General features: G+C 32.3%; 10 protein-coding genes across 13 annotated transcripts in view; 3 read left to right on the top strand and 7 right to left on the bottom strand.

The window, feature by feature from the left end:
- Positions 1 to 9711: 9711 nt before the first annotated feature.
- LOC140173553 (U-box domain-containing protein 2-like) lies at positions 9712 to 11795 on the bottom strand. 2 transcript variants are annotated; one of them, XM_072197860.1, is made up of 2 exons: positions 11337 to 11795; positions 9712 to 11012 (listed from the first exon to the last, which is right to left on the bottom strand). In XM_072197860.1, exons 1-2 carry the CDS (start codon positions 11649 to 11651, stop codon positions 10674 to 10676), a joined length of 654 nt encoding a protein of 217 aa, XP_072053961.1. In that variant the 5' UTR covers positions 11652 to 11795; the 3' UTR covers positions 9712 to 10673. The 2 variants fall into 2 exon arrangements, with proteins under 2 accessions (XP_072053961.1, XP_072053960.1); XM_072197859.1 differs by having other exon boundaries at positions 9712 to 11051; positions 11337 to 11612.
- A 2472-nt stretch (positions 11796 to 14267) lies between these two features.
- On the bottom strand, positions 14268 to 17280 carry LOC112695191 (tyrosine--tRNA ligase, chloroplastic/mitochondrial). The gene has a single exon (XM_025747441.2). It carries the CDS (start codon positions 16072 to 16074, stop codon positions 14584 to 14586), a length of 1491 nt encoding a protein of 496 aa, XP_025603226.1. The 5' UTR covers positions 16075 to 17280; the 3' UTR covers positions 14268 to 14583.
- Positions 17281 to 17884: 604 nt separating this feature from the next.
- Positions 17885 to 26373, bottom strand: LOC112695192 (mediator of RNA polymerase II transcription subunit 7a). 2 transcript variants are annotated; one of them, XM_025747442.3, is made up of 6 exons: positions 26014 to 26373; positions 24690 to 24843; positions 20599 to 20668; positions 19418 to 19584; positions 19252 to 19325; positions 17885 to 18099 (listed from the first exon to the last, which is right to left on the bottom strand). In XM_025747442.3, the coding sequence occupies exons 2-6, from the start codon at positions 24822 to 24824 to the stop codon at positions 18039 to 18041; spliced, it is 507 nt and encodes a 168-aa protein (XP_025603227.1). In that variant the 5' UTR covers positions 24825 to 24843; positions 26014 to 26373; the 3' UTR covers positions 17885 to 18038. The 2 variants fall into 2 exon arrangements, with proteins under 2 accessions (XP_025603227.1, XP_025603228.1); XM_025747443.3 differs by having other exon boundaries at positions 24690 to 24826; positions 26014 to 26364.
- A 1481-nt stretch (positions 26374 to 27854) lies between these two features.
- On the bottom strand, positions 27855 to 35748 carry LOC112695190 (dolichyl-diphosphooligosaccharide--protein glycosyltransferase subunit 2). The gene is made up of 20 exons (XM_025747440.3): positions 35447 to 35748; positions 35162 to 35309; positions 34642 to 34831; positions 34435 to 34524; positions 34055 to 34117; positions 33812 to 33878; positions 33589 to 33653; positions 33109 to 33163; positions 32182 to 32309; positions 31986 to 32101; positions 31760 to 31829; positions 31016 to 31120; positions 30839 to 30928; positions 30588 to 30736; positions 30211 to 30322; positions 30045 to 30128; positions 29531 to 29611; positions 29221 to 29448; positions 28437 to 28559; positions 27855 to 28291 (listed from the first exon to the last, which is right to left on the bottom strand). The coding sequence occupies exons 1-20, from the start codon at positions 35460 to 35462 to the stop codon at positions 28175 to 28177; spliced, it is 2097 nt and encodes a 698-aa protein (XP_025603225.1). The 5' UTR covers positions 35463 to 35748; the 3' UTR covers positions 27855 to 28174.
- Positions 35749 to 36922: 1174 nt separating this feature from the next.
- Positions 36923 to 38394, bottom strand: LOC112695189 (H/ACA ribonucleoprotein complex subunit 3-like protein). The gene is made up of 3 exons (XM_025747439.2): positions 38175 to 38394; positions 38051 to 38093; positions 36923 to 37179 (listed from the first exon to the last, which is right to left on the bottom strand). The coding sequence occupies exons 1-3, from the start codon at positions 38226 to 38228 to the stop codon at positions 37082 to 37084; spliced, it is 195 nt and encodes a 64-aa protein (XP_025603224.1). The 5' UTR covers positions 38229 to 38394; the 3' UTR covers positions 36923 to 37081.
- A 4087-nt stretch (positions 38395 to 42481) lies between these two features.
- LOC112695187 (uncharacterized) lies at positions 42482 to 47873 on the top strand. Of its 2 annotated transcripts, none has more exons than XM_025747438.3 (14): positions 42482 to 42707; positions 42801 to 43112; positions 43644 to 43818; positions 43944 to 44027; positions 44116 to 44357; positions 44669 to 44882; positions 45200 to 45279; positions 45607 to 45691; positions 45837 to 45968; positions 46061 to 46174; positions 46276 to 46326; positions 46441 to 46525; positions 46757 to 46813; positions 46937 to 47873. In XM_025747438.3, the coding sequence occupies exons 2-14, from the start codon at positions 42892 to 42894 to the stop codon at positions 47023 to 47025; spliced, it is 1629 nt and encodes a 542-aa protein (XP_025603223.1). In that variant the 5' UTR covers positions 42482 to 42707; positions 42801 to 42891; the 3' UTR covers positions 47026 to 47873. The 2 variants fall into 2 exon arrangements, with proteins under 2 accessions (XP_025603223.1, XP_072052600.1); XM_072196499.1 differs by having other exon boundaries at positions 42568 to 42698.
- Positions 47874 to 54251: 6378 nt separating this feature from the next.
- Positions 54252 to 59295, top strand: LOC112695185 (casein kinase 1-like protein 9). The gene is made up of 14 exons (XM_025747435.3): positions 54252 to 55049; positions 55140 to 55180; positions 55777 to 55846; positions 56122 to 56270; positions 56356 to 56451; positions 56646 to 56716; positions 56936 to 56997; positions 57116 to 57179; positions 57293 to 57377; positions 57566 to 57692; positions 57815 to 57891; positions 57972 to 58056; positions 58311 to 58435; positions 58661 to 59295. Exons 1-14 carry the CDS (start codon positions 54974 to 54976, stop codon positions 58928 to 58930), a joined length of 1398 nt encoding a protein of 465 aa, XP_025603220.1. The 5' UTR covers positions 54252 to 54973; the 3' UTR covers positions 58931 to 59295.
- Positions 59296 to 59534: 239 nt separating this feature from the next.
- LOC112695186 (vacuolar protein sorting-associated protein 2 homolog 3) lies at positions 59535 to 62944 on the bottom strand. The gene is made up of 11 exons (XM_025747436.3): positions 62702 to 62944; positions 62565 to 62609; positions 62333 to 62367; positions 62192 to 62242; positions 61862 to 61966; positions 61688 to 61759; positions 61071 to 61142; positions 60881 to 60961; positions 60176 to 60211; positions 60042 to 60097; positions 59535 to 59897 (listed from the first exon to the last, which is right to left on the bottom strand). The coding sequence occupies exons 1-11, from the start codon at positions 62733 to 62735 to the stop codon at positions 59846 to 59848; spliced, it is 639 nt and encodes a 212-aa protein (XP_025603221.1). The 5' UTR covers positions 62736 to 62944; the 3' UTR covers positions 59535 to 59845.
- Positions 62945 to 67612: 4668 nt separating this feature from the next.
- On the top strand, positions 67613 to 69438 carry LOC112695183 (uncharacterized). The gene has a single exon (XM_025747433.3). It carries the CDS (start codon positions 67750 to 67752, stop codon positions 69151 to 69153), a length of 1404 nt encoding a protein of 467 aa, XP_025603218.1. The 5' UTR covers positions 67613 to 67749; the 3' UTR covers positions 69154 to 69438.
- LOC112698008 (uncharacterized) overlaps positions 69272 to 69514 on the bottom strand; it is a 2845-nt gene continuing 2602 nt past the window's right edge. Inside the window, exon 4 of the mRNA XM_072196498.1 lies at positions 69272 to 69514. This exon is cut by the window's right edge and continues 349 nt beyond it. Within this exon, the coding sequence (XP_072052599.1) occupies positions 69403 to 69514 (112 nt within the window). The 3' untranslated portion in view covers positions 69272 to 69402.

The raw sequence follows: 69514 nt of genomic DNA, 5'->3' as shown, positions 1-69514 counted from the left end.
TCTACTCACTGATTAAGCAACTTCAGTATTCTTCCTAGCTAAATGTTTTAGGCGCTTAAACTGACTTCTATAGTGAATTGGAGGAACATTATTTCTTTGGCTCTCTATTAAGGCTCCACTAGAATTAGAGGCGTTTAAGGTATTAGTCTTGTCCTGCAACCCGGACTAAATTTGACTGAATTGTGTAGCATTTTCTTTACCTATATCTAGCTCTTTTTCTTTATTTTTGTCATTTTTTATTCGTACTCCATGCCCTGCTACTTCCTTCACTGACTCCTTGAAGTTGAGACTAGTAAAACCCTCTATGAGGCCATTTGGCATCAGTTTCTTGCACCTCACTAATTGGTTGGCTTGGGGCCTTGTTTGTTTCTCAAGTTTGTTTTTCTCCTTCACTTCCATCCTTGTTCAAAAATTGATCGGTTCTCACCCATTCTCCTATTTTATGTTCATTAACTCTCTCCTCCTTAGCATATTCCATGAACTTGGGACATAATTTATGATCATGGCCTATTCGTGCACAGTAGGTATAGATTGTGCCCAACCTCTCATATTGTACCACCATCTCTACTTTGTTTTTATCTGGACCAATCATATTGAGAATGTCTCTTACAATTTTCTCTCCTCTTATTTCAACTTTTGTCTTTATTATTTTGGTTTTTCGCCCTTTAACATAAAAAAAAATTATGCCTCTATCACTTTACCCAATCCTCCTCTTAGTTTATGAGCCACTTCTAAGGTTTTAAAGGCTTCAGAAACGCCCCAAAATTTGAGCCCATATCACGATGATACTAATTCTCTGTTCATCAAACCTCATCCCCTCCTTCCACCATTGGACGTGAAGTGCGTAATCCTTGAATTAACCACGGTAAACCCTTCTCCACTCTCATCGCATCCCATTCTCTATAAAAAAAAGTAAAATTAGTTGTGTCCTATCTCTGTAACTCTAAAACCCTCTGAACGTCCCCATATTGCCTGCAATGTTTTTTCCATTGTCTCCGTAGAGAATTGTTTATCAGCGAACAGTTTATCAATTAAACTGTTAATGCAGTTCGAAATTCCTCTCCTTATATCTTCTTCCTTCAATGGTATCAAACCCTCACTATCATCTGCGTTCTCCGGTAACTTTTTTCTGTTTGTTTTTCCTCTTAGCCTCTATGCTCTTGTGTGATAGAAGAACGTAGACTTATAGGAGGTTTTGAGTTGTTGATGTAGTAGAAAATTGTTGATAATTGACTTGAGAAAATTTTTGAAACGTTGATCTTGATGGCACAAAAATTCTGTTAAAAATAAAAAATTCTAACGGAATATTATTACCATTTGACGCACTTAACGAATTATTAGATAAATTTTATTTTGTCTATTTTTTAATATTTATTTTATCTATTTTTTACGTTTTTTTTTTTTTTTACATAAGTTTCTCTATCTGAATTTGCCTCTATATTTCTGTCCTATGATAGTTACCAAAATTAAAGAACCTTAAAATGAATTTTCTAATTGGAATATTGGGAAAAAAAAAGGCAGAAAAAATGATTAAATAAGTAAGGTGGAGTCCTTTTTTTCCCCTAAAATTCTAAAAGAAACACATTCAATTTGCAAAAATAAATAAATAAATAAATATGATTTAGTGTTTTTCATAATACAGACTTTACAAAACATGATTTAGTGATTTAGACATAAATCATAAAAGAGAAATTTATTCTATATATGATGTGGGTGTATCTGTCCACACGCACATGCACATAGGCCAATATAATAATAATTATAAATTAAATTAAAGTTACATTCATATAGACCTTTAGTTCCCATGTCGTTATTATATGTATATATATAGTTATATACACATCAAATAATTAGCTAGAGATTCAATCATTATATATAAAAGTAAATATTAGTGAAGATTACTGGATAATTAAGAAAATAATAACAATCTAATCAACATGAGTTGTCTTCTAATCTCCACAGAAAAGAACAAATTAAATGAGGAAGAGGTTGCACTCTTGAGAAGTAACATTGAGAGTCATATCAAGGAGCGTATGCATGTCTTCTTCTATAAAAGCTGTCCACTGATCATGGAACAAATGATCCGGTCTGAGCAGAGTTTAATCGAGACAATGCAGGGTGATGGTCTCCTAATTTTTTTTATAAAAACATTAGTAGTAGTTTTTTAAAAAATAGTTCAGTTGATTTAAATATTTTAATACAACTTAAAATACTTTTTTTTTTAAAAAAAGATGTTATTTTACTTTATTATTCGGAGCTTTTTATTCAACAAATAACATTCTTTATTTAAATCACTAAAAATTTAAAAAATACTATTATAAATTATTTTATATTTTTTATTTGTAAAATTATTTATTCATTATCTTATTAGTAACCAACTTAAAAAATAATTATATTTATAAATTTTATTTTAATATAAATATTATTATTAAATTTTTATGTTAAATATGGTCCCAAATTTTTGTTTCAAACTCCGCCACTGAGTCCAAATATTATAAATTAGATCCAATAATCCACAATCACCGTTTTAAATGTTTAGGATACATAATTTGATAATATAATAGGGTTTAGCTAACATAATAAATTTATCATTATTAAAAAGTTTTAAATATTTTTATTTAATAAATATAAAATAAATATATTAAAAAATTTTGTTAGAAAATTAATTTTTAATCTGTTTATGAACAATACATATATTAATTATAATAATAAATTAAGCTATTTTACATTAAACAATTTATATAACGGTGATTTTATTTATTATTATAAATACTTAATTAAATAAGTCATTATTATTTTTAATTTAAAATTAAATAAAAATGAAATTAAAGATATTATTTTATTTGAGATTTAAGGTTTAATTAATGAATGGTATGTTCAAATATAAATAGTGATTTTATGATTTTGGTTTCTAGCACATCAAAGCTCAAAGCTGCTTCTGTAGTTTTTTATTTTATCAGAAGAGTTGCGATTTAGCCTTATTAAGGATACAAAAGTCTTTAGTTGAAAAAAATCAAATAACCAAACTCTTTCGATTATACTCATAAATTCAAATATGCTTTTATACTCTTAACTCTCTTTTTTAATTCTTTAATATGATGATCTTAGATTGAAAAAATTAAGAATTACCAACGTAATTTAAATTTTTTATATTTTTAATAAAAAAAATTTAATTTATAAATTTAACATATATCCTTAAAACAAAAAATAGATAAACTCAATATAATATCAGAATTTTTATGACAAAAAAATTAGAATTTAATCTTTTATTATTAGTGAAAAATAAAAAGAAGGAATTTAGTATAAAGTAAACTAAAAGAAAATTACGTTGTAGTCAATAGTCATATATATAATGTGAAACGGAAAAATTACGGTTTGACGGAATTGTATATAGTGCTTATTACAACTGTAATATTACTGCAATTCGAAACCATAATTCCTGTCCATTGTCCTTCATGTTTAATTATAAGATTTATTTTAAAAAATAAGTATTTAATTTGTTATTCTAAAATGAATTAATAATACTTTAATATTATTTTTAAGTTTGTCTTTGTTATCGTCTTGCTAAATATATATTTTTTGTGAATTTAATTTTTATATATTATTAGTATAAAATTTTTTTTATATATTGAATGATTGTATAAATTACTATATTTATTTTTAACATGTCCAAAATTAAATTCATTTTTTTTTTCAAAAAATATAAGACAAAATTACGTATTCTATGCGAGAATGATTTTAAATGCAATTATATATCCACTAATAAAATTTTAAAACGCTAAAAATGACTACTAAATACATGCTCATTTTTCACATTTTACATGTAAATATGTCAACTTCTATCTTTAGATTTTTTTAAATAAACAATTTAATTCTTTTATTTATCAAAATAGATAATTTGTAAAGTAATTACGAATTTGTATCTTCTTTTATTTCATTTATACACGACAAACATTTTTTTGGGATATTATTAACAATCGAGATTCTCGTCTTAACAAAAAAAATTTTGGATTATTACTAACAACCGAAATTTTCGCCTTAACAAACTACATCAGAGCTTCCTTAAAAATTTGACTACCAGCTCAACTAAATAAATTAAGATTAAATATATTTTATTTATAGTATAAATGAAATAAAATACATATGTAATTGCATGTATTACGTATGCAAACGTATTATGAAACGTTATTTATGTCGTTTATATTATAGTACGCAACAGAACTAACCTATAATAATTTTAAGCAATAGAACTAATTAAAGAAAAAGGTTGTGCGAACCATATGACACACGACTACACTACATTACTAGAAATAGTAACAGAAAAAACTATTCTAAAACATTACAATCTTAGTGGTAACATAATATAATACAATTTCGCTAAAAAATTAATAGGTATAACCAACAATAAACTAACAAATATATTTAAATTATATTTTATATTAATTAATTATCATTAATTATTAATTATTTAAATTTTATTTTTAAAAAATATAAAATTAATGATTATTAATTATTTTTTTATTTTAATTTATTTTTTATCATTTATTATGCAAATTTTAATTTCTCTTTTAAAAAAAAGTCTAAACTCCAAAAAAAACACCAAAATCATCCAAATCCTAAAAAAAACATACAGGAAATTTAAATCTTAAGAAAAAAACATACAAAACATAAGAAAAAGAATCATTCAAAACTAATAAAAAAATCATAAAAAATAGTTAAAAGGATCATTCAAAACCAAATAAGAGAGGAGAAGAAGAGTCGTAGGGTGACCGGCGACGACATCTTGGACGGTGTTGCATGTACAGTGGGAGACTCGTGGTGGCGCGTTACGAGGAGAAAGCCACGAAGGCCACACATCGCGAGTGGAGGAGTCGTCATGGATCGAAATAGTTGATCACGCGTCGCGAATGGGGGACTGGAGGTGGCTGCGTCGCAACGGATGAGGGTTGCGGCGGTACAAATGCATCGGGACAGTGGGCGACGGCGTCGACGAAAGAAGGATGGCGACGAGATGCGTGGCAGAGGTCGCGCAACGCGACGAAAAATGCGATGGTGGTTGATGAGCGGCGGTGTCGAAAATACGTAAAGACAGCAAATTTGTAGAAGAAGAGATTTGACTATTTTCAAATGAATGGAAAGGGATTAGATTTTTTATAAATTATTTTTATTATGTATTATAAATATAATTAGAATAAATATAAAAATAATCTTCTTTAAATTTTAAATTTTATTTGTTAAAATTTTATTTATTTATAAAATTTAAATTATAATCGAATTGGGTTATATTGGCTTATAAAAAAATTATTTTCCTATACTTTTCTAATATAATATAGTAACTGAAACTTACAATATATAGATCATGGGCTTGTCGGTATTTAAAACAAAATCATTAATTCATTGGTATAATTATAGTATCATAGTGATGCAAAGGTGAGTAAATGAGTAAATCCATTGAATTTAGTCGAATCTATTCCCCTCTAAATCAAAATATAATAACACACTGTTATTATTATATTTTTACAATCTTAGCTAAGAAGGACACGCGGCTTTGAGTGTTTGAAATAGCTAGAATTCTGACTACTTTTGGTGACGAATCTTTATTTTTTTAAGTATATTTTCAAGCAAAAAGTTTGCCGCTTGATCCGTAATTATATGTTGTACGCAAATTTAAACAATGAAATTAAGGGGCTGATGTGTTCATAAGGGGCGGATCCCCTCTTGAGGGTTTGGGGTAAGCATTTTTACTACAATTTAAATTTTTATTAAGTAGTATATAATAATAATATTTATTTATTTTTATTAAATTATTAAATTTGATTTTATAATAATTTTTTATTCAATTTTTTATATTTGAGTCAATTTGAAAATTTCATATTAGATATTCATTATAATGATTAAATTTTAAATTTAAATAAGATTGATGTTTTTTTTAAAAACCGACTTAAAAAAATATTATATATCTATTTGTATTTCTTCTTTTAAAATTAGTTTTAGTTTTTTCATAATAACTACACTAATTAAATGAACTTTTTTAACTATAAATATCATCAAGAGCTAATTGTATGAAAGTTGAGTTTTAAATGATTGTTTAACGACATATACAAAAAGAAAGACATTTTAATTATATTGTCAATGTTTTAAAATATGAAATATAAAAAAATTAAATTTTAAATTATATGTTATTATTTAAATTACTATTTTAGTATTTTAATTTGTAATTAGATATTTTGAAATTTAATCATATTTTACAATAACAAAATATAATTATAACAATAATTATGCTACGTATACATAAAATAATTACTTGTACAGAATAAATATTAAAATACAAATTTTGAAATACAAAATACACATTAAAAATAAGTTAAATAATATATGTATTTATACACAAATTTATAGTAGATAATTTAATAGCTAATTTTTTATGTAAACGTAATATTTTTATTATAAAAATTATTATCATATTATATATATTTCGTCCCTTTATCAAGATTTTCTGAATCCGTCACTGAATGATCATATATAGCTTAAACAGGTTTTACTCTTTTTTTTTTTAGAAAGAACAAACTCAACACAGAGAATGGAGCGTATAATTGTCAAAACAAAATATAAATCGAAGCAACTTCTATATCATTTTTGACATAGTCATTAACAACATGAATCAACTATCACATTACTCTCTAGAATAATAAAATAATCTAATAACACAATCTATCACATCTGTTGTCTTTATTATCTTTTATTATTATCATTATTCTAGTGAAGCTGAGAAAAAAGGGTCGTTATTTCAGTCGCGTCATGTGTGATTAGAGGAATATTCGACTTGTGTGCTTTAATTTGTTAAATATTCTGTTAATTATAAAATGATGAAAATTTGAGGTCTAAAATACATTAGCACTTAGTGTGCGTTTGGTTGGTATCTCAGGACACTAAAAATATAGACACGATGGTACACAAATATACACAAAATATATGTTTTTAGTGTCTCTCTATTGAGCTGAGACATTGAGACATAACTTATAAGACACAAAATTTTATATTTTTATCTTTTTTTTTTTAAATTCCAACTATGTCTCTAATTAATCTAACTCTAATTCTCCTTTTTCTCTTTTATTATCTTCTCTATTTTGTGTTTCTAACCCCAAAATCTTTCCAACTTCCACGTCCCTTCCTCCATCCTCCCTCTTCTATAGCTGTGTCCCTCCTCCACACCACCCCCATAACCATTGCCTCTCCTCTCTTTCTCATCTCCTTCTCTCTCTCTTTTCGCATCGCCACACTCATCACTCTGCTTCTCCTTCTATTGTTTTGTCCCTCCATACCGCTGTCACGAGCCGCCACCATTGACGCCCATTCTTTTTTCTTCCTCCTCTTCTCTCTTTCTCTTTTCACATAGTGGCACGTATCATCACCATGGGTTATCTTCTTCGATCAGATTTATTTGTCTACATTTATCAGGTGTTGTTCAGATATGTTCGTCTCTACTATTACTTGAATCAATTTCATTAAGAAAGGCGAAAAAAACCAAGAAAGCCCAAAATAGTAGTCGACCATTTTTGAGATTTGTCTTCTATTTTTGTTCTTTTTTTTTATTTATTTCAACCTGTTTCAGTTTTTTTTATGAGAAAATTGAATTGTTAAGCTGATGAATAAATAAAAGTTGAAGATAGTATTTTGCGATGAAGTTAAAAAATTGCAGGTGGCAGTGATGGTGGTAAAAAGCTATGGTGGCGGCAGCGTTAATGTTGATGGAAGATGATGGTAGAGAGTTAATAAGGATAAAATTGACATTTGAATTAAATTGTTGTGTCTTGTACACTGATGCCAAGCATGTTAAAAAATTTGTGTCCAGCTGTGTCTAGGGGTGGCAAGTGGGAAAGCCCGCCCCGCCCCGTCTAGTGAGGCGGTCCCAAAATCCTAACCCGCTCCGCCTAACGGTGGGTTAAACCCGCCAAATATTCTTTCTTTTTTTTACTTTTAACTATTAAATAATATATATAAAGGTATAAAAAAATCTTTTCTATTTTTTATTTTTAACTATTATAATTTCTAAAAGTATAAACAAATTAAAATTTTTATATTCACAAACATTAAAGTCTTTGTAATTATAAATATCTAATAAATATAATTATAAACCAAATTTTCATCCAAAACATAATTATAAATATTGTTCCCAAAACAAAATAAACATAATCTAAAATACTCAATTTTCATCTTCATTCTCTTGTAAGTTGGGTTGGGGAAAGTTGTGTTTTGGCAAAAAAAAATTATAAAAATACTCCTTGCTAAAAAAATACTAAGCCCGAGAAAGCCTGCCCCGCCCCGCCAAAGCCCGCCGTTTAAGCGATGCGGGTTAGGCGGGCTTTTACTATTTGGCGGTTCCAATTTTTCAGTTCAGACCGTCTTTTTGGCGGGTTACACAGATCGGTCCGACGGATTTAGGCCCGTTTGCCACCCCTATCTGTGTCTATGTCTTTTAGTATAGTTGTGTTTGTGTCTATATGTTCTGAAAATAGTAACCAAACGAAGCCTTAATCGTCGGATATGCCCTGCACCGTTGATCGATGACATGGCCAATTGGCAGCCATTCATTTCATTACCAAAATTAAATCCTAAATTTCATTGTCACGGTTGAAATTAAAGTAGCAAAACCCAAGATAATTAGGGAATGAATGTAGTGAACGATATGACAGTGCAATGACCCTTAAATGCCCATTAACATTCCGAATAAAAACAATATGAAATAATGAAAGTGTAAGAATAACAAGGAATTAAATAATAGAAATGGTGGAATTCGTTAATGTGCGATGCTACTGCCTATTGGCTCTAAAACAATCAATTAATATCATTTTTCAAAAAAAAAAATTATAGAAAACAACATAAAGTGTAGTTGTTAGTAAACTTGTTGTATATTCATTATACGATAAACCTTTAATAGTCAATAGTCTTATGGTTAATAATCGCCAAATTAAATACTTTAACTAACCGTCCAGTGTTTGTCCGTTAGGGTTTAGGGTTGGGGATATAGGGTTTAGGAATTAGGGTTAGTGGTTTAGGATTTAGGGTTTAGAATTTGGAATTTGTGGTTTAGAATTTGGAATTTGGAGTTTAGGATTTAGGTTTTGGAGATTGGGGATTGGATTTGTGGTTTAGGGTTTGGAATAGAGTTTAGGGTGTTTAGGATTAAGGATTTAGGATTTGGAATTTATGGTTTAGGATTTAGATTTTAGGATTTATGGTTGGGGGTTTAGGGTTTAGGGTTTAGGATTTGGGGTTTAGGATTTATGATGAGAGTTTATGGTTTAGAATTTAGAGTTTATGGTTTTGAATTAGGGGTTTAGGGTTTGGGTTTGGGGATTTAGGGTTTAAGATTTATGGTTTAGGGTTTGGGGGTTGGACTTGTGGTTTAGGGTTTGGAATTTAGGGTTTGGAGTTTGGAGTTTATGATTTAGGGTTTTATGATTTAGGACTTATGGTTTGGGGTTTAGGATTTAGAATTTAGGATTTAACCTTTGGGGTTTAGAGTTCGGTGTTTAGGGTTTGAGGTTTATGGATTTGGGGGTTAGGATTGAGAGTTGAGGGCTAGGGTTTGGGGTTAGAGTTTGGGGTTTAGGATTTATGGTTTGAGTTTGGGGTTTAGGAATTGTAGAAAAATAACATAACGATTATTTAGCTACTTAGTGTGAAGCTTCACCTATACTGATACAAATATTGAAAAATGAATACAAACAATAGGGAATCAAGAAATATTTAATACAACATGTATTGGCTCCCTGCCAGTACTTTCAATTATTTCTAAGTATAAAGTGCTTTCTAGTTTCTATTGCTGATATCAAGGCAACAATTTTTTCAGAACTTCAAGATCGCTTCCTTGCCCCTTTGAAATCGAAGGATGACGAGAAGGTCCGGATAGATCAGATCCCTATCTAACTGAATTTGAAGTTAATACATAACTGAATGTCATTGAACAACTTGTACAAGTCAGCAACAAAAGCTAGACATGATGTTTTTGTAACAAGTAAGATTTACATGTATCATTTGTAAGGTTTGTTTACAAGAGGATACATATAATCCATGTTTATTCTCTTTACAAGAAATTGAAAATATATAAATTAGCAACATTCTTTAAGAGTCAATTCAAAACCTTTTGGATGGTAGAAGAAGTTGGTAACAAAGAATCAGCCCCTCACAGCACCACCATGCCTTGGATCTCTAAAATGATTCAGAAGAGACAGGGCCTAAACAGAACCAAATCTCAGTCACCACATTTTGTAACAAAACAAAGAAGATAAAGAGAAAACTTCTCTTTAGCCCTTGCGGTGCCTGATGGTGATAAAGCTACTAATGGTGGAACAGCTCCTTCTTGGAGTACCATGTTTAAATGTAGAAGAGCTGCTGCTGCATTCTCCTTTCCTCTAGTAGAACCCAACTCAACAACCTCAACCAGAAGAGGAATGCCACCTTGCTGCCCAGATTTGCTAGAACAGCCACAGCCTTATCGACCATTCCGGCTGCAGGGTCCATCAATTCAATCCTTGTTTTCGTGAAATAAAGCAGTGGAAGCATCTTTCATTACTTAATAACTCAACCAGAGGTTTAATAGCCCCGGCCCTCCCTATCCTGATCTTGTTATCCTCAACCACCTGTCTCTGTTGTTGTCATTGATTGATAAGTTAAGAAGTGCTGTAACAGAGTTTTCTTGGATTGTTGCTATCACCCTGTATGCCTTGATGAAAATTTTCACTAGAGTGTTCACTGGAATCAGAATCAGTTCTTACATGGTTTTGAGATTGCTCTGATCTCAAGGCATTTGAAGCTTCCCTTCTAGATGGTGAAGTTGATGATTGGGAAACTAAATCCACACTTTCTTCGTCTGATATTCTTACAGGATCCACATGCTGTGCATTATCCACGCCACTAAAGGAATCTTCGCCTTCCAGTTGTTCATTTATAGCTTCCTTAATGATTGATGTCATATCATCAGGTAGACATTGCTGTGAAGCCTTCAGCTTCTGCAAAATATTGATAATCAACGGTTCAGCTTGCATCACCTAGTAATCAAGAAGGAGGAAATAATGATAATCAACACATACTTAACAGGAAAACTATACAAGAAAGCAGTTAGTACTCATCAATCACTGCAAATATAAGCTCAGCTTATTTTATGAGTTCTAAAATTTAATTTTGGAGGGATAGGAAAGGCTTAGAGAGTAAAATAGATTACTTCAAGCCCTTGCTTTTTCCTCCATTACCTTCCAAAATCAAAACCAAAGATCACACCTTAAAATAAATATCTCTTTTCTATATGTGGATTAAGGGATTTAATGAGGACTTACAAAGTAAAATTTACTGGATAGTGGATGCCAATTCTCGAAAAGCTCCCTCAACTCATCAACAGACTGACCAAGTTCCTCAAATAACTTTCTAAGCTCTTCATCAGCAGATATATCAGAATGAACAGTTGTGTCAATAATTGGCTTCAACAACTTAAGTGTCTGCTCTGCACTTTGGCAATACATTGATACAGGTTTTGAGTTCATATTTCCAGAAAATGATGGATGCAAAAATGAGGATATGCCATTGGAGAGCACATTTAACAAAGATATGTCCATAATACCTGTATTAAGAAACAAAAAATAAAACACTTGCATCAGTTTTGAAATATGTGTAACAAAAAATTAACATTTTCTGGAGGGAAATTTATCATTTTGTTTCTACTCCAAGAAAATACATAAAACCATCTGAACAACATATTTTTCTTCAACATGTGCTATTGCTTCTTTCTCTCTGATAACTTATCCTCCTCCAATCTCATCTAAAATCCTCCTTCATTATCCAGACTTGAAACCAGCTACGTAATCATTGGCAACCAAGCATAACATAATTAAGCTGAACTCAACTCAACAAAGAGTAAAAACAGATTCAACTATGTTTATCATATCAAACTAGACCTTAACAGCTAATTGAGAAAGGAAAATTGTCAAGCTTTCATTTTTCATTTGAGAATCAAGAAAAAGAAAACACTACAATACACCAAGCAGGATCATCAAAGGGACACACAACCAATCAAACAACACCAATACATACAACTGAATAAAGTAGCAAAATTAGAACTTTCAAATGATTTAAACAACATTGGGAAGTATAACAGAAATAACATGCGGATTACCGGAAATATTGGATGAAGCAAAGAAATGATGAATAATCAGTACCGGAGAATATAAGCCCAGAAGTTTCAACATATCATTAGCGCCACGATTAGGAATTATTCAGTAAAGTTCCAAAATATACACTACATTTTCCAGCCACTACTGCTGAACCTGCCTAATGGGACAAGGCTTTGTTGTTGTTTGTTTATAATTTATAATCCTTGATCTTAGTTATTTTCAAGGTCAAATTCCAGAATGCGATATTTTATTAAGCACTAAAAATATTTCAGGGCCAAATGCCATGTTGAGTGGAATGAAAGTAGATAAAGAAATATTTTACTAAGCACCAATAATATTTCAGAGTCAAATGCCTGTTGAGTGGAAAGAAAGTAGATAAAGAATGCATGAATTCCATGTGTAAAAGCTGTATCAACAGAGACTAGTTTATATTGATAGGATGAAATTAATATACACATACAGGAAATAAATACAAATGAAAACATAGTTTCTTATTGCATTCAAACATTGGCAATCAAGACTTACAAAGGAGATAACGATGTCCAACTTCACAACCAACTTCCTAATCAATGTTCATTTCAGCATAGCTTATGCTTCAGTCTCTCAACTACTTTTCACTTTTTCCCCCCCTCCAAGACGCAGGCATTCAACATAAATGTTCATATTAACAACATTAATTTGCAAATGCCCTTTTTTGTTTTTCTTATCAAAAATTGATGCAAAAATACAAAACAAGAAAATCAAATCTTTAGTATTTTGGTCATTCCAAATCAATTCATGTACTATTAATTAAATGTAATTATAATAAAAGAAGTACTAAAATAGGATTGATATGGTCTGCTAGTGACAACATTGCTAAAAATCTGCTTCCTTATTGGACCAGGCACCAAAACCAGTATGTGCTTTGTGAATTTCTGATGAGAAAAATTAGCGTGAACAGGGAATTCACCTAGAAAGTGATCAGGAGTCCAGGACTATCCTTATCAAAATAATAATTTTTCTTCTCACTAGACTCCAAATAGAGAAAATCATGAAAAGCACATGTAAAATTATTGAACAAGGTACGAAACTAAAGGAAGGGATTTGCTACTAAAATATTAGCATACAAAGTATCCAGGCAAAAGTTTCTGGTTCATACCTTGCTCACTTTTAAGAATTACTCCTCAACACCATTTCCTAAGTGCAGATCGAAATGGAAAATAAGCTCTATATTTCAGAATGCATATGTTTAATGGTTATTTCTAGATTCAATTGGATGAATGTAATTAATGGACAACAAAGAAAAGGTAAAGGGGATACCCTAGAAAGTGGCCACTCTGATATGATTACTAGGGATTTTTTATTTTTTTTATTTTTATCTTAAAGTGAGTTCTTATACTCGACAACAACAACAACAAAGCCTTATCCCACTAGGTGGGGTCAGCTGAGTTCTTATACTCAATGGGGAAAAATCAGAGACCATCTAAACCAATGAAAGCAAAGCATTTTTGTTGAGTTTTCCTTTTCAAGATTCAATGAAAATTGTTACTAGCAGAAGTCAGAAATACCTAGTTGTATGCCCTTAGAACAAATGACAAACCAACCATTCAACATGAGGATGGATGATACTGATAGAACTAGTAATGCTATTCAAGGATAGGTAAAGAAAGCATACCTTAACAGAGACAATACCATTAGAGTATCCTCGTCCGGTTTTTTCTTCAATGACGTCTCAGGTCCCCAAACAAACCACAACAGGTTCTATATCGGTAACAAGCCTAGAAACCAGAAGTTGTTGATTTTAGGCAGGGCTAGGTGAGAACATTTTCTTTTTTTCTCTCTAAAAGGATCAGTCATAAGTATAATGATTCTCCATGGGCATATAAATTCACATCAATAGGTCGAGCAAATGGAAGGCGAACAAAATTCCAATTTGTTCAACCACTATCGTAACGATAAACACTGCCAGTTATGTGGCAAGACTTGAAATATGCCAACAGAGGAGTAACGTTCAAAACTGCAAATATCTTCTGAGTTGATTAACTTATGCTGAATACTATAGGAAAATACTAAAAAATAAATACTCAATGTATTTACTTCAATATTCTCTAGCCAAGAAAAGGCTGAAATGCTTAACCGCGGCAGCTGTTGTTGTATTCTAAGATCAAGAGGCACTATACTCAAAAGTTTACAATTGCAATGTTAGATACCCCAAAAAATGAATGCACATCTGCATTGCTTTTACATTTTACCACTAATAGAAAAAAAAAAAATTAAAACAGCATGCTAGAAAACCATATTAGAAAATCCATCACATGCCAAAACCGATAAAGATACTTATTCTTTAGCAGCAAAAATCAAAGGTATCATAAGAAGACAACAAAACTGCAATTATAAATAGTCATCAAAGAATATTCAGCTATCTAAGAATTCCCTGTCATGCTATTCTGACGAGCACCTTATTCTTTTTGCCAGCAGATATAAGGAGAACTTTCCCATCCACTATATCTGCTTCCTCGATCCTCTTATTTTCACTATCCACTCTGTTATTGTTCAAGTAAAGACCCCCTTGCTTCAACAAGCGGCGCGCGGCAGATTTGCTCTCAAACAAACCAGAAGAGACCGAAAGATCTACCAATGACAAGTTCAAAACACTGTCATAAGCCAAAGAACAAGATGGTACACCCTCAGCTATTCCCTCAATAGTTTTCCAGTCCAACTTTGTCTCAGATCCAGGCCGCAATGCTTCTGTAGCCTTAAGTGCCTCAGTCAAACCCTCATCTCCGTGAACAAACCTTGTAACTTCCTCAGCAAGTCTGCGCTGAGCAGTATTAGGCACATAACCCGGTTTCTTCATCTCCCCTTCCAATGCAGCTATCTCCTCAATATCCAAAAACGTGAGAATCTTCAAAAACCTAATAACATCTGCATCTGGAACCGTGAAAAAATACTGATAAAATTTGTAAGGTGACAACATCGCAGGTGAAAGCCAAATCGCGCCATCCTCCGATTTTCCAAACTTAGTACCATCACTCTTCAACAAAAGAGGGAATGTAAGTCCATAAGCGCCCTCGACCTGCAAGATCTTCCGAATCAACTCAGTCCCAGCAGTTATATTCCCCCACTGATCACTCCCCCCAATCTGAACATTCACACCCTCATTCTGAAACAAGTACAAGAAATCATATCCCTGCAACAACTGGTAGGTGAGTTCAGTATAACTCATTCCTTGTTCAGATTCCAATCTCTTCCTAACACTCTCCTTAGCTATCATAGACCCAACCCTAGCATACTTACCAACTTTCTTCAAAAATTCTAACAAACTAAACTCTTTCCACCAGTCATAGTTATTCAAAATCACAACCTTAGAACCTTCCAAGTTCGAATTCAGAGAGCGACCTAGAATTTGTTTGATAGTTTGGGATATACCTGCCGTGTTCCTCTCTAGTGTGGCAGCGTCGAGCTCTGGCCGCTCCAGTGACTTGCCGGAGGGGTCGCCGACGCGGGCAGTGGCGCCGCCGATGAGGGCAACGGGTTGGTGGCCGCAGCGGCGGAACCAGGAGAGGACGATGATTCCGAGGAGGTTGCCGAGGTGGAGGCTCTCTGCAGTAGGGTCGAAGCCGCAGTAGACCTTCAAAGGCGGGGAATTAGCGGCGGCGGAGGATCTGAGGGCGGAGTCGTTGGTGGTGGAGTCGAGGAGGCCGCGCTCTTCGAGGACTTCGATGACGTTGCGGCGAAGCAGAGTTTGAGGTTGGTGTTGGAGAGTGCATTTGGTTGTGGTGAAATGGAGAGTGAGGGAAGGGTGAGAAGAAGAAGAAGAAGAAGAAGAAGAAGAAGAGAAAGAGGGTTTGAAAGGGAAAAGGAAGAGTTTGGTGGTTGAGCGAGATAAGAAGAGGATGGTTCTTGTCGAAGCAGAGATGTAAGCCATTGCTGCTTCTCTCTGCCTTTCCTTGCATCCTCTATCTCTATCTTCCTTCCATAACAATATTAATGGGATAATTCACATAATTAATGAAAAAAAATGGTGTTTGCCACTGTATCTAAAAGATATCGTCTAATGGTTAAAATAGGTTAAATAATTAATTTTAAATTTAAAAGTATAAAAATTAAAAAATTTTAAACATTTTAAAGTTATTATAAAAATAATTTAGATAAAAATTAAATACTATAAAAAATAATATAAAATTGGCCAAAAAAAAATAATGTCAAAGATCATAAAAGACTAATTATATCAAAATTAATAAAAATGACCAAATAGATATTATATTAAAAAATATTAATAAATAATATTTAAAATGATAAATTATCATATTATTCTCTTTTTTTATTTTTTTTACATGATATTTTCTCTTTTTTCATCATCTTTATTACAGTTGTGCTTCTTTTTTTTTTTCTAGTAAATCTTTTCTGTTTATATCTATTTCATGTTTTTGTGCACAATGCTTTTGTCATTATTAGAGCTCTTCTCATGAGTTCCTTTCCGTCTTTAAGTTCTCTATAAATTCACTTTTGTCATTCACCATGCAATTTTTGCTAAAATTACTAACTTTTTTTTTATGTACTGAAATTAGATAAATTCTGTATTTTATTATTTGTTTGAATGGAATAGAAATATCTAAGTTTACTTGTTTGTCTATGATGAACAAAAAAAAATATCACTAAAGATCTATATATGTTCTATTTTAATTTTATTTTGCTATTATAAAAAATAAATAATTTATTTTGTTGAGTACATTATCTGTTTGCTTTGGTTATAAATTGAAACAGGTACTTGACTCGAAGTCAAAGCAGAATTTAGCTAGTGTTTGAAAAGGTCCCTTATATTATGTGTTGTGTTCGAAAATTTTAAAATTTTCAATCTCATATTCTTTATTTTGCTTTTCTTTGTATCGATAATCTCTTACTCAAATTGAAAAATAATCTTACTCATAAAATTTGCATAATTTTATACTTTGTTTGATATGTATAGTAGATTTTCATAATGTTATTTTCAAAATTCAGAAAATGAAAAATCATTCGACATAAGAAAATTCTCAAATTGTTTTATGCATTCTAATGAATATTCCTAATTTCCTATGCACTAGATAATCATGGCTTCTTTCTTTTCAACGCTTCTTTCTTTGCTTCATCCAATATCTCCGGTAATCCGCATGTTATTTCTGTTATACTTGCCAATGTTGTTTAAATCATTTGAAAGTTCTAATTTGGCTACTTTATTCAGTTGTATGTATTGGTGTTGTTTGATTGGTTGTGTGTCCCTTTGATGATCTTGCTTGGTGTATTGTAGTGTTTTCTGTTTCTTGATTCTCAATGAAAAATGAAAGCTTGACAATTTTCCTTTCTCAATTAGCTGTTAAGGTCTAGTTTGATATGATAAACATAGTTGATTGGAAAAAAAACTTGTAGAATAAGTATTTATAGTCATTGCTATTAAAATCTTAACATTGATTAAAAATATAGTGTCATTAGATTCTTGAGGAATCTTCTTTCATATTGAGCTAACTTTTACGATCAAATTAAATTTACTTAATTATAAATATTATCAAAATTTTAGATGGGTCACTCACGGATATGCTCAGTAATGAGTCTCCATGGTTTATCTTTGGAGCTTAGTGATGGGACCATTAATTAGATGTGTAGTTTTAGCAACAAGTTTCAATATACAATTAAGAAAAATGAAGCGTGTAGAAATTAGTACGGGTGTGAAGAAAAAAATAGCAGTAAAAACAATAAAATCGTGTTTAGAAAAATACACTAATTAGACCACATGGGTTAAGCATTGCTTTTAATTCTAGAGCACATGTATAAAGTAGAAAATCTAAAAGGTTATAAATACACTAATTTCTCATATAGGATCAGCTTTACTAACTTGGTTCAGTGCAGAAAAATGTCCTATTGATCATCAAGTGTTGCTAGGGACTCGTTAAGTAATCTTCGTGCCTCTTCTCTTCTCCTGAAAAGAAACATATGGTTAGAAAGAAAATAATACCAACGACAAAGGCATGTGTTAGCAATTATACTACATAATCCATCTTAAAAAAACAATTTTAAGAAAAGGGTATTACATTATAGAACCTAAATGTTACACTAAAGTACCAAGGACTACTTTAGAATTCAGACAATAAACATTAGGTAAATTGGTGAATTGCGTTTCCCCAATCAATTTAATGCAACTATCTTAGAATATTCACAGTTTAACTTTAGATCAAGTTTCAAAGGCACTGCAATTTCATTTTTTTAATGCAAGGTTATGTCTAGAATTGTCTTCTACAATTTAATAGTAGCAGTCTCATACGATAGGAAACCGTGTCAAGAATTCTGAATGTAAAAACAATAAAGGGGGCCTTAGCAGAAATCATCACAGCAATGACAGTTAATATCTCTCATTGTTTCTATTAGCTAAATTATTATCCATGCAGCAGTAACTGATCATAAACTGTAGAGGGATCTATCACAAATTATGGGCTATTAGCAAGGTGGCTACTTATGTCATCAAAGGAATCCAAAAATACTTTAATAAAAAGCTGCTTTCCATGAATGAAATATGAAGCAGGTAATTAGACTTTATTGAGAAATATTATTCGATTCCAGAAATTTCTAGGAGCAATGATACTTGACCCTATTGTTTGGTGTCAAAGTTTAGACAACATCTCAACCATCAATCTTGTATGGAGATTAAATTTATGGCCCCACAATATATGATTAATGGTTGGGATGATGGTGTCTAAATTTTGACACAAAAAAAGGGGGTTTTAAGTATCATTATTGAATTTATAGTTTACAAAGATATTCTAAAGGAGAGATAAAAGAGGATGTGATTGTCGACCAATGGATACCAACTAGAAGCAAGCATCTAATGCAAGGATTAAGTACAAGCAATGAATGAACTAACTTGGGTAAACTGGTCAAAATTATTGAGAACACCATAGCTCACATGAGGTAAAATCAACGAAATTGTTAAAGCCTAAATGCAAGGGCATGTGATGTTGCATAAGAACGAGAGCTCACATGAAAGAAGAATGTCATTTCAACATGGTGAACAAAGGAATATGTTCCAGGGTTTCAATTCGATTTAAAAAGAATATCAAGAAAATGTAATACATACTTCTTTATGTCCTCCACTGCTTCTTTACGACGCTCAATCTGAAGTTCCAAAATATGAATTAATGTTGCTCTTGCCTACAGAGTAAACAAACATAATTAATGACAAAGAAAAGCAACAGCAGCATGACAGTTAACACGCATATATTTATACTTAGAAGATTATATACCTGATGAGGTCGCAAGGAATTTAAAAGGTGATGTAAGTTTTTGAATACAGTTGAAATCTCTTCAACTCTCCTTGCATACTGTGATGGTCTCTCAATAAGAATATCTGCAAGCTCCAAAATGTGTAGCTGCAATTCTCCATTCAGTGATCTCAGCTCCTTCTTGAAATCTATACAAGATCATAATCTTTTAATATGATACGGAATACAAGATGATTTAAAGAATCTTATCATTGATTATGCTGGGGCAACTTATAATAGAAGAGAAAATGCAGCATGAACCGTTTCTCGTCTTAAAATTACTCACTGTACAATGTGGATGCATGTAGTAGCTTTAAAAACTTGCATGATGATTATGTTATGTATGATGAAAATTCAATCAACTTAATAAATAAGATCAAAGCAGTAGACCTGGTCACATGCATACCGCTAACTAGAGGACTCATTACCCTCGTTTAACCAGGTGCATGTATAAACTGCAAAATTGTAATTGATCTTGTCTCTAATGTTAGTGGCTCAGTGATTAATTACTCTTTCTTACAGTAAATTTCCATGCAATTGCTGTAAATCTGATTTCTATTTAGTAAGAGAACAACAATCATATATCCAACATCGGGCTCCCAAAGAAATTGATCAACAAGCTTAACATCTAATTACTAAGCATGAATCAGCAAAAGCAATAATGCACAAGTCCAAAACAATACAAGCCTTCATGATTCATGAAGCAATCACAAAATTATATCATTGTTGAAGTTTCACTCTCACATTGGTCTGTAGATCGCCTTAACAAGTGTTTTGGAAACTCTCCTCCAATGAGCTAAATTTTGCAGTGGAGTTGGGCCTGCTTAATTATTGGGTTGTCTGCAGATGACTAGTTAAAAACTTTACAAAACGTCTAGTCTTGATTGTGAGGGGAGCATGTTATAGTTTCCCAGTGCCTAAATAGTATTTTGCATTGCCCTACTACCCCTATAAGTTGGCTTCTTAGTAAAGTTAACCAACATTGTCTGGTTCAATAAAAAATTTATTATCATTTCTGGTATGTGCCACGTAGTTCCTTTTGTGACCAATCAAGTACTTTCCCATGCAAACACAGTCAATGTAATCGACTAATAACAGTCGAAAGATCAGCCCCTAAGCTAAAACAGAGCAAAATGAACATAGCAGAGTAAAAAGTAGCCTACCAACATTAGCCCCCTTTGGATAGAGTTGGCGCACCCCTTGTTCTTCCAAGCTTGGCAAAACATCACTAGTCTACGAGGGGAGAAAAAAAAAAGTATAAGGTTAATAAATGTAGGATAAGTTGTTCATATGCCAAGGAGATCAAAGCATAAAAATTTTGTGCACCAAACTCCTCCCAACCCTCATTATATACATTATAAATAGTATATAGCATATATATGTATATATAATAATGTTGATTTCTATTTATATTTATTATCTATAAAACATAATATTATATTATTTGTTAGTTTACTTTATGTATAGATTATGGTATAAAAATTTATTTATTTAAATTTCAAAGATATTTTTATAGATACCTGACTAACGGTGGATATTTGTGGATACCCAGTTACCTACGGGTCACTACCTCCCCCCCCCAACACATTGGCATTACCCTAAGAAAATATTTCAAAAATAAAATAAAATGAAATTCAGTATACCCATGTAATAAGAAAAGACTGCCAAACAGAAAAACAAAAATTCAGTAACAAAGTGGCTGGATATATAATATATCTCTAACTCAGACCTGTATAAGGTCACTGTAACAGCTTTCAAAGCCTACAAAAGCTCTTTGGGACTTCTTTTCATAAACAAAACAAGAAGATGAAACCTAGCAAATTATTTGAGGGTTCTTCTCATAAAACATTTTACAGATAGAATAACTAACCTTAACGGATAGTTAAAATTTAAATATTCTAGTATAATCACCTCCAACTCCGCCTATGTTACACTAGTGGTACATAGCCGGTCCCAAGCCCGGATAAAGGAGGAGGGTTGTGTTAGGTCTTCGGCAACCAACATAAAATTATAGCCGAACCCCCATGACATGAATCAAAGACATTATTGCGCTAAAGCTAGGTCGTTGCCCGGAAGCAACGCGCCGTATGGCTCGAGTACGGTGTCAAAGCAAGAGTCGCTGCATCGGTGCCCGGATGTAGTGTTAAATGAGTAAGGGTTCTCGCGTTTTCGTGAACGGACGAGGGTAAATAAGCTAGTTCACAAAGTAAAAGGTAAAGGTCGAAACGATAGAAGGTTGAGATTTGGTACATGGAACATAGGCACTCTAACAGGAAAGTCCATGGAGGTGGTAGACACCATGACAAAGAGGAAGATTAACATTATGTACCTACAAGAAACGAAATGGGTTGGTGCAAAGGCTAGAGAGTTGGATACTTCTGGTTTCAAACTTTGGTATACAGGAAAAGTGAAAAATAAGAAGGGGGTTGGAATAATTGTGGATAAGCAGTGGAAGAAGGACGTAGTGGATGTTAAGAGGGTGGGAGATCGGATCATCTCTATCAAACTTGTGGTGGAGGGAGGTGTTTTCCATGTGATTAGCGCCTATGCACCGCAAGTGGGTTCAGACGAACAATACAAGATTAGGTTTTGGGAGGATCTAGAGAGTTTGGTTCAAGGCATACCTTTGGGAGACAAGATTTTCTTAGGAGGAGATTTAAATGGCCATGTTGGGAGAGAAGTGACTGGATATGGGAGTATTCACGGAGGCCATGGTTTCGGGGTGATCAATGCCGAGGGTAAAACTATTTCGGACTTTTCCTCAACCTTTGATCTTCTCATCGCAAATACATGTTTTAAAAAGAGAGACGAACATCTTATAACCTATAAGAGTGGCATGACAAGCTCTCAAATTGACTTTTTCTTGTTGAGGAGAGTCGACCGGAAATTTTGCATTAACTGTAAAATTATTCCGGGAGAGAGTTTGACAACACAACATAAGGTGTTCGTCGTGGATTTTCGCGTTGAGCAAAAGTTGAGGAAAAGACATCATACGAAGAACCTAAGGACGAAGTGGTGGCGGATGAAAGGTAAGGAACAAAAAAGCTTCCTAAGACGGGTAGGAGAAGAGGCAAAGTGGGATGGGAATGGAAGCGCGGAAGAGATGTGGAGGGAGATGGCAGAAGTTATTAGAAGAACAGCGAAAGAAAGTTTTGGTGAATCTAAAGGAATAGGACCAAGAGACAAGGAGTCCTGGTGGTGGAATGCGAGTATACAAGAAAAGATAAAGATAAAAAGGGAATGCTTTAAAGAGTGGTCTTTATGCCGCAATGCAGATAACTGGGAAAAATATAAGACGGCTAAGAAAGAGACAAAAGTGGCTGTAAGTGAAGCAAGAACAAGAGCATATGAGGGTCTCTACCAGTCTTTGGGCACGAAAGAAGGAGAAAAAGGTATATATAGAATCGCAAAGAGCCGGGAAAAAAGAACGAGAGATTTTGATCAGGTTAAGTGCATAAAGGATAAGGATGGAGAGGTGTTGGCTCAAGAGGAGAAGATTAATAAAAGGTAGAAGAGCTACTTCTACGAGTTATTTAATGAGGGACAGAAGACTCTTCCGATCCTTGGTCGATTATGTACAAGGGAAGAAGATCAAAACTTTGACTACTATCGAAGGATTCGAGACTTCGAGGTAAAAGAAGCTCTAAAGCAGATGAAAAATGGCAGGGCAGTAGGACCTGATAATATCCCGATTGAGGTTTGGAAGAGTCTTAGAGAAAAAGATATCAACTGGTTAACCAAGCTTTTTAATGAGATTTTAGGGTCAAAGAAGATGCCTGATGAGTGGAGAAAGAGCACCTTGGTACCTATCTACAAGAATAAGGGGGATATACAAAGTTGCGGAAACTATAGAGGGATTAAACTTATGAGTCATACTATGAAGTTATGGGAAAGGGTGATAGAACGGAGGTTGAGAAAAGAGACACTAAGTAACAGAGAACCAATTTGGATTTATGCCAGGCAGATCTACCACTGAAGCGATATACCTATTAAGAAGGATGATGGAGAGGTATCGTAGTAATAAAAGGGATCTACATATGGTGTTTATTGATTTGGAAAAAGCGTATGATAGGGTACCAAGGGAGGTCTTATGGAAGGTTTTAGAAAAGAGGAGAGTAAGGATCGCATATATTCGGGCAATTAAAGACATGTATGACGGGGCCACAACTAGTGTGAAGACTCAAGGTGGTGCGACAGATGAATTCCCTATTGGTATAGGATTACACCAGGGATCATCCTTAAGTCCATACTTTTTCACATTAGTCTTGGAAGTACTCACAGAGCACATCCAAGAGCCTGTGTTATGGTGCATGCTTTTTGCCGATAATATCGTCCTTATGGGAGAGTCAAGAGAAGACCTAAATAAGAAGTTGGAGTTATGGAGAGAAGCTTTAGAAGTGTATGGTCTGCGCATAAGCCGTAGCAAGACGGAATATATGGAATATAAGTTCAGTCTGAGAAGGAAAAACCTCAATATAGAGGTGAAGATTAGAGAAAACATCCTACAAAAAGTTAAAAGTTTTAAGTATCTTGGGTGCATCATACAGGATAATGGAGAAATTGAACAGGATGTAAATCATAGGATCCAATCAGGTTGGTCAAAATGGCAGAGTGCATATGGTTTTATATGCGACAAAAAAGTGCCTTTAAAACTTAAAGGTAAATTCTATCGCACCGCTATAAGACCGGCTATGCTGTATGGTACGGAGTGTTGGGCAGCTAAAGGGGAGCACGAACATAAGCTGAATGTGGCAGAGATGAAGATGTTGAGATGGATGAGTAGTCATACGCGATTGGATAAAATAAGGAATGAAGATATAAGGGAAAGAGTTGGAGTAGCACCTATTGTGGAAAAGATGGTTGAATCGCGTCTCAGGTGGTTTGGACATATGAGAAGAAGACCGATAGAACATCCAGTCAGGAGGGTGGATGAGATGGAAGATGGACAAAGGGCGAAAGGCAGAGGAAGACCTAAGAAGACCATCCATGAGGTGGTCAAACGAGATCTACATATAAACGATCTCTCTGTAGACATGATACATGATAGAGCACAATAGCATCGTTTGATTCATGTAGCCGACCCCACTTAGTGGGACAAGGCTTTGTTGTTGTTTTGTTAGTATAGTCACCTCCCTATTAAGTACCTAGTCAAAGCCACTTACGCCTACTTTACGCTCCAATCATTACATAGCTTATTCCAACAAGGCCATATTAAGCTATCAAATCACAGGGAAAAGAGGCCAAAAGCACTTACAGTGTAGGTGCCCCCAAAACAAATGTAGGTCCCTTCTATGGGAGGAGGAGGCTCTGGAGCAGACTTAGGATCCTCCAAGTAATCTTTGTAGAGCCTATAATATGGTGGGGGCGGCGGGTATGTTGCAGTTGCCATAACTAAAATAAAATCAATCCTAAAATATCAAACTTGCATGTCAACTTCAAATTTACATCACATAATTCACAGAAATAAATAAACAAAATGACAATTTAAAATTTATTTGAAATTGACGAAAAGAAACTGGAACTGTGCAGTAATGAAACAATTGAAAGTTGGAAATGTAGTTTGGTGTTCAGGGTGGCATTGAGGAAGACATGTAAACAATTTTCAACCCAACAATCATGAAATAAAGAGAAAAGTTAAACACCATTTTCCTGACATGTGCAGTGTGCACTTGCTTCATCAAGAGAGAGAAAATGTCACTGCTTCAAAGCAAAGCATGCAGAAAACGATTCTCAACTCTGTTAATTAACCTCCCATTATTTTCTTGCACATCTTTGGTTCACTTGGTTTTGCATTGAACCATTGTTTGTCCAGAATTATTGTATATGTCACTGATATGTAATGCTTGGTACAAAAACAATTTGGAATTTCTCGGACTCGGATAAACTGCTTATGGATTTAGTTAGCGTATCCCATCGTAAAAAGTAGTTAAATGTTTTACCTCCTCATAGCTATACTTCTATGATTCCAATTAAGTGAAAACTCAGGTGCAATCAACTTCACATGAAGTTGATAATTGAGAGCCGTTAAATAAAAATTTAGTCAAATCAGTCAAATCATTTAACGGCTCTCAACTATTAACTTCACGTGAAGTTAACTGCACCTGAGTTTTCAGCTTCCAATTATTCCATGAATTTAGTTTATACTAGTGTCTGAATAGCATGCTACACTTAAAATTCATAAAAACATGAATATCACCCAAACATAAATTAAAATAAAACAAGAGTCACACAAAAATAATCTGAATCTCATTCTCATTTATCATTATGGGCAACGCTATTCGTTTGTGTCTCTTCACTTGACCTATTTGCCATTTGAAATAATCTTAAAGCATCTAAAGTGTCACCAAAAAAAATGTTATAGAAGATGTTAAAAAAATCAACTCCAAACAACAATTAATCTATCAAAAAATCTAAAGTCTAAAGTTTCCAAAACACATATTTTAGCCGCAAGGTATATGCAACAATAAATGTTCAAAAATTTCCAAACACACCCCAGAGTTCATACATATCATCAGATTTACAGATTTATATTTTTGAATTTGGTCCAACAATAAATATTTAAAATAACATAAGCTCACCGAGACAGAGGAGACGGCGGAGACTGGCAGATGCGGCTTCGACGGAGACGGCGCCTATGGAGGCTGGGGATCTGGAGTCTGAACGACGTCGTGGAGGCGTGGGGCCGATGAAGAGGAGGCTAAAGTTCTAGCCACGAAGGAGGAGAGGCTGAGTGAGGAGTCGCAGATAGAGGAGGTGGTGAAGCCGGCGAATCGTGACTGGCGAAGCCCCCGGAGGTAGTGAGGAGACGGCAAAGGGGATGAGAGGCAGTCTGGCAGGCAGCGGGCAAGACTGAAAGCGGGAGGCAGGCTAGTGGTTGGAGGGACTAAGGCTGCGTTTGTTTCTTGAAAGAGGAGAAGATATTGAGACCAAAATTTTATGTTTTTAATTTCTTATATTTTATTTGGTAATAAATTAGAATAAATTATAAAATTTAATTTTTTTATTTTTGTATTTAAAATTTTTGAGATAAAAAATATAATAATAAAAAATTAATGAGAATAATAAAAAAATAAAAAATAAATTGTGTTTTTTATAAGTGTTTTTGTGTCTTTTCTATTAGGATTGACACAAATATACTAATTCAACATCTTTGAATATATTGTCTCTCTCTATGTCTCTCATGTTAAATACGATTTTATATCTCTGTCTATCTCTGTCTCAATATCCTATCTCTATAAACAAATGTAGCCTAATAGTCTAATACAGTAATACTTTGATACCTAGCAAATTAATTAGATAATATGAAGATGTATTCTATTTATTCTATTATATAAAAATTAAATTTTTTATTAAATGACAAAATTGATGTGGTATATTTTTTGAGAGTGTTTTTTTATTTACTTTTTAATTCGTTAAATTTAATTAAATATTTAAATATTACACAATTTATCATAATTCCTATCAATTAATTAATTTTAATTTAGATTGAGTGATTATTTTGTTAGGAAACTATTGTTATTTATAGGCAATATATATTAATTCAGTTGGCTATATATCCATATAATTTTCCATCCAATTTTATCCAAGTTGACCCAACACTAAAAAAATCTAATCCCATTAAATGAGCGTGATTCACGCACTCAAACCCCCCAAAACGTTTAACATTCATTCGCGTCTTTATTACGAAACAACGTTCCTTCTTCAACCTCGAAACTGGAGAAGTTCAAATCTCTCTCAAAATATCTCAAACCTCCATCGTGCTTTCTGCAAAAATTGCTCTTACTCCAGAATCACATCAAGCTTTTGAAAGGAAAAAGAAAAAATAAACAAAAACAAAAACAGAGACTCCACAAAGTATGAGAAAAACTTATAATTGGTTTAGTTTGGTTCGGATAATTTTGACAAAAATATCGAATCAAACCGAACCGTAATTTTAATAAATGATCAGATCCGATGATTTTTTTAATAACCGAACTAAATTGCACCGCAAACACCTGATACCGTGCACTTTCAAGTTGGATTTGGACAAAGTATAGCTAGTCTGACCTAATGTGTGATATTATTATTATAGTCTGACCAAGAGAATTCCTATTCTTTTAGCTTTCAGCGTTCGAGTTTACATGAACTTTGTGTAGGATGTTCGAGAATATAATAGTTAAAACTTATTAGATAACAATTTAGTCAAACACATCAAATTATCTAACAGTTTTCAACTATCAATTTCATATAAATACAATGTAATTTCCACCACGAGTTTATAATCACCGGAGCAAAGACAAATTTGGGTTCATTTGCAGTCTTTTCAGGGAAAAAGATTTTTGGTCTATGAATCTGTTGCCACAAATGACCAAAACATATGAAACAAGATTGAGATAGGTTTCGGTACATCTATAGAAAGAATTATCTTAGCACAGTTATATGACAGCAACCCCTGATTAATATTTCTTCCCCCTCCTTTTTTTGAAGTATACTGTCATTGGGGTAAATGGACATAAAATTCAAGATACCGCGGCAAATCACTACATTTTTCATAGAACTTGTAATTATAAACCCTATGTAGAACTATGCCTAAGATTACGAGCCGTAGAATGTTTTTAATATGCTTTTCTATTTTGATATAATTGAGCTCTCTAAAATTCACGTAAGATTATGCAACATAGTTCCTACAAAAATGATTAGTACAATCTTTACAAGTGAAAACTCATAGTTTTCATTCTCTTTATAAATACACAATGTTCCTTATGCAGATTTCAGCTTGGCTGATGCGGTAGCAAGATGCGAAAGGATTCTGTGTCCCACAAACAACAGAAAAACTCCAAGAAGTGCTGTTGTTTTAAGTGTGGTGAACAAGTCCAGCTGCACAATGAACATCAAATGTCAATTCGTGGTCTCGTATAGAAAATGTTGGAATGTAATAGTCGGTGAACATTGAAATTTAACATTGTTTTGCTTGCAATAAGCTGACAGAAACTTGTTCAATAGCATTGCGGAGTGAACATACCTTCAACCAGAAAAGTACATAGAGAACCAGAACCGCGGCAATGCCAAGATGGAACAGGATGGCATATGTAGCAGGTGCTGCTGAAGAAGGAAAGTTCCTCAAGTTTACCCCCAAGCGCAATAGCTGTAAATGATAACACAATGAGTGTGATAAATGCTAACTATACAAGTAGATAGATTAATCTCTGCAGAAGCCCAATAGGCCAATATCACGCTGAATCTTTTCATTTATTATCCATCAATGATATGACTTTGGCCAATAGTGCTCTTAACAGTTGCAATAACCTTTTATTCTAAGCAGAGAAGAGACTTCCCTTCATGCTTGTTATAAACCATCTCAATTTCCCAATCGGAAGATATATCTTTTCACTGTGGGAGTATGCTCCCAAGGTTAAAAGTAATCAAATACAAAGAGTTTTTAGTTTTTCGTGACCATAAGGGGAATTTTTGTGTTCTTTTCCTTTTATAGGAGCGTAAAAAGATAACCTTCTACTGATAAAGAAAATAAGAAGGCCTTTCAGGCTTCAGTTTTTATCCCATATATTTCTTTTTTAAGTTTTTATCCTAAAAAGAAATGCCCTTTATATAATTCAAATTATTGGTAACTGAGATATTAGCATTAAAGTAACAGAAGAAACAACTAACATTTCTAGTTTCTAGCTAATTTTATTGTGTTTTCCTTTTCCACCTCCCATATTTTTTTCAATTATCATCACCATATTAATATTGAAAGGGATAAAGATACATGTGTACCACTCTCTACTCAAGATAAACACAAGACTTACCCCAACCAAAAAACCAATTAAGGGCAGAAGGGTCAAACTCAAGAAAATAAGAGAGAGTTGTGTTGGTGGTCGTTTTTCAGGAGTCCTGAATAAGTGGGTTATCTCTGCTTTGGGCCCATATCTCGTGTATGGATCAACAGCTAGTGGAGGAAGACGGGGTGCCTTGCTAGTAGGTGCTTCTGGAAGATCTAATTCAAGATGGCCAAGTGGCCGTAAGAAAGAGTTCTCCTGAAACAATACACATTTTTTTCTCAGATTGCCAATATAATTGAGAAAGGGGAAATTAAGCTGAGCAAACACTTCAAGATACCATGACAGCATCACCAACAGTCAGCTCAATGTCATATCTGCCAGAGAGATAGTAAAATTTCTCCACCAAGCCAAGAAAATCCTAAAAAGCCAAAATTACAAACATCAGTAGAACATTAAACATGATGTACTGTTAAACGAGAATGAAATTACTCCTGCAGCCTTCACCAAAACATAAGTGTAACAATTAAATATCCCACATCAAGAGCAGTCAGGACATTCAATTTATATTATAATTACACATAGTTTGTACTTAATAGATAAACGAGCCAGCTCGACTGGAAGAAATTGGAGGTGCATTATATAAAAACCAGCACATAACTTTTCTGCTCAATGATGCAATTGGGTTTTTATAATTTAAAGTGATAGGCACAAGAACAAATAATCGAAATTCAACATCTGTTGATATCTATCTAATATGAATTATTGAATTATAACAAATTCAATGAGTACTGAAGAAGAGACATCTGAAGCTAGGTAATGAAATATGTAATATGTAATAAGAGATACTTAACAAGAACAATCTCGAATTTCTTGCCAGCATTTCCAACAACAAAGATGTGCTCATACTTTGTCTCATGTTTCAACTTGAGAAATGCCTGAAAAACAATAAATCCTCAATGAACAAAGCATTTAAGTAAAACTAAATAGGGTCTAACTGTCTAAGTCAACAACTCAAACCTGATGAGGCATAAATGCATGACCACGAGGGGTTGTCAATTGGAAAGAAAAACGGAATTTTTGCAGGTGGTTAGCTGAGAGCGAAACAATGTCATTTCCAGCCAAATCTAGCCTGGATAGCAAAGCGGGAGTATAAAATGAAGCAACAAAAAGTTTATGCAAAAGAATTATAAATCAAATTTCAAAACTCAACTCAGATTAAATTCAGATGTATTAAGTTTAGACTTAACATCACAAAAAGAAAAGGAAGTTTATATTAAACACAATACAACATGACAAGCATATTAAAATTAGATATACCAACCAACCATCAGCATACTCATACATCCTAAATGTAACAGCATAAATCTTTTTAAAAATCCAAAATAGACACCTACGTTTTCTGGGTTTCAATACTTCCAAGATCATTGTCCAGAACTGCAATTTCTGCATTGCTAACTTTAACAATGCCAGTGACATATATTGGCACATGAATTTGGCCTCCGGTAGCATAGACTTTTTCTCCGTCGGCATCATGAAGCACCATCTACAAGATAGGCTCAAATTAATTTAATTGTGAGGCAGAATAGAAATACACATTGATCCAACTGAAAGGAAAACTAAACTGTAAACAAACAAACAGCATTACCTCAAAAACAAACACATAAATACCCACATCCACTTTATCTGGTAAAACGTCCAATACATGATGTCCGCTATTCTGGTCATATTTGAGGTCCTATATCATGCAAATTTAGCAAAATCCAAAGTTTCAGACAATGCGAAGTCAAACACAGAGAAAACAAATCATTGACTCATCACTCACCTTGTTCTGAATAACAGCCGAATCTTTAGCAACAGTGCTGAAAGCCCGGACAAGCTTAACTGTTAAAGGAGGTGCAGCTGAACCAAGCACTGTATTCACCCTAACCTGATTAAGTTCAAAGTACAATAGAAAGTTGTCATTTTTTCCAACAGTAAATGAGAAGTAGAAACACCATACAATCATGAAGTTGATAAATAATTTAACATAACCAACTGGATCATAAGTTGAAAATGTTGTACAGCATGCATATAAACCAACAAGCAACAAATAGGAGAAAACGGCAGAAGGGGGAGGTCCTCAAGCTCCATATCAGAAAAACGGGCAATGACACAGAGGAAAGCATAGCCTAAATAATTTAAGGAACTCATCGGAGATGAAACCACTGAAAATTAGTAGTAGTAGCCTACGTATGGATTTGACACATCAACAACAGAATCGTGGCAGAAGATGGCTTAGAGGATGTTCGCGGCCCAAAATGCATATACACCAAAGGGTTACAGGCTATTTTCTCCTTTATACAACAACAATAACAACAACAACAACAAAGCCTTATCCCACTAGATGCACTAGATGGGGTCGGCTATATGAATCAAACGATCCCATTGTGCCCTATCATGTATCATGTCTAAGCATTAGAAAAGAAACCCAATGAAAGCCAGAAACAAAAGTTGTTCATGCCAATTTCAAATAGCTACTGGATACGATACTTCCCAAAAAGGGACTTTGAACAGTTCAACTTTATACCTTGAGTTGATCTTTATTAGATAATGAATAAACACTTGCAGGAAGTGACAATATCAACGGAATGGAAATCCTGCACCACAAGAAGAAAGCTAAGAAATATACATTTTTTTATAGAATATTGACGAGGTCAGTGTTTCAGCAAAGAACCAAAACAGAAGAAATAAGGAGAGATATCTCTGTAAAGCTGCACTTTACAACAATATGTTGTTCTTGGAAAACAACTTGCCTGTTGCTCTCTAGAAGAGCTAATGATTCTATTTGATTGAATAAGTCCTTCGCATCTCCTGGGATTCCAATGCCCAGGAAAAATTTTGCTAAGCCCAATATTTTATCCCCTGGAAGCTGGAAGTGCAAAGCCAAAACGTTAGTAGAAAATTCTAACAGACTAAAAATTAGAGAGTAGTCCTTTACAATCCACATACATTTATTTTTCCAGAAGTTACAGCAGCAAATGCGAAAACCCCACGAACAACTGAAGAAGTTGTGGAAATAGAACCTTGATGCTCATGTCCACCAACCAGTTTCTCATCAAAATAAAAAGTTCCATCATCTGAAGTGTTAATGCATTCATCAAAAACTATTGTGACGAAGAATGTAATAGAAAGTAGAGCCATTTAACATACAAAGTCTTTGGACAAAAGAATTATTAGGGAGGATGGGCATAACATAACAGTGTGCAAGTGGCACAAGAGTTTTCAAGCCAATTATATCGTTTGAGGTCAAATGGTATTCCACAGTTCTGCAGTGCACCAAGACAAACGTGAAACAATTTTATCCATTCTCTACCCTATGAGAGATATACAACTTGACTGCCACAACAAACGGGACTCAAGAATCAAGTATTCTGGAGAGGTAAATAATCTGTCTCTGTGTAACTCTTCATAGAAGTAGGACATTAAGTTGATCAACAGTGATCATTAATAACAAGTTCCCGTCGCATGCAACAGGTAAAAAAAGGGGTAACCTAAATGAAACCATTAAGAAAATATGTAAAGTATCAAATACAGGTTTACAATCAATATTGTTAAGAATTAAAAGCATAAAAATCTTACCGTGTATAGGACATAAAAATTAAAGAATGAGTATAATAAATCCCAATGTAGTCAACATTTACGCTGAATGGGAGGGAATGGGCAGCAGAGAACCAAAAATGAAACAAAATGTAATGAAACCAAAACGAAAATCACTGATATGGAAGATAATATAAATCTAGCATTTACAAAAGAATAAACTCTACTAAAGGGCACAATTGCTGCTACATCCAGGGTAGGGAATTCTAAAATTATAAAAGAGCATTAATTGCCTCCAAAATCTAAACAAGATTACGGGAAAAGCAAACTTATACATACCATATTTTTCAATGCTGTCAAAAAGCTTCAGTATATCATTTTTCACTAAATTGACCTGACAATATGGAGCTAATATAAGATATTGATACAGGTTCAAGGATGCCGAGGCAATATATGTTTGCAAGATACATAATAAAAGCAAAAGCAAAACAGATAAATTCTCATAACATTACAACACTGGCGAGTTTAGTATTAGATTAAAGTACATTGCAATTTCCAAAATGGAGTACTTCAGTTGGAGTTTTCACTTTGCCCTAGCACTTGAATTCATTTTTATTTAACAGTTCCTTGCTGGTGCTTTATCATTAGGTTGTAATTAAAATGAAAAAATTTCTAGGGAGAAATCTTACATAACATTATAATAACGGAAATAATTACATCTACATGAATTTCTACTCAATGTAGGAAATACTTTCAATTTAACAAGCTTTAAAGTTTGTGAAGCAAGTCAAGCAACCAATTTCAGATCAAAAACTTTACCTTAGACTGATCAATCTCAGAAGACGCTAATGTGATCACTCCAGCCAGTGCTTCTAGAGCCAATCCTGTGTATAACACGAATAGCTTACATTATCAATGACTAACAATAGGTAAACAGCAATGTTTTATGGAATTAAAATTCTAGTTACAAAGCTGAAACTACTATGCATATAAAGAAACAATAAAATAAAACATATTCCAACATAAGAGCATAAGGCATTACCTGCAGCATAAGTACTAGATTCCGGTTTATCAGTATAGCGCCATTTTCCATCACTTTGGCTTAGCGCCTGCAAGTAATGCAGGATATGAAACCATTGTACATGTGACATTGCAGCAGCAACAATTGATACAACTCATGGTAAAACAAATATATTAATTCTCGGATCAAAACATCCAAAGAGACCACCATAAAGATGCAAAATCTTGCTACAAGCATATTCTACCAAAGGTTATAGAAACATACCTTGATTGAGTGGAAGGTCCCATCAGCATCGGCAAGAAGCACATCAACATCAGAAGCCTGGTCCTGTATGCAAAAAAGGGGTGACTAGCAGGAGAGAACAATAATGAAACACAATATCACATTGCAAATGAGACATGCATCCAGTATTTAGAAATAACAGAAGAAACTTTGGGCATATTTGGATAACATTTGAAGGTTCAGAATAATTTCTGCATACATCAGCTACAGCATATAGACAGGATGTACAGGAAATAAAGCCCAATTCACAAGTACAGAGAAGAAAAAATTTCCAGCAATACACCAGTATCCCAAGAGAAATGTAATAGAAACACACTTAACATAGCTCATCAAACATAGTTAGGTTGAGTCCAGATAGTTACCTTTATAAGAAGCAAACTTCCTATTGAGTAATACAGGTCAACCAAAGTCTTTGAATCCTTGACAGTAGCTTTAAGTCTCGAAGCAATATCCTTTATAAAATAAACAAATTCTACCATCAAATTTTCAGACATGCTAGAAAACATGTGAACGGAAATTTCATTGCAAAAGCAATGATAACCAGAACCAAATCAAGACAATAATAATACCTTGAAAATGTCCCCATTAACCTTGCATTTTAATATGCCATTAACTTTTAAGGCATAGAACAAATCCTTCAGTGGGGTGGATGAGACAAGATTTTCCAACACTTTCGGACAAGTTGTTGCCCTCACATCAGGCTTCTCCCTAACCGCAAGAATCTCAAAGATTCTAAGGGCCTCATAGGATTCTTCTAAACTGATATTGTCAAATCATAAGATACTAATCAGTTGCCTTATACACAGCACAGTCATCTATAATTTCAACAAACGCATATGAGCTAATGCCTAGTATTTGTCTTATGATGTGTCAAGCATGTTCCCAGACCAAAATGTTGGATTTCAATTTTTCAGAAACAATTACAAGAGGAATAAATATAACAAATTAAAAAATAAAATTACATTAAATTAAACAACTCCGAAACATATGGATGGAAATTAGAAATAATCCAAGGCCAAGCATATAGCAATCCAAACAGAGTGGCTTCCTAAGCTACAAAAGAAAAGGAGAAAGGAGGGTCTAATTGACCTTGCAAATGAACCGTGCTGAGGGGCAAAGAGCTCCAAAGCAGCGGAACGGTGACGATCGGAGATAGGGCCGGGAAGCGCGACCGCATCACAGATCGAAAATGCGAAAAGCAGAAGCAGCAATAATCGTGCTAGGTTTGAAGACATTCCTGCAGCAACAAACCAATCAATGCAACAAGAAATCTAAACAATTAAGCGAATAAAAAGGATTAACGGTTATGGTTTGCAATTTGGTGAGTTGGATGTTAGGAACGGAGATCAAGAACGATGAGGTTAGGGATCTTACGCGGAAGCAGCAACATGAGAGCGTTGCTTAGTTACTCTTCGCAGCGATGACTTTCTTTGAGTCGGAAGAGAGTGAGAGCGCAGTGCAGCTGAGCTGAGAGCCCTGGATTTTACTAGAAAGACTTGGGTCAATGGCGTGAAATTCGATTTGACTGAAATGTCCCTTGATTTATGTTGTATTGCCTATTCTCTCCCCAATAGTACTATATATTCATACAAGTATTGCATGCTATATTGTAGGATGTTGGAGATTGATTGTTCTAATAAGAAGGTAAGAAGACCAAAACTTCAGATTGTAATAACAAGAAGTTGGATAATGTTGGTTTGTCAAATATATAGTGCTAATCTTATGAAAGTTTGATAAAATTATTTAATAAATTACTCGTTTTGATTTTATCTATAAAACTATTTTATTGATATTTTTTAGAAAAGTATTTACTGAGTATAAAATGTTATTTTTATCCTCAATGTTTAAATGTTATTTCAATTTTATTATTAATGTTTGATTTTAATTTTATTCCTTACATTTTAATATGTTTTAGTTATACTCTTAAGTGAGGTAATATATGATGTGGCAATTCTACACTAACATATAACTAACACATGGCAACCATATGTTAATATATAGAGTATAATTGAATCATATTTAAAATGTCAAAAAATAATATTACAACAAATTAAATATTAAATTTTTTTAAATTTTTTAAAAAATATTAGAGAAAAAATATATTCTATCTTTTATTAATTTTCAAGCATACCAAATTTTAGCACGGCCTAGGCGTAGATCAACATTTTTAAACTCGAGTTAAGATCACCTGAACAAGTTTAGTTTGGTAAATAATGTGGTTGTGAAGGCAAATTTCCAAGCACTCGGGTTGGCAAAGACTTATTTTCTTAAAGACGAATTTCGTCTTGTTTATACAATAATTTACTGATCAACTACAGATTTTTAAATATAATTTAAATTTGCACCAAATTAATTCTGGACTGAGATACCATGAAAAACAAAAAGATAAATGTTTAATTTTTAAAATTAAAAAAATATATTCTAAAAAATAATATTTCCATCATTGTAATAAAAAAATTTGTTTGCTTACTACTATAACTTATTAGAAATTGTTTTTAATATTCATAAGAATAAATTATATATACTTGTTTTATTATATAATTTCAAATTTTAACAATATCTTTATCATGTGAATAAATTATTCATAGAAATTAAACTTTAAAACCACAAACAAGCACGAGTAGACAATTCTTCATAACTAAAAAAATTCTTGAAACAAATACCACTAACTTTTTTTTGCTCTGGGTTGTTTTCTAGTTCGTCTTTCCTTTCTGTTTTAGTATGAAATAATTTATTGTGTTTTATTGGAAAATTCTACCTTTGGTTTTAAAGTCCTACCTTTTCTCATGTCAATAATTTAATTAGTTTCAATCAATGACAATTATCTGCTTGAAAAAAAGAGAATATAACTGCCTAACAAAAAATTGAACAGCATATTGTATTTCAAAATTCATCATTTCACTTTAACATTTCACTATGACACCAGCATATATAAGAAAACACCACTAATAAAGAGAAAATTAAATTAAAATACAACAATACAGCAAGAGCATGTTAGACAAATCACTCTCAATACTTTGGAGGTGGTTGCTGGGTTGGTAATAATCCAAAACGCTTCTTCAGAAGCACCCTCTGCCTTGAATATTTGTCATCCGGTGAAAACCGAGCTGCAATTCAAGTAAAAAACCAAATAAAGATCATCAAAATACAAATAGTGGCTCATAATTAAACTTCCACACAACCAGATGTATATACCAAGTTCTAATGGTGTTACTATTGTTCCTCCATTAACTTTTTCCAAGGATGAAAGTTAGTTTGTTAAAATAAAAAACGACAGAGCAAATCAAGAACAAGCATACAGAATGATCCAGGTAGAGTGGTAGATTCAGCAAGGGAATAAATAAAATAAAGGAAATAGATCCTCTCAAACTCTGCAGTGGTATTGTAAAGTGTGATTTTCTTATAGTACAATATCTTCTCTGTATGTTTTCTTTTGGCATAATTTAAAGAGTATACAATGAACAACCATGCTAAGTGTCTACCAAAATCAACTACCAGTACAAAATACATATTGAAATATAAAATACATATTGAAAATAAATTAAACAACACTGGTAACTGATTTTGTGTATACATAACATTTTTGTACAATAAAATATCACACTAGACAATATCAATTAGAGTTATGCTATATGTGTATACCAAAATCAGCCACCAAAGTCAACCACAAGTATAAAATACATGCTGGAATATAAATACACATTGAAAATAAATTAACCACATATGTATTTATACACAAATACATTGGTGGCTGATTTTGATGTACAAATAGCATTTTCCAAATAGTAAATCATAAATCATAAAATATAACACATTCAAAATCGTAATTTCTAACAAATTGATATTTACCATAACATGAACCCTAAAACCAGAATAACCAATAACCGCAATGTAAGTGTGTCAACATATATAGGAAAACTATCCACGCCACGATTTAGAAATTAAAACATGCATAAACATAATTTAAGAGGAAAATACCAGGGTGAGCAGATTGTGTAGCTAAGCCAAGCGGTGTTTCTTTCTGCATCGAGAGATGATAAATAAATAATGTAGAAGCATTACTTAAAATTGAATAAGCAGTTGAAAACATTATTTCAGTTACCTTAGTGGTGTAGACCTTGTCACCATTGTCGTTTATGTAAAACTGAAGATACATCGTGGCAGATGGCTTAGATCCCTGCCAGATTGAGGCAACAAATATTGTTTGAATAATACAGATATTGCAGAAACGTCTAGAAGCAACACGAACAGGAAAGAAGAAGAAGAAGAAGAAGACGACGCCACCAAGAGTGAGGAACGAAGGGTTTAAGCAAGGAGGAGTGGAGGACTAGGTGTATCATTGGCCATGTGGGCTTTTCTCCTTCTCAACTGTGGCCCACTTCCAATACATCATAGGCCCATCATGGCTTAATTTATTTTGAGACATTACACATAATAAGTTCAATAAAATGTGTTTTTAACTTTTAAGAATATGGAAGAAAAAAGAAAAATCTCAGGAGTAAATACTTTTTCGAGTAAACTGCTATTTTTATTAATTAAAAATAAAAATGCTGAAACTTTTATTTATAAAAGATAAAAATTAAAATTATATCCATAAAAGATTGATTTTGTACTACAAAATTATCTAAACTCTAAAAAAACTACTTAAAAAGTATAGATGTGACCATTTAAAAAATGTGCAGATAGTTCAAAAAACATAGCAAAAAGCTTATAATTTAAGATATTTAGAGGTATATTCATTTTTAAGACTCATGAAAAATTTTAGATAACAACTAAAAAATATTAGACCATCTCTAAATTTTTTGAATCTAATATCTCGTAAAACTATTAAAATAGGGATATTGATTTCTAGCCTAAAGTTAGGCTTGGCGACTACTTGAATAAGTCTTATATAAATAAAATTATAACATTTTTCTTTGTGTTATTTTAGTTTTTCTTCTTCTATAATTTTTATAATATAGTTATTACTAGTTTTTAAATAACTATATTCTAACATGTGTATTTCATTTTTTTTTTCTTAAAATACTTGTCTTTTATAGATTTCGTCTTTACTTATAAGGAATAGAAATTAATTATAAAACTTTTCTTCTAATTTTATCACTTGTAATTCGGATGATGAACGGAAAGTTTTATTATCATTACTTCTTATTATTATTGGACTATTTTTTTCTATGTTTAATTCACTAAAATTTTTAAAATTCGAGTCATTATATATTTTCAAATACTTATATTACGGGATCACTTTAGTTGATCAATAAATTTATTATCTTTAAAGAGGATTTAGCACCAGACTTATTTATTAGATTAACTAACGTATGAACAATTTTTATTGCTACACTTATCTTTAAAAAATTATAAAATGGAGTTTAAAATATTTTTAATTGCTTAAACAAAATTTAGAATAATAGCATAAGAATAAGGATAGTAATTATGAAAAAGAGTTTCTCGATTTGAATTACTTTTTTTTATAGGAAGATTGATTTTTGTGTTATAATTTGTTCTATTTAAATTTCGAACTTTGAATATTTATGAGAGAGCGGTAGAAACACATTTTTTTCTTCTAGCTTCAGTTTTTATTATTATGATCAACTGTCAATAGGCATTTTTTCTTTCTTCTTCTTAATAAGGTGTTTAAATGGAATTCTCATAAAAAAAAAAACTCCTGCTATTTATATATATCTCTTTATCTTAACTTGATTTTGATACTTAATACTCTTAATATTCAATTAATAAAGTAAAAATATGTAATATTAATAATAGAGTAATATCTAATGGATAATAATGATAATAAAATTGTTAATAATATTCATTATATAAATTGAATATATACTTATATTGTAATTCATAAGTTTAGAGAAAATACAAAAATGATATATATATATATATATATATATATGTGTGTGTGTATGTGTGCCCGCTATGTCAACATATTTGACGCCAATATAAATATCATATAAATGTCAATTTTGTATGATTCACAATTATATTATAATTATTGATAATTAGTACAATTAGATGATTGACAATTAGTATAATATTCATTAAATGCTGATTTTCATATATTAGCATCAGAATGCATCACGTCAGTATTCTTAGTGCCAGAATGCAACCTGTTATAGAATAATATAATAATTATTTACTTACACTTGGGCTGCTTTTTTTTTCTTCTCCTTTTTTCTCATTTTTTCTTTCGATATTATCGTCGTCACTACCATCACCACCACTGTCTCTTCCTCCTCTTTCTTTTTTTTTTCATTTATTTTTTTCTTTTTTTCTCTTTCTCCGTCATTATCATCACCATTATTATTACCATCTTCTGATTTTTTTTTTAAATTAAATATCACACAATTAGTTTAATGATAACAAACACATTATTCAGTTGTAAATGACTCAAAAATTTTTGATAAATGACACGCAAATTTTTTGTGAATGATACTGAAATTTTTGTGGATGACACAAAAATATTTAAAAGATCATAGGTTTAAAATTGACTCACTCAACTAACAAAATATATTTAAATATATTTTAGATTCAAAAGACACATTAAATTATTACAAATGACACAAAAATGACTAAATTTCTTATATATGTCTAGTACCACATAACCAATTCAGTGATAACAAAACACATTATTTAATTAGAAATAACACATGAATTTTTGGTAAATGACACAAGAAATCTTTAAAGAATCACAAGTCCAAAATTTAAATATATTTTAGAACAAAAAGATGCATGAAACGACTAAACCTCTTTTATATGAATTCAATACCACTCAACTAGTTCAATGATAAGAAAAGTACATTATTTAGTTACGGGTAAAGTATACTTTTTGTCCCTAAAGTTTGGCAAAAATTTAAAAAATACCCATAAGTTTTCGATTTGCATCAAATATACCATTGACAGCTAAATTTTCAAAAAATTTAAAACCAATCTAACAATAATACATAAAAATTATGCTTGATTTGCTTGTATTGAGGGTTGTTCTTATGAAATTGTTGTTGAATTGGTTTTAAATTTTTTTAAAAATTAGCCGTCAAGAATATATTCGATGCAAATCGAAAACTTACAAGATAAAATTAAAATAAAATAAAATTTAGGGGTATTTTTGAAATTTTTGTCAAACTTCAAAGACAAAAAATATACTTTACCCTTAGCTACAAATGATACAGTTAAGAAATTTCGATGTCAAAATTAAAATTTTTTATGTCACAGTAAAAAAATTTTGGTGCTATTTTTCTAATAAATTCTGCACAATTCAAAATTCTTCTTCCTCCTTTTCTTTCTTCATCATCATTTTCTTTTTCTTTTTTCTTTATATTCTCATATTTCTTGTTTCATCCTCTTAACAAGAACTTATGTCACCGTTAAAAAATTTGGGTGTCAAAATTAAGAAACTTTTTGTATAATGATTAAAAAATTTCAGTACTATTTTTTTAATAAATTTTGCATAATTCAAAATTCATCCTTCTCTTTTTTTATCATCGTCATTTTTTTTTCATCTTTTTCTTTTTGTTTTATATTCTCATTATTCTTCTTATTTTATCTTTTTAATAAGAATAAAAAAATAATGAACAAAAAAATACATAATGTACAAAATTACTAGAAAAAAGAGAAAAAAACAATAACAACAAAAAATAACAAAAGAACGATAATGTCACCATAATGAAAAATACGCAAAAAAAAAAAAAGAAAATGCGTGATTCATAAATTTATTATGTGAGTTGTTTTATTGAATTTGATCAACTTGATTAAACTTAATTAATAAAAATATTTAATTGATAAAAATATTTAAATGTGCAGTGAAATCGTTAATTAAATTCATGTTATTATATATGAGATATTTAGACATGATATCTCTTTTTCCTAGTGAATTTAATACGACAAAATTGGAGGAAAAACTCATATTAGAGAACACAAGGCAGAACGAAATCAATAATGTATATGATAAGAGAAAGTATAGGGAGCTAATTATCTAAGCGTACAATGTGTATAAGGAAAGTTTAGAAAGTATTAGAGATATGATTATTAGTGTTACATTGTCTTATTAGGTTATGCTTTTGGGATGAGTGGTTTCAAGACATGGTATTAGAGTTCTAGATTTGGAAGGTCAAGAGTTCGAACTTTGGTGAATCCAAAATTAGCTTTTTATAACATGAGATGTTTATTATCCCTGGTATCCGGATGGTTATTCTGAATAGTATAGGTGATGTTCATTTTATTCATAAACCAAAAATTTAGCCCATTGTATACATTGTACGTTTAGGGTCATTGGCTCTCTAGCACTACTCATATGATAAATTATAAGAATTTCTCAGAGTCATATGCTATACTTTTCCATTATAAATGTCCCCTTTAATTTTCAATTTAATTAATTAATTAATAAAAAAAGAGAGAGAAAAACAAGGGGTTGGAAAACATATATAAATTTGGAGTTGTATCTCCTTCGTTCTTCCCTTCACTCCCAACTATTAATTACATGGCATTCCGAATTCTCTGCTTATTCCTACAAAAATCAAACGCATTATTTCTTCCCTCATTCATATTCATACAAATCATCTTTTTCTTTCAATCCAATTCTCTTTTGCGGTTTTTGGCTTCTCATATGCTCTGAAACCACGATTTTGACGTAGGACATGTAAATATCCCTCATTGTTTATATACGAATTGATGATTGATATAATGTTCAATACAGAAAATCATTTGCATGATCTGTGCTCCTATTTTGTAGATTGATTGCAATTTTGGTTGAAAACGATGAATTCTTGTTGATTGCAATTGAGGCGCTGTTGGAGGTTGTGGAAAACAAATAGAAAGAAGCAATGGATTCTGCAAGAAGTTGGCTTCACAAATTTCAGCCACGAGAGAAAGGGAAGAGCGCTAGCAGAAGGAAAGAAGGTGATGGAGAAGAGGATAATAATGGTGCTCCCATGGATGAAGCAGCTCTTTCAAATGTCACAAAGCAGAAGGTTGCAGCAGCCAAACAGTATATTGAGAATCATTACAAAGAGCAAATGAAGAGCCTTCAGGAAAGGAAGGAGCGGTATATATTTATATATATATATGCTATTTTTTTCAATCTTATCCATGTTTTAATTAATATCATGTGTGTTTGGATGTGAGACTCTTTGTTCTATAAGGATTGTCGAAAGTTGGAAGATTTTAATTCCTAAGAATTTTAAAACTAGTACCTCAATGACTCTAGTAGGAACCAAAGTAGTTAGAATTTAGTGAGTTCTAGCGTCTAGGTACTAATTAGCTCTTAAGCTTGAATACTCCAAATGGTTGCTGTCGCTTTTGTTGTTAACTTACTAAAGTTTTGGCATTTATTAGGCAAAGGTAGTGATATAATTAGAATCGAGCATCAATGGATTTTTGAGTTACTGTTAGGAGTTTATATTGTAATTTTCCTTTGAGGTACAATCCAATATCACCTTGGTGATAATTACTATTTCCCCTCCTTGCTTGGCTAAAGCATGTAGAAATTATTATTATATGTACATGATGTTGATTTTCATTATCCTAGTTGTATTGGAAACTTTTTTAAAATTTTCTAATACTTCATTGGTGACAGTCGAACCATCTTGGAAAAGAAGTTAGCTGATGCTGATGTGTCTGAGGAGGATCAAAACAACCTACTTAAATTTCTAGAGAAAAAAGAAACTGAATATATGCGCCTTCAGAGGCATAAGATGGGAGTTGATGATTTCGAGTTATTGACCATGATTGGCAAAGGTGCATTTGGAGAGGTATCTATGAGCTTATTATAAGTAATTGACATGCTCAACTATCCCATCTTCTTCCTATTCATATTATATACATATCCCTGCCCTCCAACAATTATGATTTCTTCTGAAGTTTGAAAATGTTGCAGGTTAGAGTATGTAGAGAAAAGACAACAGGTCATGTATATGCAATGAAAAAATTAAAGAAAGCAGAGATGCTTCGTAGAGGCCAGGTTTTCAGATATTTTCTTCTACAAAAGAATAGCTTTTATGCATTCGAAGTTGTCATTATTTTTCCATAATGTATCTCAATCTTTGTAGGTAGAACATGTTAGAGCCGAGAGAAATCTCCTTGCCGAGGTTGACAGCAATTGCATAGTCAAACTTTATTGTTCTTTTCAAGATGAGGATCATCTGTATCTTATTATGGAGTACCTACCTGGTGGGGATATGATGACTCTACTTATGAGAAAGGACATCTTGACTGAAGATGAAACCCGTTTTTATATAGGAGAAACCGTTCTGGCTATTGAGTCTATACATAAACACAATTACATACATAGGTATCTACAGACCTGTCCATTTACTTGATATTAGCATAGTATACTCTGTTATGCTAAATAAAACTACTCTATGTAGGCTTAGAGTTGAATGAGAAGTAGTATAAAAAAATAGATTAATTATGAAATTCATTGGTAGAGATAAGTCGTTTAATGATTGCATTCCATATAGTTTTGAGTATAATCCATGAATAAAAGTTGTTTGATGTATGCAAAAAGGGGATTTGCTTACATTTGTAACCATAGTTTTTTAGTAGTTGTTTGAAACCAAAACAAACTTGATCAATATAAAATTTCAAAACTTTATGTTGCAGGGATATTAAGCCTGATAACTTATTGCTCGATAGATTCGGACATGTGAGGCTGTCAGATTTTGGACTTTGTAAACCATTAGACTGTAGTACACTTGAAGAAGCAGATCTTTCTGTAGGTCAAAATCTTCAGGGATCTGCACAAAATGATGGCACAACTCCAAAACGCACACAACAAGAACAGTTGGAACACTGGCAGCAAAACAGAAGGACTCTTGTAAGTTCATTAGTATTTTGTGTTTCTTTGTCGTTCAGTATGACAGTGTGTACAATTGAGCAATGTTATACATCTTGCCTTTATAATGCAAGAGAAGGAGCCATGAATATTTGGTAGTAGTTGGATAAAGATTATGGGTGGTTGAAATATCAAAATTCTTTGTATCATCTTTTTCCACTTAAATCTAGCAATCAGTTTCTAGCGAACTTTTTAGTTTAGAAGTATTTTTCTGGTGCAAATTATAATTCTAACTATGGTATTTTCTTTTTCATCTGACGAAAACATGAAATACTTTTTGTGCCTTTATCCCTATACAGGCCTATTCTACTGTTGGTACACCTGATTATATTGCTCCAGAAGTCTTATTGAAAAAGGGTTATGGGATGGAGTGTGATTGGTGAGTTTAATAATGTGAATTTCCATTAAAATTGGTTTTATTTTTCTTTTGCTTCATCAGTCGTAGGTGAATACTTTGTTACTTCTTTTTTTTACCTTGTGTCTTTAATTTAAGTATTAAGAAAGTGAGCCTTGGAACAATAGTAAGATTGCTACCTAGTAATCTGAAGGCTATTAATTTCACAAACTCCAAAATAACGTGCTGCCTTTTCATTAAAATACTTTGCAAGCGTAATGATTTTCGTTCATTTATAGAAAATACTTGTAAGTTAAATACTTCTAAGTTGCACATTTTATCCTGATATGATGATTGTTATCAAATTCCCAGGTGGTCACTTGGAGCCATTATGTATGAAATGTTGGTGGGATATCCACCTTTTTATTCTGATGATCCAATGTCAACATGTAGGAAGGTAATATTTATTATCAAAATTTTTACTGATTGTATATTTTCGAATATTATTTCGATTTGCTCAAATTTTTTTAAACATGGATCCCATTAGTTGATTGTAAACATAGGAGTTCATAGGTTTAACCATAGTTTACTATTTTATGCAGATAGTAAACTGGAAATCTCACTTGAAATTTCCAGAAGAAGCGAGACTATCTCCAGAGGCTAAAGATCTTATTAGTAAGCTTTTGTGTAACGTCCCTCAGAGGCTAGGATCAAATGGTGCAGATGAAATAAAGGTGTTGTATGGTGTGTCCTTTTCTATATTCTGAGATTTATTATATAGAAATTTGAATATAGAGGTCACCGTTTTCATGTTTTCCTTCTATAGGCTCATCCATTTTTTAATGGTGTTGTTTGGGACAAGTTGTATCAAATGGAAGCTGCATTTATTCCTGAAGTCAATGATGAGTTAGATACTCAAAATTTTGAAAAGTTTGAAGAGGTATTTGAGTCTTTTAGTTTCATGTATATTTTATGTAGCTACATATCCAAGGTCATTTCATCTTTGATATATTTCCTCATTTTACTATTTGGCATCAACAGTCAGATAACCATGTTCTGAAATCAGCATCAAGATCTGGTCCATGGAGAAAGGTAACCTTATATGTTTATTTATTAATGAGAATTATCTTTACTAAGTTCTCTTCACAATTGCGATATACTGATATTGCTTATAAATGTGCAATAATTAATAATATTATGTCACAGATGCTTTCATCTAAGGACATGAATTTTGTGGGATATACATACAAGAACTTTGAAATTGTCAATGACTATCAAGTTCCTGGAATGGGTACATTTCTTTTTTCTCCTCTTATATTCAAATTTTGATCTATCACTTTTTTCTCCTTTCATATATCATTAGATAATATTACCTATCATTGTCATGTATGCATACAACTTTGTATCCAATTGTAAAAATTCAAAGGATGTAACGAAAAAATAATCATAACAAATAAAAATGAACCCGTGAAGTAATAAATATTGTTCCTCTCAGTTGATTTTGCTTTTGGCTTTCTTATAGCTGAATTGAAGAAGAAAAGTTCCAGATCAAAGAAGCCATCCATCAAGTCACTCTTCGGTATGCTATACTTCTTTCTTTGCATTGCTTTATCTCCAAACACGTAGTTTATGTTGTCCATTATACAACATATAATTTTGCTTCTTGTTTATAACACTAACTCTTTCCACTTCATCTTCATAGATGTTGATCCTGAGGGATCAGAGTTGTCCGAGGCTGTAGATGCATCTGCAACCAACCAATCAGAGGAATCCCATAACAAGAATGAATGAATATGATGATCTACTTACCATGCCCATGTGTTAGTATTATATATCATTCTTAGCTAAATTGATTACTTGCATTGGTGGCTTGAGGAGAGGCATGGAGAAATTGTTGTCAAGTTGGTTTGGACAATTCTTGAAAAGCTTTGTTAGTCACACCACTCACCATATTGGATTATTTTAGGTTTAATTACTCTATTGGTTCCTATAGTTTTACCAAATTTTTAATTAGGTCCCTATACTTTTTTACCTTTCAATTGGATCTCTACACTACTTTTAATTTTGTAATTACGTCATTTTCATGTTAAAAATGTTAAAATTAACATAATATTTTTACCAAAATACATACATTCCAAGATATAATTAAGTTTTTAATTATAAATACCTTCAATTTGTGAAGAAATATTCAATTAATTCTAATATTTTTTTACACTAGGAATGATTTAATTATAAAATTAAAGCAATGTAGAAACTCAATTGAAAGAAAAAAAGGTTTAGGGACCTAATTAAAAATTTAGTGAAACTATAGGAACTAACAGAATAATTAAACCATTATTTTACTCTCTATTTTGTTGTCAAATATTCATGCTACCCTTTATATAATATAAGTAGATAGAAATAACATGTGCTGTATATTTGGTGTTATTCTTTTTTTTATTCATTTATTTATTTATTTTAAGTTATAGCAAAGCATTTGTTGGCTTGGTGGATAACTTTGTAGATGTGGAAGTTCGCTTTATCTATAATGAAGGGCTAGTTTTGTTTTTTATTTTTGGACTGGACAATGAAAGGCTAGTTTACATTACCAAATTTGAGCTATGTAAATTAAAATTAATGAATATAGATAGTTTATGATATATTTATTGTTGCATGTATGTCCAACGAGAAAAAAGTTGAGTACAAAAAATAAAATAAAATCTTACGATAATTTAATTACTGTCGAATTTACTATCGAAAACAAACAGACAGTATAAATCTCACCGGTAAATATTTACCGTCAGAATTTTTTCGGATGTTGCAATGGATTATCGGCTCGGAAAACCAATTAATTACCGGTGGATTCTTCCGACGGTATTGTTGGTGCCAAAAATGTTTTTTGCGCACTATTACTGTCCGATTATTCCTACGGTGATTCTGACTATAATGTCAATTTTTTTAATTTGAAATAAATAGTCAATTTTAACTTTAAATTTAAATTTTTTCACACAATTAGTGGTTCATTCATAAATAATGAAAAACTTTTATCTAAAATAAATAACATAATGTTCAAATAAATTAAAAGTTAAGTGCATCAATAAATACAATGAAACAATAAAATGAAAAACTAATAATTACAGATCTAGTAGTCGTCGTCGTCGGTCCTGTGGTCTTGAGTCGGCAGCGCAGAAGGCGGTAATGTCCGTATGCCACCAGCAGCGGTGCGGCCACCAGCAAGGTCGATGCCAGCGGCGTGCATCTAGGCTTGGTAAACCTCCATTTGAGCCTCCATACACTGCATCCGCTCCAGCGACTCCCTCTACTCCAACCTGAGCTCATCCGTAGATGTCACGCGGTTGAGGATCTTCTAATACTTCTCCTGATAATCGTTAAGCTCCTAAGTCTGTTGTTTAAGGCCTCGTTAGAGCTCCTGCATCTACAGCCTCATTCCTCGGCTCGACGGCTGGTGGAGCCTAATGACAGCCTCAACATGGATGTGCGGATGCTACTAGCGAAGATCGACCCCATCCTATATACGCGATTCTTGTACGGTGCTGAGGCGGTCTCATGCCAAACCGCATCGGGATCGACAACTGCATCTCCAATCGGCGGCGTCCTCCCCACCTTGCTGAGACTGCTGAGTCGCGACCTCTAGTATCTATTTATAGGACTCGTGTAATTAATACAAGTTATTGTGATTAGTACGCCGACAGATATACAGTTACTCTCTAATAATTTTATAGCAGAAGATAATCAAATGTATGTTTACTCACATAATGGTCTTGAGACCGCTGATCATCAAATGTCTCTTTTTTCTCCTTCAGCATGTGGGTGTACTTGAATGTCTTCCCTAATATCGCTTCGCGATCCAGTGACTTCGGTTGCACATGTTGCATTGAAACAATATGATTAGGATGCCTAGTATTGATATGCAAAAGAATATACCTAAGTTATTAACAAAATTAAAGTCACTTTACATTCCAGCCTGGCCTTCATCTTCATGAAGGTCATTGAGCTGCCAGTATACTTGGACGACTTGACCGAAGCTCTGTTAGCTCTGTTGGTGAGATGTCGATGTCGGAATCCCTCATCGATCTCCCAATAAACAAACAAAGCCTTCTTTATGTCCGGTCGAAGCCACTGCCTCCGATGGTCCCGCCCCTGACGAACATCATCCAACATCTGCTGGAGCCGCCGACCCATTCTATTGTCGAATATCTTCCTGATGGTAACGTCGTGCTCAACATCCCACCTAAAGTGCAACTGCAACAAAGAAACTTTAAAATTATTTAAACAAGATAGAAGATATAAACTAGCTAAAAAGGTTTGAACATAAAAAAAAATTAATTACCGCCCATTTTTTGAAACCATCGCTCTCTGGTCTCCGCGGGAATCTTCGTGTAGCTGGGCTAAGGATGATTGTACATCAGCTTGATGACATTGGTCATCTCCTGAGTACACGCATTATTGTTTGGCGCAAACATAATAACCCACAAACAAGAATCAACCTAAGTCCACTAGACAAGAATCAATTAGTAGGAACTTTTATCAGTAAAGTTAATCATAATCATTGAAACCTAAAATCACAAGCCAGCCAACCAAATCAACCTAAATTCACTAAAAAAAATCTATTTTCAGGAACTTCCAGCAACAACCATAATCATTTAAACATGAAACACTAAATAGACAACCAAATCAACCTAAATTCACTAGACAGGAATCAATTATCAGAAACTTTCAGCAACAAAGTTAACCATAATAATTGAAACTTAAAAATACTAACCAGTATTAAACCTAAATCTGCTAAATTAGAATAAATTTTCAGGCACTTTCAGCGATAACCATAAACAGAAAATATATGAGACTCAACTTGATACTTATTTCGTGCCGCCATTTGGTCAAATCTTCAACCGTACAATGGGAGGTGATGGTGGGGCATCTGCTACTGGCTCACTGTCATGGCTAGACTCCGGGGCCATGGCATCTGTCGCTGGAGGCGGCGTCGATGTGGATGCGGGCTGCTAAGCAGTAGTAAGTGACGTCATCACTGTAAGCAGAGGCACGTAGTTGGAGTTAGGGGCCATGATGAACGGATGGTCCACTAAATTTGCAACCTGTGGCGTCACCGGGGAGGTCAGAGTAGAAGGAGAGGAGGCAGAAGTTCCAGGCTACCGAAAGAAACCTTTCCTCTACCCGACCACGGCTACGACCATGTCCAGTAGCCTGATTCATAATACCTCTACCTATTGATATGTTTATAAATATCAAATTATCAAACAATCTCAGCAATGATTTCTCAGCAAAACAATCATTAGCGCAGCAATTAACACAATTAGACAATCCTATATATTTTAACAATTCAAAACCTAATGTGTATTGAATCTAACCTAACTTAATCAACCTAAATCCCCTAAGATTAGAAAACTAAACTAAACTATCTTTGAAATTGATTGAAAATTAAAATTGAAATTCTAATCAAACTTAAACTAAATTAAACTAAAATTAAACAAATCAAATTCATAGGGTAAAGTATATCAAACTTGCAATATTAGGTAAGAAATCTCAAACATTCAAAATTTAAAAACATTAGTCAATGGAAAAACAAATCAAATTCCATCAATGCAAATAGTCAAATCAATAGGAGAACAAGTAATGATTTCAAGAAATTGACCAAACTTTTCAATAAAAAGTATCTTGAGACATATTTACAAACATTTGGGATCAAAAGTCATAAACAACATAACTTAGCATTAACAAGTAATCTGTACAACATCAATTCACAAAATTTAACATTAATGACACAAAATAATCAGCAGTGTTGATCATAAATTCATAATTCATTAGACAACAGTCTAGTTAATTCAAAAGAGCAAAATAACAAAATAATATTTAACACAATGAATGAACACAATCAAACAATTAACTAAATAAATTCAGCAACAATTTCTCCATTAATTGAATCAGCAAACTCATAATAGTTTCAGACACTTTTAGCAATAATTCAGAACCTATAAATCTAAACTAAATTATCCTAACCACTAATCTACTAAAACAGAAAATTAAACTAACTAAACTAATTAAACCAATCTAATGAACTAAAACTAACTAACATAATTTGAAAAAAAAACTCCAAAAAAAGAACCTTGAATGTAGCGTGCAGAAAGCAACGAAGAAGGATGGAGGAAGGCGACGGCACTAGGTTGTTGTAGGCGCTAGAGGTGGTGATCGTGAGCCACCAGAGCAGGGAGCTATAGGCTATGGGCTAAGAAAGGCGAAAGGAAAAGGAAGAAAGGACCGCGGCGGCGCTGAGAGGGAGTGGAAGAAGGAGAAGAAGGAGGCGTCGGCGGCGGCGATTGATGGTGACAGAGAGGGGGTGGCGACGACGGTGGTCTCGGCGGTGACAGCAGCTGGAACGCAAGAGAGAGACGGATGGTGGTGGTGGCGGTGGTGAAGGTTCAAATGAGGGAGAAGAGATTTGTAATTTGAATTTACGCCACCTTCTTACGGTAAATTATTGCGGTTCACCAAAATGTATCGTTTTACTAATAAATTGAGTTATTGTCAGATTAAATTCAATAATAAAGAACACGCTAATTTAATTTATTTTTTTAAAAATTATTAGCAAATTTATCGTCAAAAAACAGAATCCACCGGTAATTAAAAAACTTTATGAATTCGACGTGGTTATTACTAGTAAATCCAACAATAAATCTACCATTATTCTATAACAATAAATTTGATAATACTCAATATTTTTGTTGCAGTGATGCAAAGCATTTTAACACTTCTTCCCTTATTAATTTTTGATATAATCATTTAGTCATTGATGATTATTTAGTGTAGGAGATCTTAATACTTGCTTGACTATTTAATTCATGAAAAAACTTGGAAATCCTAATATATCTTCTTACTTATTTTCTTAATTTTTAATTAAAAAAGTTTTAAATTTTTTAAAATAATTTTAAAATAACGTATATAGTTAAACTTTTACTCATTTGAATATTAAAAAAATGAAGAAAAACTCTTAACCATTATTCTTAATATATATATAGGGACATATCTAAAGAGGACAACCATAGGCCTCCAACCCTCCAATTCTTTTAAATAAAGTTAATAATTATAAAGATATAGAGTTATTATATATTATATAATTTTATTTAAAAAATAAAGTAAATAATTATTTTAGATAAATAATTAAATTATTAAACTAAAAAATAGGTAATAATTCTTAAATTAAAAAAATATTATTCTCAATTCCTTTTCGATTAAATAAATTTCTAATTCTTTTAACATTTTTTTTAATTTTTCACCTATTATCATATAAAAATATTTTAATATTTATAATAATTAAAAAAATCTTTATATATTATAGTACATAATAAAAGAAAATTATTTTAAAATTTATTTATTTTTTCTAATGATATTATATTAATAACATACATATTAAATAAATTCATTAAAACAATTATATTTTAGATATTTTATTCATGAATATATTTTAAATGCATATAACAAAGTTATTAGAATAACTTATTTATATTATTTTATAGTATATTTTTTTTATGATATGAATAATAAAAATATAATTTATTGTCACAAAAATACTCAACAGAATATGTTAATAAAAAATAGATAATTTTTATATTTTATCGAATCTAAAATAAAAAAAATTATAAAAACTAAGATAAATTTTTATATAACAAACACTCATTAGTATTTTTTAATAAAAAAATACTAATTATGATTATAGATTAATAAATATATAATATTATATTAATTATATAATATTTTAATTTTCGAATTTTTTTTTTACTAAATTTCTAAATCCGTCTCTATGTATATATTTGCTATTTTTATTGTCAATACAAATTTAATAAGCTTTTATTCTTCGTTGCATATGTTATCACTTTAGTAATATATCTATCATAATTAAATTTGTCTAAAAATTAGGTATTTATTACGGTACGATAATAAATTCATACGTATCGATATAATAAAAATATGGACAAATTAAAATAAAACATGTGGATTATGTTTTTTACGTTAATAATTAATTTTTCTTTTTTCAAATATAAATTATATCAATACTTTTACTAAATCACCTTTATACTGTAATAAAAAAAAATAAATTTTATTTACTTTTAATGGAAAGACTTAAATATCCTTTTTTTTATTGGACAAAAATCACCTTAATCTTTTTAATTTAATCAAAATTCAATTAATTTTAGTTTATAATTTTATATCTGAATCAATTTAAAAATCAAAATCAAAATACATTTCATTATTCATATACACTACAAAATTGCTTTATTTCTGATGAACCCTAATCTAATAATATACTTTTAAAAAATCACAAAATAATATATGCTAAACAAAAATCACCAAATTTTAAGAATAATAATATCTCATTTTTTAATCATATTTGCAAAAAATTACATCAAAATTCAATCTCTAATATATTTTTTTGAGAAATATATATTTAATGTTAGATAATCTTTCAAAAAAATTAACATTAAATATGTATTTATCAAAAAATACATTAGAAATTGAATTTTGATACAATTATTTGCAAGCATGATTAAAAAAATAAAATATTATTATCTTTAAAATTTGGTAATTTTTCGTTGAGTATATATATTTTTTGTAATTTTGTTGTTAACAACTAATAAAATTAAAAAAATACAAAAAATATATACTAAGAAAAAAAATTACCGAATTCTAAGAATAATAATATCTCATTTTTTTAGTTATATTTGTAAAATGTCACGTCAAAATTCAATTTTTAAAATATTTTTGAAAATATATATTTACTATTGAGTATTATTGTTGTGTTTTTAAATTATTTAAATATATTTTTATCGATAATAAAATTTAAGTGCATTTTTGTCATTATTTGAATAATTTAGAAGCGTTTTTGGTGATTAACCTAAAAACTATTTTTTTTATTTAATATAAAAGTTCAATTCAATTAAAAAACTTTTAAAAATTTTAATTAAAAAGTTTTTGCTAAAACTAAAAGATGCCAAAAAGTAACTAATGCAGAAAAGAATTACAACCAAAACACAGCAAGTAAGTATAATACATTCTCTCTCACATGCTTTCTACTTCTCATCTTTCTCTTTCTCTCTCTCTCCTCTCTCTCCAAAACCTTTTTGATTTGGTGGAATTTCACCTTTTACTTTTGTTCCTACCTGATTGATCCTCATTCCTCAATCTCCTCCTGTTGCTCTTTCGTTATCATCTTTAGTTTTCTCAAAACTTTCAATTTTTAGTGTTGTTTCCGATACTCATTTCCTCAAATTTTATGAGGTCAATGCGGTCCTCTTCTTCGCTGGAAATTAGGGCTTCGATTTTTGGTTTGGGCTGATTTTTTTTGTTTGCTTTTTGGCGCAAAAGGAATGTAGTTGGAGAGGGTGGTGTTGTAAGGAGATTTCATCTTCATTTTTGGGGGGTGATGTCGCAATTTTCCTTGTAAATTTTGCTCCTTTTGATCTTTACCCTTTTCCCGGATTCGCACCACACATTGATTTTGGGGCTGATTGGAGGCGTAGAGTGGGAAATCTCTTTGGATTCGAGTGGATTAGTGAATCAAGTTTGGGACTTTAACCCCTTAATCAGGTGAATCCGTGGAACAATAAGCAGGAGTTTGGTTCTATTTGAGGTTTTGTGCAGAAAATAGGTGCTGAACTGAGCACAAATCTGAGAGTAGAAAGGTTTGTTATAGTTGGTCGGAGAGGGTGTATTGAGGGCAATTTTCACGATGGATCATGTCATTGCTGGGAAGTTCAAACTTGGGAGGAAAATTGGGAGTGGTTCTTTTGGGGAGCTTTATATAGGTATCTTTATCTTTAGGTTTCCTCTTTTTGTTATTTGTGCACTGCACTTTTATTTTATTGACTAACAAGTTCCTTGTTTTTCTGTGGCAGCTGTTAATGTACAAACTGGGGAGGAGGTTGCAGTCAAGCTGGTATGTTAGGTTCTCTGTAAGGATATATAATCCTTGTTATGCCCCTGGATGAGCAAAAAAATGATTAATCATTCAATTATGTTATGATATATCTAGTGATCGGTTAATGGGTGGTGTTTATGATTGCATTTGTAGTATCTCAAAGGTGTATGAAGGCTTTGATCAACTAAAATGCTTTGATTCACACTTTGGAGCTTGTTTTCTGTAGGGGTTTAGATGTAATTTTCCCATTATATAGAAGTACTTTATATCGATACTATGGGAGTTAGTTCTAGTCACGATTCATGACTTTTGAGATATTTTATTGCTAAACAGCTAAAGAACTTAACATTAAAAAAGGGGAAATTTCAGCTGTCTTCTGTTTACAATTAATTTAGGACAATAGTTGGAGCAGTACTTATTAAGGTTGCGTAGAATTGATAGGACTCTGAGGTATGAAGTGGCATATTAAATGAAATGACACACTATAGCTTTATGCATGCATGCTTATTTTTTCTTCAATTTTTACATGCCATTTTGTTCATCGTTCTTCGTGTTTTGTTCTTTATAGTAGTGTAATTCTTGGCGATAACTTTCTACCCCCCAAAATTTTCCAGGAATCTGTGAAGACAAAGCATCCACAGCTTCATTATGAATCAAAATTATATATGCTTCTTCAAGGAGGGAGTAAGTATATATGTCTATTTCTTTTCAGCATTCTCTGTGCTAAAAGACTTAGGTACTACCTAATAGAAAATTTTCACTTGAAAAATGGTTTCTGCTTTCTCGAGTTTGAAATTTTAAAATGATTGTTGTCCAGAATCTTCTGGTCTTAATGTAGTCAAAAGTATGAGATTGAAATCATGCATTTATATTAAAATCAAATAATTAGGACTTCAAGTTTATCAGAAAACAATGAAGATGTATTCCTTTGAGTAATCCAATTTGGTTCCTTATTGAAGCTGGGATTCCCCACCTAAAATGGTTTGGAGTTGAAGGAGACTACAACATTATGGCTATTGACCTTCTTGGACCAAGTTTGGAAGATTTATTCAATTATTGCAACAGGAAGTTTACACTGAAGACAGTGTTAATGCTTGCTGATCAATTAGTAAGTCTACATGTCAACTATTATAATCAAATAATGCACATCAAACACCGATTCTAATATTTTATTTGCTTCATATTATTTTCAGCTTAATAGGGTTGAATATATGCATTCAAGGGGCTTCCTTCACCGTGACATAAAGCCAGACAATTTTCTAATGGGTCTGGGACGTAAAGCAAACCAGGTATGTTATCTTGTTGAAGATGTTCTCTTTCAAAAAAAAAAAAAAACTTATGCTTCTCTTTCTTATATCCCTTTAATCATTTTGGAGGGTTTTGGTTGATATTTTTATTGTTGTTCATATGAATGATTGCTACTTGTTGTTTTTTGTTTGGTTGTTATTCTCGCCTATGTGTCATGCTGGGTATCTCATGTCAGGTATATATCATTGACTATGGCCTTGCAAAAAAATACAGGGATCTCCAGACTCATAGGCACATACCATACAGGTAAACTTTGTATAAATACCATACATGAGAAAAATGGTTTTGACCAATCATATATAACTTGACTTTAAGATCTCAATTGCCTTGTATCCATTTTGTCACGATGATACTGAATACTTCCAAAGATGTTTCTTTCAGTTCCATCTTCGTTATAATTCTATTTCTTTGTATGGTTTACAAGTTGCATTCTTTCTTCTGAAAATCTTTGTTCTTCTTGATTAGGGAGAACAAGAACCTCACAGGTACAGCTCGATATGCTAGTGTCAACACTCATCTCGGAATTGGTGAGTAAAGTTATGGTAGTCTTTTCCTTTTTTGTTGATAACCAAAATCGAAAGGTAAATACTAAGTAATTACATGTGAATATGTTCTCCTCTTAATTGTACTTAATTTTGCTGGCAGAGCAAAGCAGAAGGGATGATCTGGAATCTCTTGGTTATGTACTCATGTACTTCTTGAGAGGAAGGTTAGTCGGATGATTCTTAAAACACATCTACTTTACCTCCTACTGGATTCAGGTATCTTTATGCTAATATATTATTTTGTTTTTTTTTTTTTTTTTGTTATACTACTTTTCAGTCTTCCTTGGCAAGGTCTGAAGGCTGGCACAAAAAAACAAAAATATGATAAAATCAGTGAGAAGAAGATATCAACTTCCATAGAGGTATTGTGACTAGCTGGATCTGTGAGGCCTCTGAAGAAATTTGATATTTCCTCTGGATCTTGAGTTTGATGCTTTGAATTTGGTTCAAAATTTGCATAACTTGCAGTTATTCACTCTTCTGTTTTCTGTTCTTATCTGTTCCCAATTTTGCTGATCATTTTTTCGTTGCTAACTTTGTGCTATGACAGTCACTCTGCAAAAACTACCCCTCAGAGTTTGTATCGTATTTCCACTACTGCCGAGCACTGCGGTTTGAGGATAAGCCAGACTATTCGTACTTAAAGAGGCTTTTCAGAGATTTATTTATTAGAGAAGGTATGTGACCCATCATCTCTTGCACTGACATTTTTCGGAAATTAAGTGTGCTCAATTATTGCATCTTGGTCTAAATGCATGGGCATTCTTTGATCTTTATGATTTGGATATTGTTACTGCAGGCTATCAATTCGACTATGTTTTTGACTGGACCATATTGAAATATCCACAAATTGGTGGCAGCTCTAGAGGAGGGCGGGTTAGTACTATCATATCTGTGTATTTGGATTTTGTTTCGGATGGTAACTGGTTGCATACTGAGGTTGTTTCTCATAACAGCATGGCAATGTCACTGCCACCAATGCCAATGGCAAGGCTGCGATGAATGTGGGACCATCTGTTCAAAAGCCAGAAAAGATCTCAGGTCTGCACTTTTTCAGTCAAATAAGAATGAAATATTTTGTCCTTCTAATTCTTCATAAGTCCAATCATGTCGTCAGGATTAAGGAAGTTTGAAGTATATGGTGTGACCTTTGTCAATTGAGTATCCGAAAATTATGGTTTAAAACATTTGACTATAATTATCATTTTCATTGCTTGCATCGATGCTGGTGAAGGTACCGACCTTCTCAAAATTTCTCTTTAGTTAATATTTGGCCGTGCAATTGCTTCTTTCAGCTGGGAAAGAGGTTCGCGAGAGATTCACTGGTGGTGTTGAAGGTTTCTCCCGGAGGAACCCTAGTCCTCGCGCTGAGCACACTAAACATAGGACTTATGAAGACACAGGAGTACAAAAGGAGTTGGTAAGTGGTTTTTCTTCCAATATTTGGAGCCTATGAGTGTCATTCATTTGGAGATTTCTATTTAAGAGCATTATGTTAAGCAACATCTGGATGTTGATCTGAAGTTTACTGGCTCTATTTTTCTATTTTGTTAGTATATATGAGATTGATTAGAGTCTCCTGTGTTCATATTTGCTTATCTTTTCGGTGCAACTGTTAGTTTATTTTTTCTTTTTGTGTTACCAGCATCATGATCAAGAGAAGGGACGCAGTTCCTCTCGATATGGCAGTACTTCAAGAAAAGCCATTATCTCATCAACCCGACCAAGTTCCTCGGGTGACCATACTGACGTTCGTACTGGCCGGCTGACCTCAGTGGCTAGCCGTCCATCTACTACACAGAGAGCTCAGCCTGTGTTTGAGAACAAACAAGCAACTTTCACACGCACCGGATCTACACGAGGTACACGTGACGATCCTCTGCGAAGCTTTGAGCTTCTCACTATCAGGAAGTAACCAAGCATATGCTGTTTAGTCTTGTCAAAAAAACATTGTCCAGATTCTAACACCCGAAGTGTTAAATCGGCTTTTATGCAAAAGAGCATTCTCCAGCATTTGGGAATCATGTCCATGTATATTTTCTGAATTACCTTGAGGTTCATAAACGACACATCCTGTTATCATTTTCTGGATCAAGGTAGACTTTTTGCTGCCGCCCCAGATTGTCCTTCCAATGCTGTAACATGTTCCTAAACCTTCTCCCAAGAACTCAACAGGGGTTCTTTCCTTTTGCTCATTTTAACTATTATTAGAAAAAAATGTTAAATAGTTTATGATACACTATCATTTCTTTACAATGAGACTCAACACTGTTTCTGTTACTGTTGACACTTGCCCCCCCATGTTGAGAGTATTTAATGACAAGCTATAATCTGAGTAAACTATCATGAGAAGATTGAAATGAAAATGAGAGAATGATGGCTCATACTGATTTACTTGATACTTCACTTAAGGACAAGTTATGTGTTGCTAGTACATTAATACATTAAGAAATTATTTTGGTTACTTTTTGTTGGTCAAGTAGCACTAGTCATTAGACACTTGCAGATCATGTCACATATATCTTCCAAATTCTTTATTGTTCTTTATTAAACAATGTTTAAACGAACAATTGATTATATCATTACATATAATCCCTGATAAGCCACGTGTATATGAAAAAAATGTTAAATTTCCACAAGACTACAAGATTACCCTCAGTAGCCTAAGGCATGAGTAAATTTGATGGGATCTTGCGTAACATAATACTAATTTCAAGGAGTTATGTACACACTAAATATATTATAGCTCTATATAACAGCTCAGGAAAGAATTCTAGATCAGAACTTGGGAGTTCGGAGTATTCGAGCATCAAACAATCCAATCAAAAAATTATGGGTTTCTAAGAGCTGCCAAACGCTTCTCAAGGTCATCGATGCCCGAGCTGCAATGACATCAAACCTCTTAGGTCAAACAAATTGGAAAAGAAAGAAACAACAAAGGAAATTGTGATTTATTAAAAAAAAAAAAAATCACATGATTCGTCCAGAATAACATGCTCTCCTTATCTGAAATTTAATTTAGATACCTGCTGACATTTTCTGTGTTCTTTGTTCGGACTCTCCCTTTGGGAGCTGCTGATAACTGTCAAAAGGTTACAAATTCAACAAAAGTTAACCAAAAACATTAGGAGTGCATAGATTAATAACAGCTGATTCGTACCTGTGATGCAACATCCACTCCAATTTCGTCAAGGACCTGCAGAAACAGTTTAAATGAAGCAGTTTCTTTATGAAATTTCAAAAGCTAAATCAATCCTAAAATTATAAGTTGGTTCTTGCCCATCTAGACACGTGAATCAAAAACCGTTCCTTTTAAAATTCTTAAACAAACACACAAGGAATCACACAAGAAGAAAGGCTTTTTCTAGTAGTTGGGATCGGCTCAATGCCATGGTGCCTTGTCATAAACCACCAGAAGAAATCATAACTTGATCTATAAATATTGGAAATAGTTTCAAGTCATGAGAAGGAAACATGAGAGCTAATAAGCTATGCCCTCTGCTTGATTTTTATCTTTTACTTTTCAAAAAAAGTGATGCGGGGCTGTGAGGGAATCTTAAGCTTCCACTGATTAGTTCCCTAGTTATATCTCAACCAGATTAGGGATTACTTAAGTGTGCTATTGTGAGGCTGAAGTTTGTGTCCAACTCTGGATCTATGATTTTTAAGCACAGTTAATCCTTACGAATTGTGACACAAGATATATACATATACCTCCAAATAAATTGGCTTATGTGGAAACAAATTGACCACGTTAAATATAACAGAGGTCCTCATTTATTTCAGAGATCAGGAAAAAAAAATCTCTTCAAACAGCAAGGGAAAAAGTCATAGAAATAAGCAATACAAGCTAATTGAAGGGTACCTGGTTTGTCAACTCTTCAGTCTCCTCTTCGGCTTCATCATTATCCAATGCATCATCTATGGTATCAGACATCATCTCAGTCTGCACACAAATTATATATCATTGAAGTAAAAACGGTGTGCAAACAAAAACAATGCTTCTCTGTTTTTCCCCACTTGGGAAGCAAACTAAGAGCAAAACATCATCTTACAGTCATATCCATCTGCGCTGATTGTCTCTGGAAGTCTTGTATAACTTTGGCTTGCTTGGCTGGTGCCATTTGCTGCAAAAGTATCTTATAACTTAGCACAGGGTTAAAAGATTAAAAAGACCATAGAAATTTGTTTATGGACACCGCATTCACCAGTAATGTTATTACTGTTATTGCTTGTTGCTTTTCTTATGCTGCATTTTGAAATAGCCAAATTCTTAACCATTCTTTTTGCAAAAGTTCCATTTCTTTTGTGTGTGCATGTGCAATGAGGGGAGGAAAGGAGGATCCACAATTTTCAGCCAAAAAAATCTCATATTCATGACTATCATTGAACCTTCACTACTCATGAACCACACTGCACTCAGCCTTGTAAAAACTTGTTCTTTATTCCTTGAATAATAAATATACATCTAGCTAAGGCAAATTTATGCACACAATAACAATCTCAAAAGTTATGAGGACTTTGTCCTAAGATCATCCTTTACTCTGAGTAAAACCAAACAGAATGCTGATATCAATATCATGGTCCAATCCAGAAAAGAAAAAGAAAAAGGAACAAATATATGTTATATAAGGATAAGAAACACTTAAAAATATAAAATTGAAGGTGCTACCTTATTCATAGCTGCCATTGCCTTACTAGCTCCTTGCATACCAGCAGCAACAGAAGAATGGGCATGCATAGCCTGAATCAAAATCCCAACCACACCAAAGAGCATTAAACTGATAAACATCTCTACCTGCATAAACAACCATCCGAAAAAGAAACAAAGACATCAACAATCTACCTGTGTGTGAGTTGCTATGCCTCTCATCTGAGCTCGACTACCTTGAAGGTTTGCAATCTGCTGCCTAAGCCTTACCAACTGTCGAGCAAGAACTTTAGTTGCAGCCTGAATATTGCACAGGAAAAGAAGAATATATTAGCATGTTTGGCACAACAGATTATCTAGAGAGAAATATCAGTTTTTAATACTTTCAAAACTTTTGACAGAAGGCTCTTTCAATATATAAGATGTTTCGAACCGAAAGTAAGCCAATTCGAACACATTCAGATAACCGTGACAGCTTCTCAAGTAATTATGCATAAGAAACCTATGAGAAAACGTGGATCATACCTCGTTTCCCGTCTTAGCAGTTCTCTTTATCTCAGCAAGAAGCTTCTTTTCCTAAAAACAGTAAGAAAGAAAAACATTAGAGATAATCCCAAAGTTCAGCAAGAAAATAATCAGTGATCAATGAATAACTGCTTCACATACTTCCAATTGTAATGCTCCAATTTCCCTCTCTATACCTGAAAAACATCACCAAAAATCAATCAATAAATAAATTCTAGGTAGCAGTGATATCACACCTCTCTGAATCAAAATCACACGAAATTCGAAGAGATATTTATATTTAGCATAATTGAGCAGCTTTTTTTTTTTTCTATAGCATAAAAAATAGTTAGTTAATTAATTAATTAATTAATTAATATACACACATATGCACCTCTGGTAGCAGTTGTCATTTCGCGTTTACTCTCGCGAAGAGCCTCTGCAAAAAAAGAAAAATACAATGAATGAAAGATGAAAATTGAGTGATAAGGAAAAAGAAGATGAGGAGGGTAAAAACAGGTAGCTCAGAACCTTTAGCAGTGGGTTTCTTGGAGAAGATGTTCATGGCGAAAGGGTAAGGATGTAAATTACCAAAGAAAAGCGTAATGAATTCCAATTAGGTCAAAGGAAATTGCAGAAGAGAAGGATCGAGGTAACTGCTGAGTTGATCGAACCTTAGATCGCTGTTTCTTTATATACTTTTCACGACTACGGTACGGTCTCAGTTTCGCTCCTTTTTTATTTATTTATTTATTTTTTACATCAACAGAAACCGCGTTGGCGCGTTTACTAGCAGAGCTTAAACACTAAACAGCCTCTTTAGTTAATTTTAATTTATAATGAATTAAAATTTTAATAATAATATATTTCAATAATTATATTTTTTTAACCCTAATATTAATATATTTTTAGCTACATTTTAAAATTAAATAATTTTTTTTAAATAATTGTGTTTAAGTTGTGACATTGTAAGTCTGCAAGATACCTAATCATTATTTTAAAAAAATATTTTTGACATGTATAACTTCGTTTAGTTTAAACAGTTTTTCTTATGGCCCTTTCTTTAATCGGACATGTTTTAAACCGGGAGTAGATTCTGTTTAACAGAAAAAAAACTGAATGGTATTAATTGTTTAATTTTATTTTTTATTTTTTTATATTTATTTTTGGTCTTATTTATAAAATTAAGACCGAACATGTTGATACGTAATAGTATTTAAATATATTTAAATATGTTTTAAAATTTTTTATTATTTTTTATTAAGACACAGTTGAATACAAAAGACACATATCAAACGAGTGTTGTGTCTAAAATATATCTGACACGTGGACACAACAAATCAAAAAAATATTTGTGTTTCTTAGATAAACATAATCTTTTATTAATGATATAAAAATATGATAAAAATAACAAAAAGTATTATATTTCTTTATAAGTAGTAAACTATTTTTATATCTAATAAATAATTTTACATTTAATCTAATTTTTTGTTACAATATTTAAATAACTATTTAAAAAAATATAAACAAATGAGCAAAATTCAATCCGTAAAATTTTTATTTTTTAAAAAACTTGGTCATTTATAATAATTTTTTTAAAAATATTTGTAAAAAATTATATTAAAATTTTATTTTTAATTTTTTTAAAAATATATATTTAATATTTAATTTTTTTGTCATATTTTTTTTGAGAGTTTATTTGTTGTTTATATTTTTTAAAATTGTTTTTATTAACAACGTAAACTTTTAAATACTATTTTGATAGTTTAGCTACTTAAAAAAAAAATAAGAAGGAGCTTGTAGGTTGGTACCAGGATGTAGAGAAAGAGAGTTAGTTTGACCAGGTTAGCTGAGATGAAAATGACAATTTATATATTTATAGGATGAAGAAAAGGTAAAATCATGAACCCCAAAAAAAGGGTAAATTAAGTAGGTATATTTTAAAAAATATTATACACGGAAATATTATGAGTACTGTAAAAAATGAAGGATTACTATGTGTTCATAACACACGCAGCGGAAGAAAAGAAAGTAATCCTTAAAGATCTATTTTTGTGTTTAAACTTTATTCCTATAATATAATATAGTAGTAGATCAGATCTAAATACCTGAGTACGCTAGTAAAAAAATCTTTTTTCTCCTTCGATGGTACGAAGGCGCTATGCGTATCCACACCGAGACCAACATTTGCTGTCAACCCCTTGACCAATGGACATCTGATCTAAATTGAGAAACCTCTTGCAACTCTTTGCACACCATAAAATTCTTCTCTAAGAATTAGTCTCACATACATTTATGTGCATAGAGGTAAAGGAATAACAACTCTTGTTATTCTCTCTGTCTTTCTCATCGTTTTCCTCTACTCTTGGCATACTTATGTATAGTATGAGATTTGTTGTTGATTTTAAATTTGAATCTCAATTCAATTTTAAATCATATCTTACTATTTTAATTTGAATCTTTCAAATTTATGAATCATATCATAACTCAATTTGAAACAGAATCAGTTAGGATCTCATCCAACTTTATAATTCAAATTTAGAAATAGAATAACTAATTATTCTCAAATCTCATTTAATATTCTCAATTATCATACTATTATTATATTTTTGGTGCTAGCAAAAAATATAATAATATTCCATCTGAATTAATATAATTATTTATTTGATCAAATCAAAATAATAATTAAATAATTCTATAGCAAAGGTTAGAACACTCGTTAGTGTGTGACCCCATAGGTTCAATACTAAGCGGGTAGTAAATTAGTCATACTAAATTTACTAATCAAGGTTGGCGTCTAGCAACACTCCTCAACGACCCGATAGTATGAAGTAATATATTTTTACTAAGAACCTTAGAAGAACAAAGTATAATTCCTTCCATCTTTCCAGCTCTTGGTTAACCCTTAGAGTATGGTTTAATTGTCAAACTCTAACTTGTTACCATTATTATAATGAACTGTGAATGACCTAAGAAACTCATTTCTTCATTCATTCAATCTCCTTGGCCAAGGTTTTATTCATCTCAGTCATTATAATCATAGAGCTCAAACTCTTTACCGAGAGTTGATGGATTCCTTATTGACTAATCATTAATTCTACAAGTATTTAAATCATACCCAATATCCATTCAACTAGCACCCTAGGGTATTAGGTGTCCGGAATCAAAGTATAATAAATACATTGTTAATTACTATGACAGTCGCAGGTCAAAGAAAACTCTATTACTATGTTCATCTTGAGAATATCCTATTGACAAATATACGGTAATTATAACCATTAGGAATTCTCAAAGTGAGTCAGTTCAATGGTCATATCTCTATATGTACCATCTATATATATAATTTAATAAATGAGATCTATTAATTTTCATCCAATAAAGACCATTATATATATATTGATCTTTTCGAATTATTAATGTCCTTTTTAATAATCCTATGACCAAGAACAATTTAGATTAAATTATAAAAGATTTATTTCTCAATATTATGATCACTATCATAATAATAAATCTTTAAATTTAATCTAGGACGTTATTATATTAACATTTTAATATAATAACAATAACAAATTATTTGAAACATGATTGATTGGATTGTGGTCATACTCTTTATTCCCAACAAAAAATGTGTTTGTTTAGTAATTTAAAATAGTTGTTAATCGTTTTTTCATATTTCTAACGTTAAATTATTAAATATGTTTATTTATTATATATATTTTTGGAAATAATTTTTTTACTTTTAAAATACTCCCAATATCAATAAAAGGAAAATCTCTTTAATAAAAAAATAATAATTTATATGTTAATCCTTATACTTTTAACATGTAAATACCAAATTTCTATTTTTTGGGATGAGAATTAAAAACTTTAAATTTTTTACAATAATTTTTTTTGGAATAAGTTATTTTTAATAATTATATTTTAAATTTTCAAGCAAATGTGAAAATAATATATTTTTATGAATAATTTTCCAGAAAGTAATTAAAATCGATTGAACCAAACACATACTAACAGATACTACTCAAAGTTGATTAGTTAAACGTAATTAGAACACACATTAGTATTTTCCCTAATTTAAAAAAAAAACTGATTAGAAATTTAGAATTTAGATTATCTGCTACCAATTAATCATAGGAAACTTATCTAAGGACAAATGTTGATCTCAGATGATAAGTAATTGGCTGGATTATAAAAAAGAAACGAATTTTGGAACCATGTACTGTCCAGTGTGCAGTGTCCACAAAGCTTGAAATGGAATAACCTAAAAGCTCAAGGCAACAATGTTATATGTATCAGAATTGAATAAGTTGAACGATAAATGTTTGTAGAAACTGACACGTTAATGTACAATTCTGACCCTTGTCTCATTGGGATGGAAATCAGAGTCAATTCCCTCTTACAAAGTTACCAACCTCCTGCCCCTGCAGCACTATTTCCCCTTTCTTACTTAACAATATTACATGTTAAAATGTTAATTATTTTTCAGGTGACTTTTTTAATTTTTATTGATATGTATTTAGTTAATTAAATTTGAGTAATTTGTTTGGTGTTTTGTTCACGGCATCTGAGGCAGCTGGTTTTGGAATCTGTTAGTGACACTTATTGTGTTCCTTTCTCTTCCCTTAAATTGCAATTGCCTTCTGGTTCTGTTATGAATATTTGAAACTGTACTAGCATGCTAATTACTATATTACCCATCTATTCTGTCCTAGTTTACTTTTTACTTTCCTTGTTGTACCTACCTAACGATTCTGTTTCGTACGTTGGTATGGTTTGATTGATGGTTTAGGAGGATGTAAAATGATAAATGAATGAATATAATCATGTTAGCATCACATAATGATGATGAGAGAATAAGGACAAAAGAGAGGAGAGAGTAGTAGGTAATAGGGAGTAGGTGGGGCTATGTATTTTCATGCGGAACCCTAATAAAAAAGCCTAAGACTGAGGAAACGGATTTATACAGATAATGATACAGATACAGTATCTCACAGTGACACAATATTTGTTGAGAAAGATGTAATTAAGTTAAAAAGAAAGTAATGGAAAGGTTTTCTTTTCTGTTCATTTTTTTAGATATGAAAAATATATGTGTTGTTCATTATTGTGAAGAATGTAAATGTTAGATATAGATGTAGAACAGTTTTTTCTAAAATAAATGATGCCTACTAATCAGATAATCTGATTAGTGTGAAAAAAAAATTTTAATTTTGGCAAAGGTAATCAAATTTTTCGATTTATACACTCAAAAATTAGATATTTCTAACAATCACAATTACATAAAGTATCTGTACACTGCATAATTACGTCTTACACCATTTTTCCTACCACATCTAAATTAAAGAGTGTTTCTTTTTCCCTAGGCACCACCCAACCACTAGCCGTATAGTTTTGTCTACTTTTCTTTTTCTTGTGCATGCTGCTGGTTGCTCTTTTTCACCCTTGTAGCGCAACATTCTCTGCTCCTTCCCCTCCTCCCTCTTCTCAACATACTCCCTATTTATTACCCTTTCAAATCACAACAACATCACATCACATTTTTCTCTTCTTTTTCTTCATCTCCATTCCAAATTCCCAAAATGCCCTTTTCTTCCCAACTCTTCTTAACATTCTTCTTCTCCATCCTTCTCCTCTCTCACCAACAACCTCCATTGAACCCACACGAACAAGAATCTCTCTACAAAGTCCTTCACTCCATCAACCCCACCATTCCATGGCGCACTCTCTTCCCTTCTCACGACTTCTGCATTTCCCCACCACACGGCATTCTCTGCGACTACGACGACTCTCAAAACGACACCGTTTCGTTTTCGCACCTCCTTCAGCTCAGCTTCGGCTACGTCTCCGATGAATCTTCAAACCCACCTTGTTCCGATAACGCCACCCTCAACTCTCTTCTCTTCACTTCATTTCCATTCCTTCAAAAACTCTTCTTTTATAACTGCTTCAACGCTTCATCACTCATCGTTTCCACTCCACAGATGCTTCCTTTCTCTTTCGCTTTCTCTTCAACTCTTCAAGAACTCGTTTTCATCGATAACCCATCTCTTGTTATGCCTATCGCGGATATTATTCTCCAAAACTTCACCAGCCTCAGAAGGCTTGTTCTGGTTAACAATGGCTTCCACGGTGAACTTCCAGAAACGGTTGGCTCTTTTGTTAACTTGGAAGAGGTTACTTTATCGGGTAACAACCTAAGCGGCGAGGTTCCAACAAGCTTGGGAACGCTGGAGAAGCTCAAGGTTCTTGATCTCAGCCACAACGACTTCCATGGTTGCGTACCCGAGAGTTTCGGTGATGGAAAATTCATGGAGATGGTGAAACTTGACCTGAGCCATAATGGATTTGGTTGTAGGGTCCCAGAGAGTCTTGGGCAGTTGCAAAGTTTGGAGCTTTTGGACCTAAGCTTCAACAAATTCGGAAACTTTGGGGTCCCTTTGTTTTTGGGAAAGGTTCCAACTTTGAAGGAGGTGTACCTGAGTGGGAATAATCTTGGAGGGGTGATTCCGGAAATATGGGAAAATCTTGGGGGTATTAGAGGAATTGGGTTTTCTATGATGGGGCTTGTTGGGGAGATACCTGCTTCAATGGGGGTTTATCTGAAGAATCTGACATACCTAGGGCTTGATAACAACATGCTTGTGGGGCCCGTACCTGAGGAGTTTGGGCTTTTGGATTGTGCAGATGAGATCAACTTGGAGAACAACAACTTGAGTGGTAAGGTTCCAGCTTCAATTAGAGTTGTTGGGGAGAAGCTTAAGCTGAAAGGGAACACACAACTTTGTGTTGATGATAGGTTGATGAGGTGTGATAATGGTGAAAGGTGTGACTTGTTGAGTCAAATGAAGCTATGCAACAAAGCTGATAATGATATTCTTGATGCTGCTGCTTTCCTTTTGAGTAGTGCTTGTGGGGTTTCTTCTTTTGATCCTCTTGTCTTGTTCTTTTCTCTATTGGGGTTTGTTTTTTGTTTGTATTTGTAGGAATGTGACACTTCATCATCATGGTTTATACATACTGAGAATAGGCCTAACTTGTAACTTCAAAATTTCTTTTTGGACGTTAAAAATCAGAAAGCAAAAGTTGCATGGAGAAAGAAGAAGAGGAAAAGCATGCATTTACATTATTAGTAGTTGTAATTAGCACATTAATCAGTATCATTAACTTATATTACAATTTTGAAGATACACTCTATAGTAGCTAAAGCCTTTGTAGTAGAAAGAATTGTTACACTAATTTGTCCAGAGGATTTTGTCAGATCCTTCTTGGTCTTGGTCTTGTTCTGATTCTGATTGATCTTCTTCAAAATGTCTATGTTTCTTTCTAGCTTTGTGGCCTGATCTA

This window comes from Arachis hypogaea, chromosome 6, assembly GCF_003086295.3.
Source record: "Arachis hypogaea cultivar Tifrunner chromosome 6, arahy.Tifrunner.gnm2.J5K5, whole genome shotgun sequence".
NCBI lineage: Eukaryota > Viridiplantae > Streptophyta > Magnoliopsida > Fabales > Fabaceae > Arachis > Arachis hypogaea.
Note: the sequence above shows the minus strand (reverse complement) of the source record. Positions and strands in the feature narration are given on the sequence as shown.

Bases quoted from the DNA above. Each gene is read 5' to 3' on its own strand.
- LOC112695187 (XM_025747438.3), top strand. From the start codon at position 42,892: ATGGATTCTGCAAGAAGTTGGCTTCACAAATTTCAGCCACGAGAGAAA. The intron at 44,028-44,115 runs GTTTTCAGATAT...CAATCTTTGTAG, and splicing joins AGATGCTTCGTAGAGGCCAG to GTAGAACATGTTAGAGCCGA. The intron at 46,526-46,756 runs GTACATTTCTTT...GCTTTCTTATAG, and splicing joins CTATCAAGTTCCTGGAATGG to CTGAATTGAAGAAGAAAAGT.
- LOC112695183 (XM_025747433.3), top strand. From the start codon at position 67,750: ATGCCCTTTTCTTCCCAACTCTTCTTAACATTCTTCTTCTCCATCCTT.
- LOC112695185 (XM_025747435.3), top strand. From the start codon at position 54,974: ATGGATCATGTCATTGCTGGGAAGTTCAAACTTGGGAGGAAAATTGGG. The intron at 56,452-56,645 runs GTATGTTATCTT...ATCTCATGTCAG, and splicing joins TGGGACGTAAAGCAAACCAG to GTATATATCATTGACTATGG. The intron at 58,436-58,660 runs GTAAGTGGTTTT...TTGTGTTACCAG, and splicing joins CAGGAGTACAAAAGGAGTTG to CATCATGATCAAGAGAAGGG.
- LOC112695191 (XM_025747441.2), bottom strand. From the start codon at position 16,074: ATGGCTTACATCTCTGCTTCGACAAGAACCATCCTCTTCTTATCTCGC.
- LOC140173553 (XM_072197860.1), bottom strand. From the start codon at position 11,651: ATGCAAGTGTTTTATTTTTTGTTTCTTAATACAGGTATTATGGACATA. The intron at 11,013-11,336 runs GTAAGTCCTCAT...AATATTTTGCAG, and splicing joins TATCCAGTAAATTTTACTTT to AAGCTGAAGGCTTCACAGCA.
- LOC112695192 (XM_025747442.3), bottom strand. From the start codon at position 24,824: ATGGCAACTGCAACATACCCGCCGCCCCCACCATATTATAGGCTCTAC. The intron at 19,326-19,417 runs GTATATAATCTT...TTTACTCTGTAG, and splicing joins ATTCCTTGCGACCTCATCAG to GCAAGAGCAACATTAATTCA. The intron at 18,100-19,251 runs GTATGTATTACA...GTTTCTTTTCAG, and splicing joins GCAGTGGAGGACATAAAGAA to GAGAAGAGAAGAGGCACGAA.
- LOC112695186 (XM_025747436.3), bottom strand. From the start codon at position 62,735: ATGAACATCTTCTCCAAGAAACCCACTGCTAAAG. The intron at 62,610-62,701 runs GTTCTGAGCTAC...CTTTTTTTGCAG, and splicing joins CAAGAAACCCACTGCTAAAG to AGGCTCTTCGCGAGAGTAAA. The intron at 62,243-62,332 runs GTATGTGAAGCA...TACTGTTTTTAG, and splicing joins TTGGAGCATTACAATTGGAA to GAAAAGAAGCTTCTTGCTGA.
- LOC112695190 (XM_025747440.3), bottom strand. The intron at 33,879-34,054 runs GTATGTTTCTAT...CATTACTTGCAG, and splicing joins GGACCTTCCACTCAATCAAG to GCGCTAAGCCAAAGTGATGG. The intron at 29,612-30,044 runs GTTAAGTATCTC...TTGGCTTTTTAG, and splicing joins AGAAATTCGAGATTGTTCTT to GATTTTCTTGGCTTGGTGGA.
- LOC112695189 (XM_025747439.2), bottom strand. From the start codon at position 38,228: ATGTATCTTCAGTTTTACATAAACGACAATGGTGACAAGGTCTACACC. The intron at 38,094-38,174 runs GTAACTGAAATA...CTCTCGATGCAG, and splicing joins ACAAGGTCTACACCACTAAG to AAAGAAACACCGCTTGGCTT. The intron at 37,180-38,050 runs GTATTTTCCTCT...CTTGAATTGCAG, and splicing joins TACACAATCTGCTCACCCTG to CTCGGTTTTCACCGGATGAC.